The 72089-nt window shown below is 40.1% G+C and overlaps 2 protein-coding genes across 9 annotated transcripts in view; one reads left to right on the top strand and one right to left on the bottom strand.

Annotated features, from left to right (window-relative positions):
* The window catches only part of LOC135220599 (calpain-5-like), a 221245-nt gene extending 218412 nt beyond the window's left edge, over positions 1-2833 (bottom strand). For 3 of the 7 annotated variants that reach the window (XM_064257868.1, XM_064257869.1, XM_064257875.1), the window contains exon 1: positions 2581-2833. The gene's annotated coding sequence lies outside the window, so the exon portion shown is untranslated. The remainder of the gene's footprint in view (positions 1-2580) is intronic. The other 4 variants (XM_064257873.1, XM_064257870.1, XM_064257871.1 and 1 more) reach the window with 4 other exon arrangements.
* Positions 2834-17822: 14989 nt separating this feature from the next.
* LOC135220597 (inhibitor of growth protein 4-like) lies at positions 17823-49023 on the top strand. 2 transcript variants are annotated; one of them, XM_064257867.1, is made up of 6 exons: positions 17823-17996; positions 23912-24006; positions 25531-25674; positions 27328-27439; positions 48128-48390; positions 48610-49023. In XM_064257867.1, the coding sequence occupies exons 1-6, from the start codon at positions 17990-17992 to the stop codon at positions 48709-48711; spliced, it is 723 nt and encodes a 240-aa protein (XP_064113937.1). In that variant the 5' UTR covers positions 17823-17989; the 3' UTR covers positions 48712-49023. The 2 variants fall into 2 exon arrangements, with proteins under 2 accessions (XP_064113937.1, XP_064113936.1); XM_064257866.1 differs by lacking the exon at positions 17823-17996 and adding an exon at positions 18301-18425.
* Positions 49024-72089: the final 23066 nt, after the last annotated feature.

The following is a 72089-nucleotide window of genomic DNA, read 5'->3' as shown; positions in this document are numbered from 1 at the left end:
GGGAGAGAATTTTTCTATCTCTCTCTCTCTGAGTGTGCGGGCATACATGAGAGAGAGAGAGAGAGTGTGTGCAATGTTGTTGTAAAATAAGGGAAGCAGCATATCCGTCGCCAATTAACAAGCACTGTCTTAGAAAAAGACTAGGACAAAAATCACTCACTATCTCACACACATACTCGGCCGCAAACATACACAAATGTGTGTAGTATCTGTGTGCGTGTGTATGGCCGTGCGTATAAACTATCGTTTTAAAAACTAAATCGTGACAGGGCTCCCTGTACACAATATCAAAACAGCCATTTCATACGTCTACACAGGTTTTTATCCTAATACAAAGGAACAAAAATTATTTCACCCTTTCATCCACTCTTTGGGAACCTATTCCCTGTCCTGAGTATCTCACTAAATCACAACCCCTAGTACCTTTCCATTCTTCAAACTCTTTATTGGTGTTCTTAGCCTACATCATCAACGGACCCTTCCAAAAGATTTCTCAAACTTGCACAAATCATCTCCATTTCTGGAGCTTGTAACTCTGCCCCACATTTCTAAGTTTTACAAACAACAATATTCAAAATGCTTACTCCATTAGCCAGAATTGCATTCACTTCAGATAACCTTCCTCCGTTTGCATCTTGTGTTTTGGGATCTATGGGCTCATTAACCCTATTTTTTTTAGTCAATTCTTTGTAGAGCAACGCCTTACTTTCTTCAAGATACTTCCTCACCTTTATTACCTCTTTCACTTTATAGGAATCTGGGTGAATTTAGTTGAACTTTCTAAGGAGTGGATTTAAGATACATGGGGCCCTAGGCTAGTGGGCATATGGGGTCCTGTGAAAAAACAGATTAAGCATTTGCCTAGAGGATTACACATTATAGATGAGGGATAAGTTTCATATGAATCATACATTGGTTAGCAAAAGGTTTATGTAAATTTCCCTTTTAAAATTTTGCTTAAGGTTGTAAGGTCACAGGAAATGGCCTTTTTGCCCTCCCGCCCCTAAATATATATATGGCCCTTTGCTTTTCCCTGACTACCTTACCCACCCTCCTATACCTGAAACACAGTCAATCCCACTTCCTTATAATTAGTACACTATAATAACAAAACTTCACTGCTGACTCTATGGTCCCACACAGGATTTCTGCATTCCTCACATACTCCATCCACTTCCATGTCTTTCACCCATCTGTACCCACTTTCTCCATCTTATCAAACACATCTGTCTCAATCTTACAAATACATTTTTTGCCAATTCATCTTTAACTTGCATTTCAGCTAAATAACATCCATAACGTTCATTATATCACCCTACAATATCGATCTTGTACTAACATTTAAACTATTACTTCAGAATTTTCCTTTATAGTATATGATATATATATATATATATATATATATATATATATATAATATATATAGATATATATATATATATATATATATATTCTTTAAATTTAATCATCTGGCACAAATGCCCATCTCTATTAACCAACCTAAAACCCACTCTTTAGCTCATTCTTTCCCATTCTTGCCCCATACATACTTTCTCTCCTGCCATACTTAAACGTGCCCAAACGGTCCTCAAAGTAACACATCTGTACTTTCACTCATCACCAGTCTCCATGATACACTAAACACTGGCCTTTCTTCAGTTTGTGTATACATATACATATATACACGCAGACTCCTTCAGGGATGGGGTTGTTAACCCATTACAAAGTTGACATGTCTTAGTGGCCGGTCACCCATCCAAGTATTTGCTAGATTGAAAGTCGCTCAACTTCGCTGATCGAACGAACCGCGGCATAGCGTGTGTGTCAACTGCAATGAACTACAAATTCAGCAGAATGCAGAAATTTCAATCAGGAAGTCCGGAAATAAGGCAAATACCATGAACGCAACTGTGTTGGCATTTTAGAGCACTGTCAGATCATTAACTGCCGCCTTATAAAATCGTCGCCTAACCTACTAGATGCCAAGACTCATCAAACAACACAAAACCTATAATAAAACCTCCTAGGCCTAAGACCTTCCAACTTAACTGTATCAAGCTCATAATAATAGGCTACGTCAACACTGATTAAATCAACAAAGATATAACGTTTGGCCTATAGGCATATTGCAACCAGTCTTCCGCATATTTCTTTAAGAATTGAGCTTACATCTTTCACTCATGATTTAACTTTCCGGTTAAGGGTAACCTACCTGATATATCAAGTTTTGTTAAGAACTTGAATAACCTAAGTGTTTTTCACACTTTTCACTTACACTACCGTACCTATCTAAGGCTATTTCCGAAATTCAGACATGAAAACTCGTGTTTTCTCGGCACCGTAAAGCCTGGCTAGCACTTGTCAAGTCAAATGTCACATTCCTGGGCTGGAAGAGTCTTACTAGTTTATCCCATATATTAACAATTGATTATATAACAAACGTACAATTAGTATCGTAGCCCTTTGCAATAAACTTTCCATGCAATTTCAGGCACAAGAACAAGTGTCATTTCCCCTTGCAATGATACCATTAAATTCGGCTAATACCTACTAGCTATAAAATTACTACCTAGTACGTACCTTCCCAAAACAAAACGTAGTTTTAATCATCCAACCTGCGAAAACACTTTATGACAGTGGGAGAGACCTCATCAGTTCACATTCATAAAATTAGCGCACATTCCTGGTCCTTCGGGTCTACACCAGCACTGACACCACTCTGGACGAAAATAACTTTTAAGCGAGTCCGTCGGGTAAGCACCACAACACACGTCTCACCGTGAACACTGTCTGAGACTGACTCATTGCGAACGAATCAGAATTACGTTCATAGGCTCTCAAAGGCGACCACTGAAAACGTCCTTGATGCAGGAGGTTCAGCACATCTACGATTGCGCGAAGCTCTTCTAACTTAAATGGAAGTATCAGGCATAAATTTAATCTTAGAGACAGTAGAGCATTTAATATTGTATATTCTTTACCACCAGTAAATCAGTCTTCCTTCATGAGCATCGTAATTCAGTGTGATTTAATCCCAACCAATCCACATTTAGAACTAAAGTTAATCTTCATGGAATGGAACAGTTTTTACTGAAAAGCATCCTCGATTCGACACTAAGTTTAATTGAATGAGAACCATTTGGGTCTTTTCACTTTTTTATACAAGAAGTATTGGATATGCTACAATGATAAAGTTGTGTCATTCATATTCTTCAAGAGGACAGTCTGAATAAAGTAAAATTTATTGTAATTTCGTGCGTCTGACAGCGATGATAGTAGATGCCAAATACCTCTGTGGAGACAATATATGTGAAGTGAGTAATTGCATTTTATTCTTATTTTTTGGCAGTAGTAGTTGCAATCTGTTTAAGAATATCATTATACATATAAGAATAAAACTAAAACAATTATGAATTTAGTAACAACAGCTGTCACATGTAATAAATGGCATCATAAATCCATTTTCACAATAATAATCGCGTAGAAAAATGTAGTTGTCCCATTAATTTAAACTGAACACGCTAACCAAAGAACTAATAATATCTATTACTTTTGAAAATATAGTTCAGCAACGATCAAATAATGTAACTCCTCTTAAATACAAGTTTAGTATTATGAATGTTTGCCAATATTTGCCTGCATATACAGTGCCATCTCATTTCCTTCGACTAGGAACTAGCCATCTGTTTTTATTATTATTATTATCATTATTAATAATAGATAAAATCACCAGCAGGATATTCTCCACAAAATTGTAGAAAATATATGTTGCTCATTATATGGCACAAAATATTCAGTTGATTTAATAATGGTTGATACTCTTAAACAAAATTATCGTACATCGTTATATCATTTCTACGTTTATCGATGACGTCAACTCTCCTGTTGCTACTGTGCAGTGTGCATAGAGGTCTCTGGCTCTGCAAGCATTAGATAGAGACAGTATCCCCTCCATATCTATGTCTACCAGTCTGTATCATATTTGTTTCGCCTCGATCTTGTTACCTTCACCACTTCACGGCATTTGCAGTATGGGTACCAACAAGCTTTTTACCTTGGTTACCACAACATAAAAGTGATGTTCGACGTTTGTAAACGATGCAGTAGGTACGCCAAGAGAGATAAACATGCTTCCGAAGTTTTCATGGACTTTACGCTGTAATCTTTTTTCATTACACGATAGTGGTGCTGTAGCTGGTATGGCTAAAGGCAAATATTAAAATCAATTGTCTGGGTATTTGTGACTACGAAACGGACTTGAGCGAATTGCCGTTGATTTTTCTGTAGAAATTTTCTTTAAGTGGAGAGGCTGAAAGACAGGAAACCAAATAAATCAGTTGGGCTGGCAGTGTGTGTGTGTGTTTGTTTGGTAGTCAGGGATCGCACGCATGTGAACCAAGCGATTTTTAAGAAAATGTTATCAGAGGTCACGAAACGACATGTTGCAGAGAGAAGCGTGTCATAAATAGATAAAAAGAAGAAAGTTCTAGTCCAGAATCAATGAGGAGACAACGAATAATGGTAACTTAGCCAATGAACTATTCTATATATATACATACATACATATAGATTAACATATTATTAATATATATATACTATATATATCATATATATAAATATATACATAAATATATATATGTTTCTCTCTTAAGCCTATGTTTCTGTGTACATTCTTTTAGTTTTTATTTATCTCTTACCATGGTAGGTCGACCCCAGTGCTCCTCAAATATTCTTTAACTTTGTATTTTACTAATTATTTATTCGGTTTTTTTGTTTTAACTTTCCATCTGAACTTAACTAACGTATGTGCTTTTAACTTCTCGTGTTTGTTTTATCAATTGTTAGTGTATTTTTATCTATGTGTGAAGTTCCGTTTTTCATTTTAACTAGTTTGTAAATAATTTTTTAATTTTTAGACTATTTTCAAATCAATTTAATTTATATTAGTCATTATTTATTATACAGACCCTGAAGATGCATTCTGCCGAATGCGAAACGCGTCGGATAAAGTGTGAATACTTCGCCATGTTTGTTCCTGCTCCTGCTCCCTGTGCATTTTATCACTTTGGCTGACTCGCCTGCTTTCTCGGTTCATATATATATATATATATATATATCTATATATATATATATATATAAAATTTACCATCTCACAATAGCCCGAGCGTATCATACGCTCACTATCCTCGACTTCGCTCACTCAGCAACAAAAGTAAATGAAGTAACGATGTTATCAAAGGCTTAAGAGACATAGATTGGCAGTTATGTGCGATCCCAAAATTTAAATATTTAACGGATTGTTAACACCCAGAACAAGATTATATATTAAGGGAAGAGGCAGTTCTCCCGCTGAAAGTATGCCTGGAGAGTCCTCTCCGAAGTGAGACATACAAATGCATGACTGCTACACCTCTTTCATTCTCTGGTCATTTATCATAATATTCATCAAACAATCATTTCCAGGTCCCTTTGTTTTTACAACCATACGGAAATATTAGCAAGTTACATTAGTTGTGCTAAATAAGCCTACAGCGCCTACATTCTCCCCGGTGATGCTCTTAACATTACAGTCAAAGTAAATGTTATTCAGTTATCACTACACTAGGTTACTTAAATTTTAAAGAAGTGCATTTTCGCCTTGGGAATTCAAGCAGGTCTGAAAAGAGCAAAAAATGTGCTAACTTTATACATCATCAGCACACCAAAGTACGTATCTGCTATGTAATAAACCAGAAAAAGATAATTTTATACCTACAGTCCCAATAGCACTCAGAAGCTGCATGGGCAAATTATTTGAAATAATAATAATAATAATAATAATTAAAATAATAATAATAATAATAAGAATAATAATAATAATAATAATAATAATAATAATAATAATAATAAGAATAATAATAATAATAATAATAATAATAATAATAATAATAATAATAATAATAATAATAATAATAATAATAATAAAATTATTTAAATAATAATAATAATAAAATAATACTTTCTAAATGATAATTTGGATTTTAGTAAATCCAATGCATATTCGATGCTTTATCAGTGATGTCAGTGAAGATCCAGGATGCCTTCCCTTACAGCCAAGCGGTTATCATTTAGATTACACTTATGTCACGCAAGAGAGGCAAGAAACTCTCATTCTATTGTCCACCGTATATTTTGTTCATTTATTGTCTAGCGATTCATTAATCAGTTCTGTTTGTTTACTATCTGGATATATGTTTACGTTAAAGTATGGTGATGTTGTTAGTTGCCTTTTTGTAATTTTATATGAGAGATTGATGCTGGAAATCGTGTTGTTATACACATTTTCGCTTTTTGTTTAGTTAATTATTTTACCTCTCCACTTAAATTCATTTCCATCCGTTTCAGGTTATTTTTCTCTTTTCTTCCTTATTTTATTCCCATTTCTTTGCATAACCTTCTCTGTGAAAGTGATTGCTTTGTTGATTTTAAGAAATCGCGTAATGCATTTCTGTGCTTCCTTTTGTCTATAATTGAATTTGGTTTTGTCTTTGATATCTTCCGTGAATTAAGGGAATCCAGAAATAAATGAAAGAGACATACAAAGTAGTTAATGGTGTAATGAAAGTTAAAGGAGAACAAAATAACGTGAAGGCTATTTCTAAAACACATGAAGAAGAGAAACATACATTAAGAGAATAAATCAAAGCTAAATAAGAGCGCATAAATACATTGTCTGCGGAAAGTAAATATGAGGTAAAATTAAAAGAAATGATAAAGAAAGCAAATAATACTTTATTGCAACTGTTCATCTCACAGGTTAGAGGCACTAAGACGTATAATGCTAAATTTCTGTCTGAATTGTGAAGTGATTAGGCCCTAACGAAATTATCCGAAATCTAGGCTTATGTCTTTATGATATGCCTACTTTAATGTCCATTACAAAGATCGCGTGCAAGAGAACGTGAAGACGAAGAGAGCCTCATACGCTAGACTAGAGTAAGTGGTGATTTCTGTTCCGTGATCAGCTGAAAATTGTCTCAAGTAAACATCAGGAAACTAAATTGCCCCCTTGAATATTTATTTTTAGCATATATGTTTTAGTTTTATTATTTCCTAAGATTGCTTGCAGTATGGGAGTTCGGCTATTTGCACTGCCTGATCCTGGCACCAGGCCAATAAAAGTAGCCGAACCCTAGAGACCCTTTAGTTTTCAGCCTTTTTCCGACCTCGACCCCGAGTGACACTCACGTTGAATGTCAAAACCTCAGACCACCATAAAACATGTCTCACTCCTTCAGCAGGACTTACTATGTGGGTCCCAGTGTCCGTCGTTATCAAGAAGAGCGCTGTGGTGTTAGCCACTATATCGTTGTTAGCAACTTCATCCATGGAGACTTGCTGACAGACCGGAGGACTGCTCCCTTTTGGCGCCAGTGCTACTCATTCAAAGAGAGAAAAGAGCATACGGTGGAAAATATAAGTAAATATGTGCGCGCTCAGTGTTACTGGCCTTCTTTAACTTACTGATGGTAGAGTTGCAGTCTTAATGTTATTGTTTGTTTTGAAGATATTGGTTTTAAAAACAAGATATCTGTTGTAAGGATAAAAGATATTTACGATGAAAGCACACCTCGTATTGTTATGAATTTTATGAAAGTCGCAAGGGCTCCTGGCAAAGCCTCTACAATAAGGATCAAACAAATCCATTATCCCGATACAGCACTGATGTGACCTCGGCAGCGATCCCTAAGGTTTCAAGAAACTGATATTCCTTTGTTAACTTCCTTCCCCCTTTGAGGAATCATCTGAAGGAAAGTTATCTTTGTGGAATCGCAGTCAAACGGAGTGGAGCCTGACAGTCTTATGAGAACCTAGAAACTGTCAGTAGTTTCCTGTTACGAATGAGTTCGATGACATTCTCCCATTATTATAAAAGAAAAATGCTTTGCTCGAAAAACGAGCCAGCCTACTTTTGTCTTGCGTCATTCATATTCTAGATTTGTAATCTGCTGTCATTTCACATGTCATTTATGCTTGCTGGACATCATTTGGATATTCATGAATTGGAGGTTGATATTTGGCAACAGAATTACGTACACAATTGTTTTCCCTTCCATTAATGAGAGGCACGTTTCCTAAATCTGGTTTCTGTATGCAGAGGTAGACCGATCAGGTTATTGGAACCCTTCACCTAACACAGGCATAAACAGAAGCAAATTAAAGGAGAAAGTAAAATAACCTGCGTCTTTCCCTTTAAGGAAGCGATTGATTCGTATCATTGAGAAAGGTGCGGTACACAAATTAGGAAAATCGGTAAAAAAGGAGAAAATTCCTCTACTTAGAAGTAAAAAAAAATGGTTAAATAGATAAAATAAAATAACCCTGAGCCAAGCTGTTTACGAATCAAGGTGCGAAGGAAATGGGAACAAAGAGACTGGAAGGAGTGAGGTGTATATTTATTCCGGAAAAAAACAGATGGAATAGGTAGAGGGAATTGTGGATAAGATCTTCACTCCAAATGCAGAAAAGGCGCTGACTGGAAGGTTGTGGTCGATACATTATTGAGCGAATTATGAGAAGGAAAATTTTAAAAATGTACTTGAATACTCAGAATGGGCTTGTTACTGAAAGTCAGACATAACAATTTCAACAGGAAGCGATGTAGGAAAATAAAATGCGATAAAACGGATGCCAGAAAAGAGCTTTCGTTGAACTGCAGTGAAATGTCAAGGATTCATTAACAAGAAGCTAATGGAGCTCCTAGAAGAGTCGACAGAGGGAATGAAAAGAATCTTAAAAGCAAGAAGAAAGGAAGAAAAAAAAACTGATGAAATAAATTGTTGGATGCCGAGAATGCACAGGACGGCAGTTGGGGACGTTCGTTCCTTCAGTCTAAAATATTACTCAACGGAACGTTCTCGTCCTTTTTTTTTTTTTTTTTTTTTTTGTAGGGAGAGATAAGGGCAAAAAATATTAAAATGGGAATTAACGAAATATTTTACCTATTTCGAATTAGTAGTACACGAAATTTCACGAGAAGTTTTACGACTCCATTGCAAGAGGATAAAATAATAATAATAATAATAATAATAATAATAATAATAATAATAATAATAATAATAATAATAGCATATAAAATTAAAGCCAAGCGCTGGGACATGTGAGGTCATTCAGCACTGAAACGGAAATTGAGTGTAGAAATGTTAGAAAAGTGGATAGGAGGAAAACCTCGCAGTTGCACTATTAATTAACTGTTGGTGGAAAATAAGATGGAAAAAAGAGAATGTGAAAAGAGGTGTCCTGCAAGGAATGAAAGGGATTGCCACTGGGAGCCGAAGGGACGCTGTAAAGAACCTGAAGTAGAGCCTACAGTGCCCTGCACGAGGTGCACTGATGGCACAACCCCCCTACGGGTAATAATGATGATGATGTCACAAATTAGGTCACCTTGACTGAGATGGAAATTATCAGTGAATTCTTAAGGACGTAAAGGGTAAAACAGTAACAGGTGGGATTCAGTCATATACAGAAGGCTGGTGCCCATGAGAGGTGACCTTTAAGGCCCCCATACACTGAACAATTGTCGTTATCGACCCACACACACACACTATTCATACAGTATGAACGATCTCACCGATTTCAGTCTGAGCAAAGATTTTATCTTGAGGAGACATGGCATCATCTCTAGAAGAGACGCGCGCGATAGCGTATCAGCAGACAAACCCATACATTGAACTATCTGTGTATGACAGACTTGAGTCGCAAGCCAGCAACCTGGTCGTGATAGATTCCCGCCGAGGTCGTTCAAACACGAAGCTCCGACCACTTTTGCATTGCAAAAGATACGGACAGTCGCTCAGACAATCGTTCAGTGTATGGGGGCCTTAATATAACCCATGATGGCAGCAGTTGACCTTTAATCAGAATGTTGTCAGAGTATGTTTCACGGAAGATGATCTGTAAGGGGCATCTGGCGTGTGGGTGATCATCTTTGAAAAGTGCGATTGCTGCTAGAAGGGTGATGAAGTGACTGACAGTAACATAAGTTAGCTATACAAAATAAACGAAATTCATTATCGTCAAGAAGTATATCTTAGTTTAACCAGACCACTGCACTGAGCTGATTAACAGCTCTCCTATGGCTGGCACGTAAGATTAGATATTTTTACGTGGCAAGGAACCAATTGGTTTCCTAGCAGCGGGACCTGCAGCTTATTGATAGGAATTAATTTCTATCACCAGCAATAAATTCCTCTGATTCCTTGTTGGCAGAGCGTGGAATCGAACCCGGACCCCTGAGATTGGTAGTCGAGCACGTTACTGACTCGTCCAACGAGAAACTATTAGTTCAGGAGAGCGACAAAATTCTTGCATAAGCAATTTAGCATATATGCAATAGCGTACACAAAAATCACATTCAGAGTACAATGCCACAACGATAGTAGTGCTACCACCGTGGCATTTTTCCTCGCAGGATTTTTATGGAACACTATTATAGCTTGAGCGTCGCTGGTTTTGAGACGGGTTCGTACCTACCCCTATCACACCGCATTAACACACCAGAGCACTCTCAGTCTCAGCAGACAACAACACACCAAACCATGGCCTCAAACACATCGCTGGCTGTGATGTTTGCACCCATTCGAAATGGATGAACATCTCTTCATGAATCGTATTTTCATTCTGTGACCCTCATCAACATTTCCTTTAGGTAGAAGTCGGATCAAATTTCATTTCGTTTTCATGGCAAACAAATTGTTAGCTCCTACCGGATTTTTCCACCCCATTTACGATTCTCCGTACCCAGTTCTCATGTAAAAGATTAGATCTTAAATCATGTTGTTTCATTACGATTTTTTTAAATATATAAAGTTCGTTTGCTTTTCAAGTAGAACCTCTCGTCTCATTACAGCGTCCCCTTTTGGCTTTTTTTTTATATAAATAGAGAGAGAGGAGAGAGAGAGAGAGAGAGAGAGAGAGAGAGAGAGAGAGAGAGAGAGAGAGAGAGAGAATTTTGCGTAACAATAACGATGTCTCCTTTCTTGTAGCCGTTGGCTATTACAGTTACATAATGAATTTCGTATTTCACGGAAAAGCATAGAATCCCCCAAGTATTAAACATTTTTGATAATGTAATTAAAAATAAATTGTAAATGGTACGGCAGTGACTTTACAAGACCGTTGTTCTTTTCATCCCATTCATTTTCCAAAGTTAACTCGTTAGTAGAAATTCAGTTCATCGATGAGGCGAGAGTAGATCAGTATAATAAACAAAATAATGTAATACGAGTTTAAAGAACAGAGGACCCTGGGACACTCAGTCCGTTGTCAGGAAGCCGAGTCTGTTTGAAGTTATTCACATTGGCGACTAGTGGCAACTTCTTGGTCTTTTGTGATTGGAGGTCAAACTACATACTTCGGGGCTTGATCTTCCTGGCTAGGAATATATCGCGTTACTCCTTTTCTTTCGGTTAGGATTGTGGGCATTATACTTCCAAATAAATCCTGAATGGAAACTGTAGCGGGGTTTTGCATCTTGGAATATTGGTCGAATCTTTGTATCATCCTCAGTGCAATAGGTTTTTATCGCAATCTATAATAGCAGCTATAGTTCTGACTACGGCGAAGTTCTTCCGTGAAGATTTGCCGTCACTACAGCCCACAGGCATTTGTGGTCATTGACACCGAGCTGGAAGTTTGAACAGAGTCACACCCGCCGATAAGCAACTGGAATCTTTAGCTAGATCTAACCAGACAAAGCGCTGCGTTCAAAATCCATAAGTGAAACTTGGCTAGACGGTAAGTCGTCACTTGAAAACGAGGCAGAAAATAAGCAGCAGAATAGAAAAACAAATGTCGTTGGAAGGAATTAAAATGAGGTGATGATCCTAATGATAAATACACATCTTATTACGATTTGGGCTCCGTAACTCATATCTGTAATTATCAATCAATAATATTGCTAGATTGTTTATCCACAACACTACCAGAAAAGAATTTTGGTTCACTTTCGCTCATTTCTATAGCAAGTAACGGAGCCAAGAGCTGAAAGGGGCGCTCTATTGAAATGAGATGCTCTACTTTAAAAACAAATGAACTCTAGCCTGCATTCCTTCTATTGTTGTTGATTTATTTTTTTTAACCTATGATATTTTTGTATCAGAGTATATTATGTAGTTTGCACATAAATAGCATACAAACATATACACATTCTCATCTCCATTCAATCTGTACCTATACATCATAATAGAAAATAATATATTTTGTTTCATATACACAGTAGGTATACGGAAGTTTATTGGTTCCTTGAAATGTTCCTTCTCCCCCTTTCCCTTGCCAGTTTGATTTATCAGAGCCAATTTTCATCCACGCTTTTCAAATCTGGTCAGAACCGAATAATAATCTTGAACTATTCCACAACAACCGACTGTCTTGTCATTCTGCATGCTGGTAGTACCAGGTATTCATGTCAATATGCAAGTAAAAAATGCGCCGAAGTTTCGTAGGCGCAATCGAGTTTTCTGTACAGCGCATAATGCTGTACGAAACTCTCAGCCACGACCTGGTAGCCCTCAGTTGCTCCCTAGATGCGGTGCCAGACGCACGAGCCATGGCTAACTTTAACAAATAAAAAACTACTAACGATAGAGGGCTGCAATTTCGTATGCTTGATGATTAGAGGGTGGATGATCAACATACCAATTTGAAACCCTCTAGCCTCAGTAGCTTTCAAGATCTGAAAGCGGACGGACAGACAAATAGCCATCTAAAAAAAATGAAAGCAATATTGATTTACCAACGAATACGGCACCATAATGAACAACAAAAATGTAAAGTACCTAATCTCACGACGACCAGTTAGCAAACAATTTATCGTTCATCTGAGTAGGAGCAGACAAGGCTAGCCTGAAAAAATGAAAATCCTAGTAAATCCAAGAGCACTTATAGGAAACGACAACCATAAAAATAGACAGCTTACCCCAAATCTCAGAATGAACTCCAGAAGAAGCATAGAAGGATAAGCCAAAGAACGTAAACGCTTCCAAAACTTGTTGTCTGTAAGGAGATTACAGTTTAAGCCAATCGGGATCAAAAAGTTTAGAAGCATCTCTAACTTTTGGGGGTTCTTGTTGCAGAAGAAGGTAATGGTCAAGGATTAAATGATGCATTCTGATGTACTATCAAATAAAGTAAAGCTAAAGACATTTATCATTGTTAAAAAATATAATACAGCATTAGCGTAATGTAATAAACGATATGAAAGAGAACTGGTATCATGTAAAACTGTATCAAGTTAAAAAGCTCAGCAACTCACACGAACAGTGTGGTGTGCCCGCAACTGTGTTTGTGAAGTGAAACCCCAGAAACCTGGAACCAAAAAACACCTTTTCTCGAAGCTTACAAACCTAATGGTGACACAAACAATAGATCCACCGCAGAACACGAATAACAATCGTTTTGGCTACTATAGACAACAACTCTCAATTACTACTGGTGGACTTCCTAAATATCATTCAGTCCTAATACTCAACAACAACCAGTCAAATATTAAGGGTGATATAACGCAGCGTCTTCGAAAAACACATACACTAAAACCCATTAATCTAATCTGACAGGTCTCTGTTGGTGGGTCAATTCCAAAGTCCATACTAGGTCTCCTACTACAGCGCACTTACAGCCGCCTTAGGCCAAAGGCCTAATTTTGATATAAATAAGTCATATCAATCTAACTCGGTGGTTCCTAACGGGTTGTGTATACGCCCTCCCGCCCCAACCAGGGGTTCATTTGATTTTTAAGGGTGGCAAGTCGAGAATCAATCTTTAACCCAAGTTAATTGTCTTTTAGGCATGGTCTACGTGAATATGAGGATATATATATCACCACAGGGGGCATCAGGATTTTAGAGGTGAGTAGGTCGGGCGTAACTGATCGAACCTAACCACAATCTGTGTTACTTCAACGAAGCCCGAGTGCCATTCGACTCAACCACTCAACGTTCCTCGCAAGCAAAGAACGTGACGTACAAACTTTTGATGGAAGCAGATGTCACATTTCCGCCATATCTAAGCAATGAGAGATCACGTAAGGACTTTATCGATCCTGAAAATTAAAACTTTTCAGGGAATTCTCATGAAGGCCACTCACGCCAGAGCATCTTTTCCAGTCCGTTCCTATTTAAGTTTCACAACAATTACGAACATCTACGGTATATTTCTAAAGCAAAAGACAGTTTTCTTCTTCTTTTTAGATGAATTAATTAACTTCATTTTCAAAATAGCCATTGACATCTGTCTATATGTGCTTATATTGAGATGCATTATTTATGCAGTGTTTGCAGTTGAACTTAATCTTACAATCACATCCACGAGCTGTGTATGTCAGATAATTTTCCCAATTTTTTTCTCTCTCTACCATGCCCAGAGGAAAGTGACTGTAAACAAGAAAGAATTATCTGATTTAATTTAATTGATTTTTCACAGATGCGCAAATGCGTGTATTGAATACCAGTATTACCCATTCCCCTAGACTCTTGAGGCACATATCTAGTTGTGATAACTATTAAGTAATAAACAAGCAACACCTTTTCATGTCAACTTAGCACGAACATCATCGTCATTGATACTCTGTCAGTGCACCACTGAAGAGTGACAATAACAATATCTTCAGGTTATGAGGAAATAATATTATGACGTAATATTACATATCATAGTCAGCATTCTAATAATAATAATAATAATAATAATAATAATAATAATAATAATAATAATAATAATAATAATAATAATAATGACAACGACGGTGATAATGTACGGAAGTTTATGCTAAATAACGCTTTAACAAAATCAGGAATATCTAAACATCGTATGTTAATCAAACGAGTATGTCGTCTTTACGTTAAAAGAATGGTTGTGCACAGAATGGGTGGTGTCAGCGCCACACCTACATCGTAATTTTTCTTCCTTAAATATGCTGGCAAACCTCTGTCCTTTAAAACAGCAGGACTCCCAAATACATTGCCTTCGGAAAGTCTTGTTTTGGTTCCTGGTGCACAAGTTTCACATCACGCTACGGCAACGTTTGAAGCGAAGCAAATTGGAATTTTTCCCTCTGCCCCCCGATCTCAAGTAAAAATAGAAGTCAACGCTCTCTCTCTCTCTCTCTCTCTCTCTCTCTCTCTCTCTCTCTCCGTCCTTCTAACTTTAAAGTCTATATTTGCCTCAGTTATCCCCACTTGCAGTTGGAACAGTTAGTACGCGCGGTGTGTGAATGTCAGCGCACTAACTCTTTCAATTGCATGTGGGGATAACTGAGGCAAATATAGACTTTCAAGTTAGAAAGAGGGAGTGTGTGCACGCGCGTGCGTGTAATTCAAGAACGGGGGGAGGGGGGGGGCGTGAAATAAACCGAGAAGCTTCGTTTTCTACGTGTGCTTTGCACTTTAACATATCGTTCTATGGTTTTTTTTTTTTTTTTTTTTTTTTAACAGATCAATGTAAGATAACAAATATGAAGAACGAACATCACATGTAAGAACTTGACACGTTTGTCAGCAAATGTCAAAACAAGAATTCTTGGATGTCCTGGGTGCAGAGTTTCAGATTGTCTTATTTTAGGATTATACGCAACGACATTGCGTGTCAATCGGTGGTAGCATTTTAGTAGTCAGTGTCACTGAAATTCTCTGAAAAACAAACCAGGTATACAAAGAATATGACTGACATACAGTACTATAGCATACCTACCCAAGTACTGGCCAAGCCCAACGGCATTGTGAACATGTAGGATACTCTGTAGCTGGACATGGCTTTAATTAAGGCATCTTATGATAATCATCTCTATTAGGAAAAAAGCCTCTCAGGGCATTCTGATTTAGGCTGACATCCCCGTCAGGGGGAAATATGCCCGAATGTATCTCGATCCTTCAGAAAGGATTTCAGCTCAAGACTTGACAATCATTAGCTCTAAACTCAAAACTACTATAGATAAGATATTTTCACCAAGACTTTTAATAATTTTGTAAGACCACGAAGGGTGAACGTTCAAAGGACTCGAGGTTTTATTCTCTGTCTTCTCCCAACTCTTCTTGTCATCGCGTCGGTAATATTCTCAAATTCATTAGATTTTTTTTAAGTTACCTTAGACTAAAATTATGCTAGCCCTAAGTCTCTCGTGTAACTTGTATCACGTTTCTACCTAAGACCCTGCGCGCGAGCAACGAGTCATGTCTTACAAAATGACATTTTCCGATGTTTCTTCTTTAATTTTCCACCCATACAGTGGTCTCTAATCAAATGCATATACTGTCTTGTTCTCATACAAAAACTATTACGCAATCCCCGAACTCTGAATTTAGCACAAAGGAAATTGTCGTCTCTGTAGTATTTTATCAGGCATTCCCATCATCAGACCAAATATTGGTCTTTGGAAAAGAAAGTGTGATAGTGTCCGCAACATTATTTGAGTACATTGGCTCCAGTAAAAGAAGCCAGATCTCCTACTAAAATAAAGAAAAAAAATTTTTTTTCTTTTGTTCTCACTGAACGATGGAACGAACAAGACACGCGACTTTTGATTCTTGTAGTTTTCTTATCATTTGTATTACTTTGAGGTGCTTTATTACTTGCAAAACATATTCATGTATCCAACATCTCTTTGTAATATATTTATTATTCTAAATATATATATACAGAGATGGAAGACTATCTACATGAAAATTACTGTATACGTTCAGGCAAAAAGTTACAACTTCTAATACGGATGAAAGTTATATTTACTTTAGAAGGTAAGCACGTAGCCAATTGGGAACCGTTTATTCTTGGTATTAAAGAATAAAATGAAACGAGGTTTCTAGTTCCATATCTTCTCAGCCAGATCTACAACCCACCACTGTCGACTGACTTGTAAGACAATATCCAGATCGCTCTGTCTCACCCAGGAATATATATATATATATATATATATATATATATATATATATATATATATATATATATATAAATAAATAAATATATATATATATATATATATATATAATAATATATATATATATATATTCTAAGTATGTGTTTTGCATGTGTAAAGGCATTTTCATAACAAAGTATAGCATCGTATCGTTACCTTCACACCAGTGAGGTGATAGTCATTCCAACAAGGATCCAAGTAGCCAGAAATTGAAGACGAGTCAATGATTTTGCAGAATTACCGGATGCTTGGAAAAGATGACACTGGGTTTCCTTGTAAATTGTGCCTTGGGCACTGCAACTAAGGAATTGTACCAGACCTTATCTCCTATAACAATTTCAAAGGCCTTCTCTCACAACCATAGCAACTCATCAGCGATTTGATATGGAAAATGTGGTGTCTACTCTATTATTTCATGGTGGTCACTCGTTCACTATCGACCTTTTCCGCTCTGATTGCCTAGACTGTAATCGGCTGATAACGTACTCGTTTTTACAAACTTATAACTTCTTTGTTTGCATTCTACACCAACAAATCGCTTACTTCCGTTCGCACAAACAAACTTCTTAATACCGTAAATATTTACATTAGGTAATTCTGAGGCATAAGGAACTTAAGCCTTAATAAGAATTACGAGATGTTTGAAGACCTGGTTGTCATGACATGGGTAGAATGCACTTTGTAAAAGTTTCTGCATTGAAACGAGAGATACAAACTTTTCAGTCTCTGCCAAATTCCGAACGCGTGAACACCGATGGAGGAAAAGCTTTAAATAAATCAACAATCACGCACATATACACAATACTGTGCTTTCCGCACACATAACGCGCACACACATACACACACGGGGCAGCTGTCAACTAGGCAGAGGAGGGGAACGTTTTAGTTGGCGTCCACCAGTAGCCAACACTGCTAGCTACGTCCTTTCTCTCCTACAGCTACAGTAGTTGGGGGCCATCAAATCTGCCGCTGCTGTGATCGCTTCAAGCATTTCCATTGTTTGATAAACTACAAAAGCAGAGATTGTTCAGTCGAGTTGCGGTTAATATGGAAAGTAAGTGGCAAGACTATTGATTTGCTGTCAGGTTAAGGCTTGAATACTAATTCAACAGAGATGTTTTGTGTTGAACGGAACACTCACTAGGCAGTTACAGCGTCTTTCCACATATCACCTTGAATATGTTTTTGCTTCGCGTATTTTAGCCATTTATTCCTTTTCATACTTTTACTGGCGTATAATAATGATTTTGGCAATCAATTGTATCACTGTAGCCTTGCCATAGTGAACTTGAGATATGAATTCCAAAGTCTTTGTTACCAAAAGGACGCCAACGAAAGTGAAGCTAACTGTTACCATAGTAACGGGACGCTACTTTCATGACGTAACGGATTTGTGACGTCATACAACAATGACGTCATAGTCCATCAAAACATTGAGGTTTCAAAATGGCGACTGGATTACACCTCGAACAGTATATAGATAGTAAGGAAACTTAATTGATTATTTCGTTTTGGAAAGATGTTAGGAAAAGAGTCAATACATTGGCATGTTATTGTTTCACTTTGATCAATTTCATCGGAATAACATCGGCTATTAGGAAGGGTTTCAAAATGTAACTTTCGCGGGAACGATCTGGAGGCCTTGTCAAAGGAAAACGTCATTTAAAGAACAAATATGAAATGTAAAGAGGGCAATCTGTAACCAAAGTGGACAGTGCTAAGGTTTGGCCCGTAATTTGTCAACTTTTAGGATTCTTTCAAAATAAGGTTAAAGTTTTCAACGTTTTAGCCGTAGTTGCCGGTAATTTATGATGGGTTAGCCTACTTGATAAAGCCACATTAGCCTAGACTAAACAGGAAGACCGTTGACTTCGTAAGAAAATAAAGATTTACAAATACCTATTGTGGAGTCGTTTGGTCCATGCAGCTAGGTAGTGCAGGATAGGGTAGATCTGTATTACTAGTGTAAACAACCGAGTGGACTGGCCAACTCACCGACTACCGTGGTTTTGGCCACCCTCCGAAAAAGTACTTTAACACATCCTGACACTGGAGATGGTCATCAGTCATGAGTTGTTGGTGGTGATAACAGGAGCTCAAAACCTCTATTCTCCTTTCGAAGTAAGTAGGGTAAAAAACCGCATGGTACAGGGGTGGACCATGTACGATCAATGTGTACAACCCCAAAAAAAGTACATTATATCGCGTCCTGACACAGGAGTAGAGGTCTTTAGCTCCATTTCTCACCAACAACAAGTTGCGTCTGATGCCCATCTCCGATGTCAGGACGCGTTATAATGTACTTTTTTTGGGGTTGTACACATTGATCGTACATGGTCCACCCCTGTACCATGCGGTTTTTTACCCTATTTTCTCCAAAGTTAGAAATTAGCCATATTTTAAGATTTAAACAGAGGTTAATGAAAAGTGTGCCTTAGAAGATTGACGCCATCTTGATGTTTGTGGAGTCGCTTGAGCAAACAAACTTCCCATCTCCTGTGCTAAATCTGCACACCACTTGTACCCATAGGCTAGATGCTGGGGCCACTTTCATCACAACAATCGAAAGGGACTCCGGCATTCTTTGCGCCATTTTGCGCTCTTCAATTGTTTATTAGTGTTGTTAATTGGTATGTGTTTACCCTCCAAACTGGGTATAAGACTTATACAAAACCGGGGCAATAAGTGAAATTAGCTTATCTAATTGTAGTATTTATACATATTACAGCAATTTTATCATTACATACTGCTTTACTGTGACAACTAGAATTCATGGAAACAGTTCGTAAATGCATTGGTGTATGTGTGAAGCTCCACTAGATTGGCAACGATGCGTCTTTTTGCTGTCGTCTGCTCGTACTTAGGAAATATCTGTAGTAATTTTTCGGGGTTAATTTGGTTGCAAAAAAGGGATAATAGACATGAATTAAATAAACTTTTTGAAGTAAAGTTAAACTATATAATGAGTAAAGTAAACAATTTGGGGAATAAAGCTTTGGGTAGTAGATCTAGGGTACTTATCCGCGGCGGCCTAGACTATGGCAGTTGCGGTTTTTCTATCCAGTTTTAACTACTGAACAAGAATTTTAAGTATATAATATTTATTTGGACAACTGTAATTAACCCCCCAGCGGCCAGTACTAAACATGGCAAAATACATTGGATGCCCCAATCCCTAGTGGATGTCGTATTTGTGGTTACGTTCCTTGCAGTCCGTGCGGACTGCTTCTGTAGAAATACCAAGCTTTGCACCTCATAAAGTGGTTCAGGTGCAATGTGGATGAATTAAGACCAAAATGTATATAATTACAATAAAATAATTACTGTGGAGTTTCAGTTGTGATGGCAGTGAGGAGAAAACAACCGATTATAAGGTAAAAATGAATTCAGTTCAAACCATGACCCCAGGAATAAAAAGTTTTATACTTTCACTAATATAGGCAACAAAATGTTGTTTTATTGTGCTGATTACAACTGCAATCTTGAGTAAGATCAATAAATGTTACATATATATACGCTAACATTGTTCAAATGAGTGCTGGGAAAGATGGTGGATTGTCTGTGGTTAGAACAGCCAGCCACGCCATTGCCGCCATATTGGATTACTAAACTGCCTTGAAAACATATTTTACGAAGAGCTCACATGCTTATTTTAGTTTGTAAGGGGCTTTCATATATCATATTATGTTGACGAAACTTCAATCTTTTGAATGGTATGCTTAAAGTTGTATTCTTGTTTCACCAATTAAATATCGAGTGAATAAGGCCTGGCCAGCGTGATGACGATGAATCGTCTGCGGTTGTTTACCCTATTCCGCGGTGGCCTAGACTATGGCAGTTGTGTTTTCTATGCAGTTTTACCTCGTGAACAAGAATTTTAAGTAATATTTATTCGGACGACTTTAATTAACCCTCAGGGGCCAGTACTAAACACGGCAAAATACATTGGATGCCCCAATCCCTAGTGGATGTCGTATCCCCGGTTACGTTTTTTGCAGCCTGTGCGGAACTATTCTTTAGAATTACCCAATCTTAAATGACGATGGTGTTTATGCCTGAGTACTGATAAACATGGCCATTGTTCGGCAAGAAGAAGAAGAGTGCTCTAGATAACATTTAAATAATTAGTTAAACACCAGAATGAGGCTATGAATCGTATATATTTATTACGTATTCATGATAATTCATTTGAAAATATTCGTTGCTGTAAAAGTAACCAGATTCGTGACAAATTTCATTGGATGTGCTGTGAACACTAGCTACGATGTGTTGTTCGTACTTTCCTATTCACAGTTCCCAATTGGTATGTGTTTACCCTTCACACTTGGGATAAGACTTACACAAAACTGTGGAAATAAAGTTAATTTAGCGTATCTATTTGTAATATATATACATAAATATTAGAGCAATTTTTTCATTATTGCTTTACTATGACATCTAGAATTCATGGGAACAGTTTGTAAAGGCATCTGCGTATGTGTCAAGTTCCCGTAAATTGGCAACTTTAAAGGTTACATTTACTTCAGCTATACAGTTATTAAAAATTTTAAAGAAAGTCAAAATAGTAATTTGAACTTAAATGAATGGAAAGTGCTACAAAAAGATTACAACATTTTTGTAATAAACAATTCATTAATCTGTCGTCTGCTCGCCGGTGCTTTTGGCAGCCAGATGTACAGGGTGTCCATAAGTCCCATTACCATTACAAGTATTTATTGCTCAGAAACCACATAACATAGAGTAATGCAGTTTTTGTAGAATATTCTACATATCCACAAGTTTAAATTCAAAGCACTTCATCTACTAAAAACTGCATTACTCTGTGGTATATGGTTTCTGAGCAATAAATACTAGTAATGGTAATGGGACTTCATGGACACCATGTACGTACATGATAAGGCTGAAAAATTATTCCCACCACAGCTTTGCCGTAAACAAGCTCACATATTTAAGAGTGGAATTGGGAGTGAATTAAGAATGAAATGTGTATAATTACAATCAAATAAGCACTGTGGTGGCAGTAAGGATAAAACCACCAATTATAAGGTATAAATGCATTTCAGTTTAAAACATAACCCCAGGAATAAGACGTCTCATACTTTCACTAGTATAGGCAACAAAATGTAGTTATATTGTGCTGATTATAACTACAATCTCGAGTATTATCAATAAACGTTACATATATATATGCAAATATTGTTCAAATGAGCGTTGGGAAGGATGTGGGCGTTAGCGCAGAACCGACTGGCACTCACAACCATACCATGCCTTATTGGATTTAAAAACTACCTTGAACGCATATTGTATGAAGACTTCACATGCTTAATTTACTTAGTATGGCAGTTTCATATATCTCATTTTGTTGACAAAACTTCAATTTTTTTAATGGTATGCTTAAATATTGCATTGTATTGTTTCACCAATTAGATATAGAGTGAAAAAGTGGCCTTTTGCCGGATCACTGGCCACACAGCGGTGCTTTACCTTAATGTACTAGATACTGTACTAGGTATCCTGATTAAGTAGGTAGCCTATTTGTTTCCACATTAAGCAAGGCCAACCTTATGGATATGCTTGATACCTATTTTTTATTTTTCTAAGGGCATCTGCAGCAGATTACCTGCCTTCAGTGACAGATTGGTTGTGCTGCTACCTTGAATCTTTGCCAGCTAAGGCCTGGCTAGGCATCATTATGACATTGGACAGGCTTAAGCCTGGCTTGCCTAGTCGAAGCAAACATGATAGGTGAACCCTATGTGATGCTGGTGACATTAAATTAAATATAATAAGTTTTATGATAGTCTTCTGAACAACAGGAGCAGTCTGTAACACTAACTCTGAGCAAAAGTTTAGTCCATTTTTCTGATGTCCATGTTACATGGGTCTAGGGGAGATTGGAGTGAATTCACCCCCACCCAGGTCAGATCATAGCACCTTGAGTCAGGTCAGGAAGGTAAGGTTTGGTTGGGTCATTCTTCTATAGGTTAGGTATTTTTCTTCGGCAGATCCTGTGTTGTTCTCATCTGGATCCAAATGTTATTGATGTAGGCTATACCTAGGTTATTCAGTGAGTCCACTGAATCATAATTCCCAATTCTCATAGGTCTTGCCTTAAGGATTAGTTTTTAGGTAGTTAGTGGAAATACATAGAAGAATTTGGGCAGGCAAGGAAAGATGAAAGTAAACTGCAGAAAGCAATGTGCATGGTGCTAAAGGGATATGGAAAGAATCTTTAGAATTGTATAATGTCATGCAGACTGAGTGGTGATTTCCTTGTAGGGACTTCTCATACTGTGAATTAACTTTTGCCTTTTGCTTCTTTAGGCCCCCAGCCTTGACAGAATTGCACAAAAACTTGCATGTAAGTTTTAAGTTTTAAGGTGTTGAAGGTTAGCATAGAAATAACATATGTTTTGACAACCAAAATTTTGCTTAAGCACTCAGGGAGTAGGCCTACAAACTACTTTGTTGTTGTTGTCGTTGTCGTTCTTGTTGGATGGGTAGGAAAGTTCTATGGAGGAGCCTGAAAAGGTCTGAAAAAGGTGTTTCACAATTAAAGATACAGGAATTTTAGGATAGATTGTTTTTCATTTATTTATTGTACTGAACATGTAAAAAAATAAATAATGTGCATGTTGAACAGTACAGAAAAATTATTTATGATAAAATATAGAGTATTTATTTTAATTTTGGTTGGTGGAACAAGGCTCTATTTGACCGTAGATTTTAGCACTTTTTAATGTACAATAAAAGTTAGGAATATAATGTTTACAACTTATGCTTGAGGGAAAAATCTTGCACATATCCTGTGTAAGCTGGAGGTCGGATCTCACGCCTTGTTTTTAAGTAATACTGTAATTATGTAACTTGAAGTTTTGTCAAGGAATTTTTGGGTAATTTCATTTACTGTTTTCAGTTTTCTTTTTAGTGGATGGAATATAGTCTAGCAATTTTTATTATTTATTTCAGGCTTAGAAAATCTTCCAACAGAGCTGCAGCGTAATTTCCACCTAATGAGAGATCTTGATCAACGTTCTCAGGATGTCATGAAAAATATTGACCAGGTGAAGATATTTTATACACATACATAAAGCTTAGCTTGGGGTTAAAATACCTCATTTTCTACTAGTTAAATGTATAGATAATTTAGATAAGTAGAAATGATCTCCCATCACTCATGTTTTTATCTTTAAGTGAATAGATAATTCTGGTTTTTCTCTTTAAATAGTGGTTACATTGGGTTTATCTCTGGGTTCCAGAAGAACTCAAATGTCTTACAACATGAGTCACGATGAAGTTATAGCATGAAAGATTCCTGGAACAATGTAAGGTAATCTTGACATTCTATTGTAAAATACTCTTGAAAACTTGATGAACAATCAGGTATTCTTACTGTAAGAGAGATTATCATTATACCCTTTAGAAGAATTTGTCATTTCTTACTGGGTATCATTATATATTAAAAGATTAGAAACCATATTAGCTGTGCATTAACAAAATATTTTTGTGATTTCATGAGGCTTCAAAGTACAGCCATAGATTCTCATAAAATGTCTTAAGTTTCAGTGAAAGGAAATATGTTTTTATGACAATCTATTATATTGAATATACATGTAAATTTAAAATAGCTAATGGCAGATAATTCTCACAGTGGTTGCTAGAGGCATTTGTGTTACCTGTCCAGAGAAAAATGTGCAGTATCACAATGCTATTTATGTTTTAATGAAAGACAGTTTTTACTCTATAAAAAATGTATTGGAAAAGCAGATTGCTACAAGCCCAAGGGCCTCAATAAGAAAAGCAGCCCAATAAAGAAAAGGAAGTTGAGAAACAAAGAATAAACTTTGAAATTGATATATTAAGGAACAGGAGAACTGTACTCAGAACATGGAAGAATAAGGGAATTTCTTGAAGGTAGATAGATATCCAAAATCTTAAAGACTATTAGTGTAACCGATGTGTTGAGTGTGCAGTCTATTTACTAAGGAAATATATACTTTTCATGTGCCATTCAAAGCAGATAGAGCATATATGATGTTCTATTTATGTTTTATTATACTATATAATTATATGTTTGACCTAAAATTGTCATTGTACAGAAAAAAGAACTTTATACCTACCTGGCTCAAAATTAGCCATTTATTTACGTTGCAAATTGCTGCAAAAAATGGGAGACTGGTAATGCTGTGAAGATGACTGTAAGGATGGCTAATCAATTACTTAGTGAAATCAAAGAGTTTTCTGACATGCAATGTAAATAATGTGCACTTGTTCTTGTTTAAAAAAAAGAAAAAAAAACTGGATTTCCAAATATAATCTCATTTAAGTCCAGAACATAAAATTGTTAAAACCAGGTTAGATCATTGTTTTTGGAAAGTTATAGGAGATAGAAATTAGTAATTAATACTGTACTCATGATTAGCCATTAAGGGGGTTGATGTTTAATGATAAGAATCCAGTATCCATGTTGTGTTGTGCACTTTTTGTTTTCAGCTGAGAAATATCTTTGCCATGTGTTTATCAGGTCATTCATTTACAAACCTTGTAATCTCTGTATTTTTTATATTATTTCTTGACTTTATTTGCAGATTGCTGATGAATATTTACTCAACATTAAAAATTTAAGTCCAGAGAAGCGTTCTGAACAAACGGGCAAGATACAAAAAATGTTTAATCGTGCCAAAGAATACAGCGATGATAAAGTTCAACTAGCAATTCAGACTTATGAATTGGTAAGTATTGCTAATTCTAGTGTTCTTCAAAGTTCTTTAATTGATGAAAAATGAAACATGCAATACAAATTCAGTAATCCAGATATGGTGCCACCCGTTTTCATTTTTTGTGTTTCCCATTTTGAAAGATGTAACTTTGGATTCAGTTTTGTTCCTTGTCATTATCTTTTTCCTTTATAGTGTTCTGTTATACATATTTTTATTAATTTCCTGGCCGATTGCAAATTTGTTTGAAGTGTATATTTTTGTGCAGTCTTACTGTATTCCCTTCTCATTTTATTTTTCCCTTACTGTATTCCCTTCTCATTTTATTTTTCCATCTTCTGCTGTTGCCATGAATCAGACAGGTGAAAGAACATTGGGATTTGTTTTTCTTGCATCTTTGATCATCATGCCCCGCATATTACTTATAACGTTGAAGTCAGCGTTGAACAAGAAGTCCTACATTTTCTTGGTGAACCTGTATTCCAGAGAGAAGGAAGAAAGTTAACTTAGTATCAATGCTACCATTTGTTGTATGCTTCTTATACACACTTTCTATCAACTATAGCATGAAGTACAAATTTGAGTTAAAATATTGCAACAGCTCGGGAGCCACAAGAAGCAAGATTTTACCAGACTTCCTGCTTGTTTTCATATTTGCAGCAGTTGTATCCTATTAGACATGGTACTTGTTTTTGCACCCATTCTCTTTTTGATGACAGATGACTTGTCATGTCTTCTCTTCCTTCTTCCCCCTGTTGTGGAATTTTGTTCAATTCAAGATGGTTGAAGGGTTTGATTCAGTGATGATTAAACTACATACTAATAAGCATGGGTAATATGTATAATACTAGGCAAATACAATACATATGTCCATATAAGTTCTTGAAGTAAGAAAGTTGTTCGAAAATGTTTTGTATTGTTCTGAGCTTCTAGAAATGGTCTAGTTAAGGTTCTGTAATAACTAAGCTGTTAATAAAAAAAGCTTTGATACTCTACTGAGCTTCAAAACACACAAGCTATGAATGTATAGAGAAGAGTTCAGAAAGGGGAATATGTAAAAGTAGTGGAAGAGTTTGAGTTTAAACAAAATTTTTGTAATTCAGTTATAATTTTAGCCTTGTAGGCAATCCTGTGTAGCACTCCATAATAATTTTTAGACTCAATGTAAGTGAGTCTTATAGGTAAGAATTGTCTTTATCGTAAATAGCTTGCTTTTGTTTTGTGATTGTAATCATTTCTGCTATGTAAATCAGTGTGGCATCAGAAGTGTTTTCAGTTTTCATATGATAAGTGCACTACTTTCTTAATGTCAGTGTCCAGTTATAGGTATGTTTCAAGGACATATTTTGCAGTTAAGAGTACCCACTTACTTTGAAAAGAACAATGGGCAAGGAAATAATATGAGGTAGATCATATTATTTTATATATGGTAATTACTAAGGTACATGGTATTGTGTATGTTTACTGCATTTTACCACTTGACTTACACCTCTATGAAATTATGTATTATTTTAGTTTGATGATCTTTACTTACAGTATAGAGCACTTGCTGTAAGAATCTGACACTGATTGTTCCATTAAAAAGTATTTGATATTCAAGTTCCTTATTATTATGAAAAGAAAGGAACATTCTAAAGTACCATGCTACTGTAGTATTTTAATTTCCAGGTTGATAAACACATTCGAAGGCTGGATTCAGATTTAGCTAAGTTTGAAGCCGAAATTAAGGAAAAAGCTCTCAATAATAATAAAAAAGAAGAGGAGACCAGCACTAAAAAGAGTAAGTAGTTTTGTTTTAAGTGATCTTGCATTATTTTTTTTGTTAATGTGGTGAATATAGAGTGGGCTTTCAATATGTAAGAATGGTATGTTTAGTTGATGTGAGAAAACTCCAAATGGAGATGCAATGGAACCTCAGTTTTCGTATGTAATCCGTTCCAGAACGTCTCACAAAGTCCGAAACGTATGAAATGTGAAACAATAATTTTAATTATGCAACTTACCCAGTAATTACATAGCTATAGGTTCTGTAATTCGCAGCAGTATAGAGTCAAAATTCGCGATAATGACACCGATAAGTGTGTAGGTGACACAGTCTGGCCTCCCCTAGCTAGAAGGTTAGGAACAACACAGCCAATTAGCTCATTCCATTTCTGCAACTCCTGGTGTAAACATCTGGTGTCGTCAGCAGTTATTCAATTGTCGCCGGTCATTTACCAGATTTTGGTGTACAAACTGAGAGTGGAATAACATTAACCGAAAGCTTCAGGATGAGTTTTTTCCTTGTTTTATTGCATTTCACTGAAGTAATACATCTTTAGTTTGCATTTACAGCGACTTGCAGTTAATTAGTCAAATACTATTTGACGAGTGTCGAACTATAATATGTAAACATTGGTTTTAGTGGACCAATGTTTACGCTTGTAGCAATCAGATATTGTTCGATAACATGTTTCAGTAGCGATCTTTTGATTGAATAATTTTCACAATGAATAACGCAACAAAGTGAGATGTCACTTAACTAATAAGGACGTTGCGTAATCGTGGAAACCTTGCATTAGCTATCTTCCGGATAGAGTAGTGTAATAATGTAAACATTGCATTCGTTATCAGAACGATGTTGGTGTTGAATTTTATTTCCGCAAAAACGTGTTGGCAGGGTTAATAATTAAAACTATTGTTTTGTACATGAACTTTCCTGTCAGATATATACTTAGCTTTACGTCTCTGACGTCACGACAGAATTCAAAACTCGCGGCACACGCGACAGGTAGGTCAGGTGATCTACCTTACCCGCCACTGGGTGGCGGCTGTAAGAACCAATCTCCCTTTCCAGCCAGAATTTTTCTGTCGCCGGTGATGACTACACCTGTGGTTGTTACCTCCTGACAGCTTTATTCGATTCTCGTTGCCGTGGATTTATTTGGACTGACTTTCGGTGAAGTACCTGATCTTGTTGGCTTGGCATACGCACTTGTGGATTGTTTTTTGGATATTGATTTGGATTTTTCTTTGATTTCAAGATGTCTGATGTAGAGGTTAAGAAATCTTCTATGTTTAGGGTGTGCTCTATGGATGAATGCAAGGTGAGGCTACCGAAAGCTACGGTAGATCCTCACACAGTTTGCTTTAAATGTAGAGGGAAAGAATGTTCTTTTGTTAACCCGTGTAATGAGTGTGAGAAGTTGGATGAGGGTGAATGGAAGCCTCTTTCTTCCTACTTGAGGAAGTTGGAGAAAGACAGGGTGAGAAAAGCTTCGTCTAGAAGTTCTAGTAAGTCTCGTATTAGCGAGGTAGAAGTAGACAATCCTGTTGTAGCATTAGAACCTTCTCCAGTTTCAGCTCCTGCGCCCTGCATCGAACCTAAAGATACGACTACGGAAGTGGCAACCATGAGAGCCACGATCCTTAGCATGGAAAAGAAGATTCGTTCGTTGCAAGGTAAGAGTAGTGAAGGTGAATTGTGCAGTGACCCCAGTGCAGTGCAGTCTGATCGGCTCCTTAATGCTTCCAGGCCTAGACCTCTTCCAGACTCCCAGTCCCAGTGGAGGAGGAAAGTCAACAGCCGCAGGAAGGTTAGGGAGAACTCCCACCGATCAGGCGTCCCCTCGGTAGATCCTGATGTTCGTACCCAGGCTGCCCTTGTTCGCGCGAAGAAGGAGGTATTGCGCCAATGCTTCTCTTCTTCTTCCTCACCTTCGCCTAGAAGAGGATGGAGCGCCTCGGATTCTTCGCGACCGCTGAAAAGAGCCTGGAAGGCTCCTTGCGCCTTTCCTTCCAGCCCGGAAGTTTTTCCAGAAGAGCCGGAAGTGGATATCAAGAAACCCAGGAGGGAGCAGGAGTTCTCGCCTCATAGTAGGCTTCGAGCCTCTTCACCTGTGGAGGATTTTGCAAGATCTCCAGCTCGGATTCTTGCGGGGCTGCAAGCTCAGATTTTGGCGCTGGCGGGCTCCTTGGCTGGAGGAACGCGTCGTAAGAAAGACGTCTCTCTCCCCGTCAAGAAGTCTAGGATCCCTTCGCCTGTGTTACCTTCTCAGTCAGAGTCGGCTCTCTCTCCTGTATCAGCGGATGGAAGGAGGCGCTCTTCCCTCGGCAGACGCTTGTCGTCTTCCAGGCGACAATCGCCTAAGAAGCTTTCTCCTGGTGACTTCATTTCTCCAGTAGAAAGGGATCTAGCGCCTAGTAGGCGCTCGTCTAAAGACAAGCGTACAGCTTCGTCTTCTCGCTCCTTTCCGAAGATCCTTCAATCTCCGGATAAGAGAGCCTCCTCTTTCATGGATTCGTCAAGAGACAGGATCTCTCCTTTTGTTAGGCGCCTAGAGCCTGGTAGGCGCTACTCCCCAAGTAGACGCTCTCCCGCTCCCAAGCGCGGTGCGGAAGATAGGCGCTTTTCTCCTGATAGGCGCGGCTCTCCTATTAGCCGCTCTGTTCAGGACAGGCGTGTAGAGCCTGAAAGATATGTCTCTTCTGGGAGACTACCTTTTGCAGAGACCCACGAGTCTAGATCTAAGTTTGTGGAGCATGGTAGACGCCGGTCTCCTAGTAGGTGATCTTCTCCAGGGCTTCGCTCTCCTGTAAGTAGGCGCCAAGAGCCTAGTAGGCTTTCGCCTCATTGTAGGCGCAGTTCGCCAGACAGCCGCTCTCCTTTGGACAGGCGCATGGATCCTGTTAAGCGCCTTGAACATAGTAGGCTCTCCTCTCCTAGCAGGCGCTCCCCTTTGGACTCCCGGGATTCTAGGAGTAGACTTAAGGATCAAAGAGGACGCACTTATCAGAGTAGGAAGGACTCATTCGAGAGGAGCTCTGTAGAAGCTTTGGCTTCCCCTGATAGGCGCCAGACTGCTGCCAGACACTTCCTAGACAGACGCACTTCTTTAGAGAAGTCCAACTGCTCTCGTAAAGAAGCAGAGGGTTCTTCAGTGGATGAAGTGGAACTTTCAGAAGAGGATTTAGTGAAGGACTCTTCAATTTCGTCCTATAAGATCCTTACAGATCTCCTTCTTCAAGAGTTTGGAGACTCCCTTACTCCCGTCGCTCCTCCGTCTCCTCTCTCTTTATTCTCGACTTCTAAGAAGACGAAAGTTTCCTCTTGTGTGAGGATGAAGCCAACCATCTCAATGAAGAAGGCTTTGAGAGGTTTTGGTGATTGGCTGCTTTCTAAGGAGGAGAAAGGGAAGACTGTGTTTTCTTTCCCACCTTCCAAGCTTACGGGCAGACTAGGTTTTTGGTACGAGTCTGGAGAACCCCTAGGCCTGGGTCTTCCGTCATCTGCAGACGCGGACTTCTCTTCACTGGTGGATGCAGCACGACGCTCGGCTCTTTTGTCTGCTAAGACTACCTGGGCTATGAACGAGCTCGACCACCTGTTGAAGGGAATGTTCAGAGTCTTGGAAGTCTTCAACTTCCTTGACTGGTCTTTGGGGGTCTTGGCTAAAAAGACTCAGAACCCGGATTCTATTTCGCCAGAAGATCTCAACAGTGTTCTAACGTGCATTGATAAGGCAGTTAGAGATGGATCGAGCGAAGTAGCCTCCCTGTTTGGAGCAGGGGTCCTTAAGAAGAGATCAGTCTTCTGCTCTTTTTTGACAAAGTCCGTCTCGCATGCCCAAAGAGCCTCGCTTCTGTATTCGCAGCTCTCGCCTCTTCTCTTCCCGAAGAAGATAATCCAGGACATCTCAGGATCTATCTCTGCGAAGGCGACTCAGGACATGCTCGCTCAGTCGGCACGGAAGCCTAGGACCTCCTTCCAGACGAAGACGAAGAAGGAGACTCCAGCTAGACAGGAGCCCTTTCGAGGGGCCCTCCTTCTAGAGCCTCTACCTCTAGAGGTAATAGACCATTCAAGAGAGGTAGATCCTTCTCACGCTCTTCCAGAGCTAAGAAGTAGGGAAGTAGTCCTCCAGACATCAGTAGGTGCCAGGCTTCTAAGATTCTCGGAAGCCTGGGCAAAGAGAGGAGCGGACAACTGGTCCCTCTCGATTATCCGGAAAGGATACCTGATTCCCTTTACGGAAAGACCACCGTTGACGACGACTCCGAGGGAGTTGGTGGCCAGGTACAGGGATCCCATCATGAGCCTCGCTTTAACACAGGCAGTGGAACAAATGTTCGAGAAAGAGGCTATAGAGCTAGTGAGCGACCCATGCTCAGCGGGCTTTTACAACCGCCTTTTTCTAGTTCCAAAAGCCTCAGGAGGATGGAGACCGGTTCTGGATGTAAGCGCCCTGAATTTCTTTGTAGAAAAGAGGAAGTTCGCCATGGAGACGACATCCTCAGTGTTGGCGGCCCTTCGTCCAGGGGATTGGATGGTGTCCCTAGGTCTTCAGGACGCTTACTTCCATGTGCCTATCCATCCTTCTTCAAGGAAATACCTCAGGTTCATGATGGGAGGAAGGATATTCCAGTTCAGGGCCTTGTGTTTCGGCCTTTCAACAGCCCCTCAGGTCTTCACAGGCCTAATGAAAAATGTAGCAAGATGGCTACACTTGGAGGGACTGGCTAATCAGAGCCAAGTCACAGAAAAGATGTTTGGAGGACCTACAAAAGACCCTTTTCATGGCAAGTTCTCTGGGACTTTTGGTGAACTTTCAAAAGTCTCAGTTGATCCCCAGTCAAGATCGTATCTATCTGGGGATTCGGATGGCTTCTCTGGATTTTCGGGCTTTTCCGTCTCCAGAAAGGATAGCCCGAGGGTCAGAGAAAGTCAAAGCCTTCCTAGAGAAAGATGTATGCACAGCGAGGGAGTGGATGAGTTTGTTGGGGACACTCTCCTCGTTGGAGCAATTCCTTTCTCTAGGAAGGTTGCACCTCAGACCTCTCCAGTTCTTTCTACATCGAAACTGGAGGTGTCGTTCGCAAAACCTAGAGTTCTCCTTCGAGATCTCAAGAGAAATCAAGAAGGACCTCTCTTGGTGGGCCAACCCTCTCAGGTTTGCAGAAGGGATGTCCCTTCACATTCCGAACCCCAACCAAGTGTTGTATTCCGACGCCTCGGAAACAGGTTGGGGAGCAACGCTCGGCTCAAGAGAAGTGTCAGGCACCTGGAAGAAAGAACAGGTGACCTGGCACATCAACAAGAAGGAGCTGATGGCTGTTTGGCTAGCTTTGAAAGCTTTCGAGCCCCACGTCCTAGCTTCGGCAGTGCAGATCAACTCGGACAACACCACGGCCCTGGCATACATCAGGAAGCAGGGGGGGACTCACTCTTTCTCCCTGTACGAGACAGCAAAAGAACTTCTGCTGTGGGCAGAGGAAAGGAAGATTTGTCTCCTTACCAGGTTCGTACAGGGAGAAAAGAACGTCAGAGCAGACCTCCTAAGCAGGAAAGATCAAGTCCTGCCTGCAGAGTGGACTCTTCACGAGGATGTTTGCCAGGACCTGTGGAAGCTTTGGGGCAGGCCTCATATAGACCTCTTCGCCACAGCCAAGAATGCGAGGATAGCCAACTACTGCTCTCCGATATCGGACCCGAGGGCAGTGTCGATAGACGCTTTTCTCCTAGATTGGAAGGGTCTAGACATGTATGCTTTTCCTCCATTCAAGATACTGGGAGAGAGACTCAAGAAATTTGCAGAATCGGAGGCAGCAAGGATGACGCTGGTAGCCCCGTTCTGGCCCGCACAAGTATGGTTCACAGAGGTACTGGAATGGTTAGTAGATCTTCCGAGAACATTACCACAGAGGATCGATCTGCTCAGACAACCCCACTTCGACAGGTATCACAAAAACCTCCCCGCTCTAGATCTGACTGGCTTCAGACTGTCAAAAGTTTGGTCAGAACGAGAGGGTTTTCTGCAAGAGTTGCAACGGCTATCGCAGCAGCAAGAAGGCCTTCTACCCTTAGAGTCTACCAATCGAAGTGGGACGTCTTTCGACGATGGTGTAGGAACCATCACTTTTCCTCTTCCAGTACCTCTGTAACCCAAATAGCAGACTTCTTACTTTTCCTTAGGGAGAAAAGTGGACTGGCGGTATCAACCATTAAAGGTTATCGTAGCATGCTGTCTGCAGTGTTTAGGCACAGAAACTTAAACATTTCAGAAGACAAGGACCTTCATGATCTAATAAGATCTTTTGAAACATCCAAAAAGGTTTCGCCAGAGATTCCGAGTTGGAATCTGGATGTAGTGCTACGTTTCCTGAGGTCCCCTAAGTTCGAACCGCCTCAGTCTGCCTCGTTTAGAGACCTCACGAGGAAGACACTTTTTCTCATGGCATTGGCTTCCGCAAAGAGGGTTAGTGAACTCCATGCATTAGAAGGAAATGTGGGATTCAGAGGAGATGCAGCTATCTGTTCATTCCTACCTTCGTTCTTGGCTAAGAACGAGAACCCCTCAAATCCTTGGCCTAGGAGCTTTGCAGTCCAAGGCTTGTCTGCATTAGTAGGCGAGGAAGCAGAGAGGTCACTTTGCCCAGTACGAAGTTTAAAGTTTTATCTGCAGAGAAAGAAAAAACTTAAGGGCAATGATGTCAACCTTTGGTGCTCTGTAAGAGATCCAAGGAGGACTCTTTCGAAGAATGCGCTTTCTTTCTTTATCAGAAGCCTGGTGAAAGAAGCACATGCGATATGTGATGAAAGTCAATTCAAAGTTCTTAAGGTCAAAGCTCATGAGGTAAGAGCTATTGCCACGTCATTGACTTTCAACAAAAACATATCCCTGAGTAATATTATGAAGGCAACATTCTGGCGTTGCAACTCAGTCTTCGCAAACCACTATCTAAGAGACGTCAAAATTACGTATGAAAAGTGCTTCGCGTTAGGCCCGTACGTATCGGCGGATTCGGTGCTGGGGCAGGGAGCTGAGACATATCCTTTGTAGTATATATTTTCCCCCTTGTTAGGTTGTAAGTTTTTGGTTGTTTGGAAGAACATGCGGGTAGGCATGTTTTTCATTTCGTAGGTCTAACAATGATTAGATTGGTTAGGTGATCGGTTTATGTTTGAGCTCCTTGCAATGATAGTGGTTAGGTTCTGTCATATAAGTGGGCGAATCCCCGTTGACAGATCCTGCTCGGATTCTATCAAGTAAGCGGATAACCAAATCCCTTTGATAGACCCAAAGAGTCTGTCAGCTGTAGGTCACGCCCTCGCTGAAGCTCTTCAGGCAACGCAGACTCATAGACAGTAACTACGAAGTCTTCTGCCTAAACAGGTAAGAACCAAGGTTGTATTTTACATCCTACAACTAGTGTTGTTTTCCCCTTTTTTCCATATTTATATTGCTGTCTCTTTCCCTCCACCAAGGGTGTCAATCAGCTAAGTATATATCTGACAGGAAAGTTCATGTACAAAAATGTTATTGTTAGTATACAATAAGGTTTTGTACATACTTACCTGGCAGATATATACTTAGCTTTACGTCTCTGACGTCAGAGACGTAAAGCTAAGTATATATCTGCCAGGTAAGTATGTACAAAACCTTATTGTATACTAACAATAAAATTTTTAAGGTGTTTTCACCACTGTAGCTTGTTAGCATGTCCGCTACTGAACAAATTTGCAATATATTTAAATGCTTATCAATCTTTTCAACTTCAGTGTAAAAGTTTAATGTAGCAGGAGAGAATTAGTTATTATGGATTTTTGGAGGGCTGTTTATTGAAATCCTATTAAAAGGAAGAATAAAATTATTATTATTGATATTTTTATTGTTGATGTAATAGTATTATTGGAATGTACAAGAGCCCACAACAGAGAGAACATCCCCATAAAGGGCTGTACTTAAAACCATTAAGGGAACAAAGTAATGATTTAGCATGCGGCCTTAGCTTGAATCAAATCAAAACTGTTAAGTAGCTAGAACGAAAGAGTACGCTTGCCTTCAAAGCTTTTAGCTTAACTGGGCCGAATTATTCGGGCTGATCTTATCTTTAGCCATATGTTTGACGTTAGATTATGTCATGCATTTATCTCATAATTTACTGAGCCCAGTAGTGGACGCCTAGTAACATCCACAAGCGTCCAGTGGATCTGTGGCAGTGTACAGTTGAGCCTAGTAGCGCCCACGAGCGTCTGGCGGATCCGCGGCGACGGGAGGAGGCATACTGGTAGCCCGAGGGAGGTCAGTGGGATTTGCCCACGGACAGTCCTGTTGTTAAAGCCCAGGTCGTGACATAGTGCCATTGAAAAGGCATCTATAAGGAAGTGTTTTGTCTTTCCGCAAGTGGGTTGAGCCAGTGGCGCTTTATTGCAGAGTTTTGTTCACTGTAAAGGAGGACTCGTAATATGTTGCCTTCTGTCCCTCCTAAGAAGACCAGTGTGTTACAAGAGGACGAACGTCCTTCTTGCAGGTTCTGGGACAGTCCAGAATGCTTTTCACACAATGACAATGGCTTAGAGGGTCAGTGTAGTGGAAGAATACCCTTTTCCTAGATTCGAGGAAGTTGTCCTTTGGGCGTCCATCAGATAAGGTTGCTTGCTTGCAGGGAAAGTTCTGATTGTCTGTTGGCGCCAGACCTCTCTCCTCCTATGCTCTCTATTCCAGATAGTTCCTTTGTGTTAAGAGTCTAGCTCTTGAAAAGTGTACGGCAATTGAGCGTCTCTTGGTGACTGTGCGTCCTTCTTGAGCAGGAAGGGACTCTGTCCTGCCTTCTGTATCTAAAGTAATTCAAGCCTCCCATTGGGGCAGGAGTGGAAGACCACCCATTGGCGCCTCGGCTTCAACAAGCGGTTGAGCGCTCTTTGTCCCAGTAGTGCCTACTGGTGCATGTTTTACCCCTTCTTCAAGAGCGCTAACTGGTCTCAAGTACCACTGCTGGTGCCAAAGCGTTCAATGGCTCCCAAGCGTCCATTAGCGCCCGAGCATTCATTGGCTCTCAAGCATCCATTGGCTCCTGAGCATCCATGAGCGTCCATTGGCGCCCGAGCATCCATAAGTGCCTGAGCGTCCATCGGCGCCCAGCGTAGCTGGATCAGTAGGAAGTTTTTCTCAGCCATGGACAATGCTTTCATCTTCTGTCTTACTGAAAGTGTCAAGTTATGACTGTCTCAGATCCTTCGACTGCAACCATTCAAAATAAGTTGGACAGTATTTTTGAATTTAGGAAGTCTTTTGTAACTCCTGTTCAACCTTAAGCAAACTTGTCTCCATTTTCATCGGCCGAAGAAGAAGAGGATAAGGAGTCGTCTCAGACATCCTACAATTTGCTGCTTTGCTACTTTGTAGCGAATTCTTCAGATTTGTTCTCTCCAAGGCTTCGTGAAGCATACTGCTCCTTCTATCCAGCCACGAACAGCCTTGTCCCCTGTTTTTTTTGGCAGAAGAAGAGGAAGAAGACAGAGATAAGGAAACTCCTCCTACGGCTTACAAGTCGCCTCTTCGATATTTTCTAGTGAATTTCTTGTCTTGCCAGTAGCTCCAACATTGCCAGTGTCCTCATTTTTTAGAGATAATCAAGTAAATTCGTCCAAGTTGCTTATCTAGTTTTTTTAGGCGATGAAGGAAGCTAACCTTTGGCTTTCTGAAAGAGGTAACAGGGATAGGTTAACTTTAATTTCTCACCATCACATCTTTTAACAGGAATTAGGCGATGTAATTAAAATTATCTTCCGTGTGGTTGTAGTAGTGGGCTTCCTTGATTGGACTGTTGGAGCTTTGGGCCACAAGATCAAGGAATGTTCGGTGCTGGATGAGGATTTTTATGGACCTTTAACGAGACAGTTCCATGGAATTGTCTTTTTTATGTTGGGCATTCTGAAGAAGACAAGAGAACTTATGTTCTTTCACCACCAAATAGTGTATCAGACACAGAGGTCTGTCTCTCTTTACCCTCCTCTGGATAGTAAACACCTTTTTCCTGAGGATGCAGTGATTCAGGTAGCTTCTGACCTCCAGATGAAGTGAACCCCGGACTTTGTCTCTCTCTCACTCACCCAAGTATTCTCGTGTTACCACTTCTAGCTCACACCCTTCTCCTTCCACATGCGCTCAGCTCTTTCATAGCAAGGGAAGTTCTAGGTCATTCCCTAGATCTGGGGAAGGGGACGTATCAACCCTCGAACCATTAGGAAATCCTCTCCAAATCCCTGCCAAGAAGTGAAGAGGCAGTTCTCCGGGCACCTGCAGGGGAAAGGTTCCGCCAATTTGAATGAACTTGGAAGCAAGAGGAGCAGAACCTTGGATCGTATAATGTTGAGAGAAGGCTACAACATTCTTTTTGAGAGCGTTTCACCCTTATTCAGCTCTCCAATAGCTTTAGCGTACTCTGGAAATTCAGAATTCAGACATTTATTGCCCAGTCAAGAGAAGTTTCGTCACTTGCAGAGTGAGGCCATGCCTTAGAGTTATTAGTAGCCTACTAACTCCTGGATTTTATGACTGATTATTAGTAAGTCCCCCAAGGCCTCAGGGGGCTTGAGGCCCTTGTTAGAGGTGAGCACTTTGAATGTTTTTGTCCAAAGACAAAAGTTCATAATGGAAAGAATCAGACAGTTTTTTGTTCCTTCATCAAGGGGACTAGATGGTGTCCATCGATATGGACGATGCATAGTCCATATCCCAATTCATCGAGGCTCAAAGAAATTTCTTTGTTTTGTCCTCAGAGAGAGTGCCAATTTACAGCTCCGTGCTTCGGGTTTTCAATAGCCACACAAGTGTTTAAGTACTCTCAGCTTAGCCCCTATTGTTAATTGCTGCAACTAGTCAGGATAAAAAATCTCTTTACCTGGAATATTGGCTTCTTCGGTCACATTCATAGAAGAAGTTCACAGAGGATGTGCAGAAAATTCCATCATTGGCAGGAGTTGGGACTTCTGATAGACTTGAGGAAGTTACAGTTAGTCTCCCATTTGGATTTTGTCTTTTTGGGGATGAGGATAGACTCTGATGCTTTCGGGCTTTTCCATCCCCACAAAGAGTGGAGTCGTGCCTTCAGTAGGTGGACCATTTGCTAGCCCTTCAAGATTGCTCAGCAAAGGAATGGAGGAGCCTGCTGGGCACCCTAGCCTCTGTAGAACAGTTTGTGTCGTCTGGCAGTTTCACATGAGGAATCTCCAGCTCTTCCTAAAGATAACTGGAAAGGGAAAATTTCTAGACTCATTTGTGTTCCAGGCAACATCTGAAGTAAAGGAGGACCTGTCTAGGTGGAGATCAGAAGAGAGGCTATTAGAAGGGAAGTCCCTTCTTCCTCTGAGCACCAACCGGGTATTCTATTCAGATACGTCCAATCCAGGTCGGGGAGATGGAGTATTGGGGACATTCCATGAGACAGTGGCACTTACAATTGAAAGAATTGACGGCTATCCACCAGGTGCTATTGGAAGATTGCGGACCTGGTCCGCAATAAAGTAGTAACTGTCTGCTCGGACAGCCCTCCCTAATTTCAAGAAACTGGGAGGAACACATTTTTTGTCTGTGAAGCAGCAAGAACCCTTTTGCTATGGACAGACAGGAACCACACCAGAATCCTAACAAGTTCATACAAGGGAAATTCAGCGTCCTGGCGGTTTAATTAAGCTGCAAGAAGCAAAATCTTCCTACTGTGTTGCATTTTAGCAGAACTAGCTCCTTCTGATAGGAACAATGGATGGCAACTACAGTCAAGTGCAAACCCTGTTCTATCAGAGTCGGAAGTGCTTTATTACAGGGAGAAGAGTGGAACTCGGGCTAGATGGTCTGGTATTTTCTAGAACCAGAAGCCAAGACCAGATTTAACCCAAGATGTTATGGCGAGGACATATGCGTCTCGTCCTCAGATTAGGACATCTTGCCATTTACCCTAATGGTCTTTTTCTTCTGAGACTCAGATTTAAGAGAAGCATTTACATCTTGTTAGCAAAGCTAATCACATTAAGTACAACCTCGACATCATTAGCTTTTAAGAGCTATATATCTCATATGTCCATTTTGCATTCGACCTACTGGAAGTGTGATCATTCATCATTTCTCATGGCGTAAGAGAAATTTTTGGAAAATTGCTAATTTAGGCAGTACCTTGAAAATTTTAATTACTGGCATGGTATTGAGGAAGAAAGCATAGGATTCCCTCCTATTGTCCGAACCTTCACCGGGTAGTGAAGGATCGAAGTTTAGGGAGCCAAGAGGGTACAATGTATCCAGAGTACCCGACACATAGTGGATGGGTTGTGGGTTTTACTTGAGTGTAGGTGACATGATAATCTGGTGGGTTTTTGTTATGGTACTGTGCCCAGGGCAAGGGCAAATTGAAGTCCTTGTGAGCAATTGGAATCATCCTGAGCCTTGTACAAGGCGACCCTCAGCTTTACTGCCGCGCCACTACAGGTTAAGTGGAGCACCAACCAGAGGCAGTCTCTACTGTAAGCTCTCTTAACTAACAAGGAACTACAAGCATTGTTTCAATGCTAGCAACTTATCTATTTCTAATTCATTATTTGACTTAACGTTTTATCCCACCTCCTGTCAATGTGGGAGTCAGCTATGTAATTACTGGGTAAGTTGCATAATTAAAAATGATGGTTTTATAATAAAACAAAGTTTTGATTATACTTACCCAGTAATTCCATGATCAGAGCCCTCCCTCCCTCCCGCTGATGGACATAAGCATAAACGGAGTGAGCTAATTGGCTGTGTTGTTCCTAACCTTCTCGCTAAGGGGGGCTGAGACTGTGTCACCTACACACTTATCGGTGTCGCTACTGCGAATTTTGAATCTATACTGCTGCGAATAACAGAAACTATTATCCGAGGATTATTTGAGGTTACTTCTATGAAACAACAGCTTCTCAAACAACCTCACTTCAGGTGATTCCATCAAAGCCTGTATTCTCTGGCCCTGACAGGTTACAAACTGTTAGAGATTGCTTAGAAGGAAGGGCTTTTCATAAACAGCTACAGACAAAGTCTATCAAGCAAATTGGACAATCTTCAGAACAGGGTGTAGAAATAATAATGTCTCCTCTACTTAGGCCTTCGTAACAGAAGTAGCTAACTTACTGCTGTATCTCAAAACAAAATAGATATCTTTCCAATTCTACTATTAAAGAATAACGAGCCATGTTAAGCTCTGTATTCTGCCATAGAAAAACAGATTTGTCCATGATCCAGGATTTGTTGGACCTCATCAGATCTGTTGATACTACCAAAGGAGATTTCTTTAGTATCCTGGAACTTAGATATTGTTCTCAAGTGGTTATCGAGTATCCATTTCGGACCCATGCAGTCAATCTCCCTGAGAGTCCTGACTAGGAAGACTGTTCCTAGTAGCCTTAGCAACAGCGAAGAGTGTCAGTGAGATTCATGCTCAGGATAGAAGAGTTGGATTCACCCAAGGGAATGATATGTTTTTTTACCTTAGGGTTCTTGGCAAAGAACAAGGCTATGTCCAAACCCTGGCCTCGCTCATTTACAATTAAAAGCTTAGCTGAAATACTGGGTCCAAATAAAAGAAAAAGAACTCTCTGCCCTGTAAGGGCTCTAAGCAATACCCGCTTAGAACAAAGGGACTTTGTGGGACCTCAAACAACCTTGGGTGTTCAGTAAAAGTCCTGCATGTCCTCTGTCAAAAAATGAATTAACATTTTCTCTCAATAACTTATATCAGAATCACACTCTTTAATAGGAAAAGAGTTTTTTCCCTTATGAAGAATCAGAGTGCATGAAATAAAGAGCAGTATCCACTTCATTAGCATTCAAAAGAAACTTACCACTGACTTCTATCTTACAATCGACCCTTTGGAGGTGTAAGTTTGTATTCGTTACACAAGTAAATTACATAAGGGATGTTGAAACAGTTTTTGACAAATGCAGTACCTTGGGTCCTGTTTACGCAGCTGGTGTGGTGTTGTGGGGGGGTAAATGTAGGAAGCATATTCCTTCCTATCATCTCTTCACCTTGTACCTTGGGTTTCAAGTTCTAAGGGAGTAGTATGTACGTGGAGTACCCTCCAGTCTTTTTAATAGTTGGGTAATGGTTCTTTTCATAATTCATTTGGTGGTATTGAAGACTGTTTTTAATTTTGTTGTATTTTCTGCTACTGCACCCTGGGCATGGCCATCTTGTATCCTATACTAGCAATAGGAATTGATCCATCGCTGCAAAGGCGCACCAATGGCATACCGCCCTGCCTCTACACAATAGGATGAACGCAAACACAGGCAGTATTTACCTGCACAGCTCTCTTATTAGGTAAGAGGGCAGCAAGTATCAATGTTAGCAAATTTTTTCATTCTCAAAGTCATTACAATTAATACTGTGGAGTAGATATGTCTATGTATCCCACCTCCTAGCAATATGGGAATCAGCTATGTAATTATGGGGTAAGTTACTTATATTAAAATAATTTGTTAATAAAAGAAGGTTTTATATATACAGGTAGTCCCCGGGTTACGACAGGTTCAGCTTATGACATTCCGAGTTTAAGGCGCTTTTCCATTATATTCATCAGAAATTTTTTCCAGGGTTACGACGCCTACAACGCTCACCTGGCACAAGAAATATGACACCAAAAATGCAAAATAATCAATATTTGAAGGTTTTTTTTTGATGAAAAATGCAATAAGAATGCAGTTTACATAGTTTTGAATGCACACAAAGCATTAGAGGTAAGGTTTTCTTCGGATTTTTTATGATGTTTTGGCTTACGACAATTTTCGGGTTACTACGCGTCTCAAGAACGGAACCCCTGTCGTAACCCGGGGACTGCCTTTACTTAGCCAGTATTTACATGATCAGAGCCCTCCCTACTACCCACTCATTGGACATAAGGGCATAAACAAATTGAAAAGTTTTTCTAAGTTGTACCTCTCTTTCCCTCCGAAAATGGGCAGGACAATTCATCTACTCCAAAACATTTTAGCACAACCCGCGAATTTGAAAATTTCAATTGCAAAATGAGTATAAGCTATGTAATTACTGGGTAAGTACTGCTTTTAAAACCTTCGTTTATTATCAAAATTATAATTTTTTGACTGAAAATACTAAGGCAATTACCTGGTTGATAACTATATTCAACAAAAATGAGAGAATAAAGCTTTTCACAATAAAAATTAACTTGAAAGATGAACAAAATCATGTCACCGCAGTGATGCATTTATACTGTTAAGGAGAGGAGAAGAGACCGTTAAAAACATTACGTACTGGCAATCCCTGGTTAACAATGGGGTTCAGTTATCAGCCGAGCTCCGGTAACTGAATGCCATGAACTGAATACTAAATGGCATTTACGACACCGAAAGTGCCTGTGATCTGCATAACTGCACTGTTAACAGGTTTATCAGTGCCTAAATCTGTTAACTGGGGACTCCCTGCAGTGTTTGTATGTAAAAACTAACAATTCATGTAAAGGAAAGAAATCTCACAATAAATTTAACATAATGATACAATTTAAAAACAATTAAATGCAGTACAGCAGTGTAACAATAAAAAATCGAGTCTTACATGAGCTTCCACTCATTTCCCAGCTGTACCACTGGAACCTGGTCTAAGATGGTTTTTCTTGTTCACTACATTTCGCCCATTTGCTATCTCTTAGTACACCTGATTTGCCCAAATCACTTCTTGTTACGGTAACATACCTATTGAGTGACACTTGCTTTTTACGATTTTTTATCACCGTAAAAGTAATTCGTCCCCTCATCATGAAACACACTAGCACTGTGTTCATCTTCTGCGTGCATTGGATTGTGTTTAAACAACTTCCTTGTGAAAAGTTATTTGGTCTCTCTTTCCTTTTCTTATTTGTATTCTTTTCTTATTACTTATTTGTTTGCAAAATCCTCATGTTAATTGGATTATAATTTTAAATTTTACTGTTTGCAACAGTAAGTTGATCTGTTGTGGCATAATTGTTCACCTTGCACTCAAGATCCAAATGAAAAAGCCAGTGACAATCATATACGCGGGATTTCACATTTGCTTGATGCCAGTTACTCTTTCTCTCTCTCTCACATGTACACAGACACAATTGGATAGACAGTATTGATTCTTTTGATTATCCTTGTAAAATGTGAATAAAATTGATTTTATCAACCTTTGCCTACTGCAACTACGTATTTTGGTTTCCTCAAGGAGATCCCGTCTCTCCTCCCTCAATCCCGGCTGGCGGTGCACCATTTTCACCAAATAGTTCATAAATCAGATTTTTAGCTCTTACATGGAAACAAAATTTTGTAAAAATTTTACTTGGTACAGTGCTTTCCCACTTTTTCGCAGGGATAGGTTCCAGAACCCACAGCGGAAATGCAAAATACCCTCTAAAAAGCCTGTAACTGCCAGATACCCTATACTCCTTAGACTAAAATGCTTATAACTGTATTTTAAAATTTCACTGCCTAATTTAGTAGTTCCAACAAAATATTCCTTAAATTGTCCAATAAAACAATTTAATATCAATTAAAACAAAAATACACCCCAAACCGTCATCCCAAAAAGCAGACTGGAAAATTAAATTAGAATATTTACCAAATATTTTAAATATGCTCATTCCAAAAACTCTTTACTGTAATATCATTTCAAATATACCTTACGTTACCCTTAAGGAGAGAGAGAGTAATAAGTACACTGCAGATCATTTTCATCATAAAAATCAGTAGTATTTAGTCAGACACAATATGAAAAATTCGGTAATTAGTGAATATATAGTGTTGCTCTACAAAAAAAGGCAAATTAATGATAATTTTAGACATGGTCCATAGAAAAAATCTGTGACAAAATGAAGCATGAAAAAGCAGGGTAGCATAGCACTGTGTAACATAACGTTTTACTATTACTTTACACTTTCAATTTAGCTTTTGAACACATTAATAATAGCAAAAATGTTAAAAAGGGAACTTTTTGGGTAGGCTTGAACAAATGATCTGGATTCCCTTTACCTATTTCTTATGGGGAAATTTGTTTAATATTTTGAACAAATTACATTTCAACCAGCCTTCTTGAATGGATTAAGCTCAAAGTCCAAAGTATACTACTGTACTACACCCCCATGTCCCAGTACATCTTTTATATCTTCTTTCGACCTTATTAGTCCCACTGTAGCAGGGTTGGCTGCTCGAGTGAGACTTTCTCCAGTTATTTCTATTCTTGCACCTTCTTCCCCCAGTCCCACTTCACCCATATCCTTCCTCACCACATCCATCCATGTGATTGGTTGATACCCCACACTCCTCCTCCACATCACTGGCATGTTCTTAGCATGCTTGATGGGTACAATCTCCTCTCTTCTCATTACATGGGTATGGTATCTCAGATGAGCTTCCCTAGCCTGCTCCTTTACAATACATATACCACACACTCTTCTTGTATCTTGACTCTCCCTCCTTTCCAGTAGTGATATTCATTCAGCCCGTCTCACCATCCTTATCTCAGCTCTTTCCGACAGTCCCGCCTCTTTCCTCTCAAGTGCCCAAGTTTCTGCCCCATATAATAGTAGGAGCCTGATAACTGTCTTATAAATCTTAATTTTGAGCCTAAATCGTATTTTCTTCTGTCTATTTTGCCATGGTTCTTTCACTCTGTTTCACTGCTTTCTCAGTACCTCCCTCTGTTATTATCAACCCCAAGTAGTTAAACTCATTGTTCTGTTTTAACACTGTGCCATCTTCCACTTTAAATGTTTACTTCTTTATATCCTTCTTTACCACTAGTCATTAGCTCTTTGTCAGTCCTCTCCTGTCTAGGGCTCCCTTCCATGCTAAATCCTTTCTTGCAGTTCTTCCTCTGTGTCTGCTATAATGACAAAATCTTCAGCAAACATCCATTCCCACAGTTCTTTGTTATTCCTTAATTCTAATGTCAAATAGTCAATAATGAGGAGGAGCAAGAATGGACTCAGATCTGATCGCTGATGGAGGCCAGCTTCCACAGTAAATGCTGCTGTCTCCTCATATTTTGTCTATACATACAGTGGTTTGTGCCCTCATACATCATCTTCACTAACCTAACCAACTTCTCTGGTACTCCTCTCTTTCTCAAATACCAGTAGACTACTCTGCTTGGTACCCTGTCTGCCTTTTCAAAATCCACAGAACACTTGTAAACTTTCCTGTTCCAAACCAGATATTTCTCTTTCGTACTATAAAAATAGCATCCGCTGTGCTCTTTCCTTTCATAAACCCAAACTGCTCCTCATGTATATCTATCAGCTCACTCAACCTTCCTTCTACTAGTTTTTCTAGTATCTTGAATACATGCTCCAAAAGCTATATTTAATCATCCAAATATCTTTCCAGTCACTTGGTATGTCCTCTAAATCCCATATCTTTTCCAATAGTGTCGGCACCTCCCGATGCTTTAGTCATTTCTATTGTTACCTCTGACTTTTCTGGAGCTTTATTTAGTTTTCCTTTCTAGCATTCTTGACTTCACTCACTGATGTTTGCTACTGGTACTTCTACTAGAGGAACATTTTCTAGTTCTTCACACTCATTCTCGCTGTTTAATACCTGTGTAAAATAGTCTTTCCATTTTCTCTTGACTCCTCTACCTCAATTAAGGTATTTCCATTTTCCTCTTGTATGTATATGTTTACTCATAAATATTCTCTTGTAATTTTGCAAAGTAAAGTCCAAAAAACTATCTTGTAAATATTTCAAGTGTCTTGCAAAAGAGGCCCTAAACAGGGTTAAAATATTTACTTTCAACTTCCTGTGGAAGGTACAGAAATTTTGAAAAAAAAAATTTTCAACCATGTGCATTTGTGTATAGCCATCTTTCCAGCAATGTTTTATTAAATTGGCTAACTTGAAAGTTTACCAGGTTTTGAGATATTGTTAATATACAGGCAGTCCCCAGTTATTGGCAGGGTTTCTGTTCCAACAGCTTGATGATAAGTGAAAATCGCCAATAATGAAAATTGGCTATTTATGGTGCCGATAACCGGTTCATGGCACCTCTATTAGGTATGTACTATTGCTACCATAACTCCATTATTGGTGCTGATAAGCAGATATTGGCACATATGGCACCAAAAATCTATTTTTAGTGCTAGACAAGTTCCATTAAACTGGATCGCCAGTAATCGAGTCCACTGATAACCAGGGATTGCCTGTACGTATACGTTTAGCCTGGCCTGTAAGGGTTGAAAACCAACAAGAAAACATTTCTAGCATTATTGAACTAATAATTTATTTGGCTGTAAATCCATCATTGCCATATAATTGCCATTATCCACTCTTGCAGGGTAGTATATTATGAATACACAATAGTAATGACAATACGTAATAATAATAACAACAACATTAGTAATAATTATTGTAGGTAAGAGACCCTCTTTTAAGCACTTAAGTGTTGAGAGTGATAGCTGCATTAATTTTGTATAGAGTTTTTCTGTCTTTTAAATAGTTGTTTATTCAAGATTACTGCATTCTGCCAGTAACTTGCCAAAAGCGCCTCAGCAGCGTAGTTGGTATGGTATTAGCGTCCCATCTCGGTGGTCGCAGGTTCAATTCTCAGCCATTCCATTGAGGAGTGAGAGATGTGTATTTCTGGTGATAAAAGTTCACTCTCGACGTGGTTCGGAAGTCACGTAAAGCCGTTGGTCCCATTGCTGAATAACTACTGGTTCCATGCAACGTAAAATCACCATACAAACAAAGTAACTTGCCAATGTTCATTATTCTTTAGAGAAGTAAATAATTGTAAGCTGGGATACTTTTATTTAGAACCCACAGTGACCCTTCACAAATATTTGACGTTGGTAAATGACCCATTTTCACATATGAGGAGGATGCTGTCATAAGGAGTATCTCTGTCTGTTTTCCTCTGATTTTCATGCTGTCCAAACCCCCAGCATCATAGACCATCACCTGTTTCCAGTGCCTTTGGCTTGGGAGATTTCCATCAAGTTTAAAGCTTCAGTTATAAGAGCAGTCTTGAGGTCTTTTGGCAGCTCTACCCTGTCTTTTACGTGGTTGTGTTAGGTGTTAATGCTTTAGTTCTATGCCATTTTTGTATGCTAAGGCGGGCATTTGTATGCTTCCTGTGACCCTGACCAGAAACTCCCCTTGTTAATTAGGTACATTTCTAGGGAAGAGATTCTAATTTTGTTATATACAAGGATTTCCACGATTTTCATCTAGTGCACCTAATACGTATAATATTTTTGGCAATAAAAGCAGGTATGATAATGGAGAGGCATTTGTTTGCACCCTTTAACCATATCTTGTGGGGTGAAGGTGTGCTCTTAGGCCCTAAACCACCAAGTCTGGGTCCTGAGATATTATGATGTTAGCTTTGCCCTTTTTGTATGTAATTGTTTTCATCTCCTTCCCCTTTGCTTGATATTCATCTCCAATTGTCATTCTTTTATTATTGTAGTATTAATATTCTGCTATTATTATTAATATTATTATTTATTATTGATGATCTTTCCCTTTTTTATTTTTCTATGTACAGTACTGTATTCCGTATACAGAACTATAATACATAGATACATTTATGTCTTTAAATGTTTTTGATTGCTAAAGATGTGTTTCATAGACAGTTTTAGATATTTATGCTTATTTCATATTTTCATCCATTAAATGTCATTAATGGAATTATCTTAACTTTTTAGAAGGGCGAAAGAAAAAGGAGGACAAAGGGAAAAACAAGAGAAAGGGTAATCAGTCTGATGAAGAAGAAGCCCCACCGAAACCAGGTCGCAAGAAACAGAAAAAGAAAGTTGAAACAGAATCTGCTATTGCATCTGTACTCCCTGGCCTGTCAATTGCACATCCATCAGACGTACTGGACATGCCTGTGGATCCCAATGAACCCACGTACTGTCTCTGCCATCAAGTGTCGTATGGAGAGATGATTGCCTGTGATAAAATGGATGTGAGTTTCAAGTTTTTCCCTTTTACTGTTGGTAAAGTATTTTAATATATGTACTGTTCAGTGTATGCATATATTGAACAGAACCTGTTCATGTTTAGTGCATCTTACTCTAAATACTGTACCATTGTTTAAAATTTAATTTGTAAGGATACTGAATGTTTAAAGGTAAGAGCTAGTTTACTGTTCTATTTCATTTTAATTGTTTGCTTATTCTTTCAGTGTCCAATAGAGTGGTTCCATTTTGCATGTGTTGGATTGACAACAAAGCCCAAAGGAAAGTGGTATTGTCCGAAATGTTCGACGGAGAGAAAGAAGAAATAATAACAAGAAGAATAATATAGGCAGGCAGTTGTGATATTTATTTTTATCGAGATATAATTAAAAGGAATAGTTTTGTTACAAATGGGAATTTTTTATTGTCATTTTACTAAATTGAAATGATCTTATTTGATATATATATATGTAAATGGATAGCATATCCATAGCACAATAAAAAAAAATTTAATAGGGTTTCTAGAGCACTCTTAAAGAAATTTAATAATCTTTTTTGGAGCAGAACAAGTTTTAAATTATTTAAGACATTTCAATTTTGTATCCGTTAAATGATAGACATAGAATAAATTTTTTTTAAGACCTGTTTTATTCACTGTCCTTAAGTTGAACATCAAGAAAATATGGTTTAAATTAAAAATGGTTGAGACTATTGACAGTATGGAGGTTTCAGAATGGTGGTGATAGTCTGTAGGACAAGGAACAAGAAACACATAGTATATCAAAGTAATTTATTAATAGAAATGGAGATCTCAGGACATGAATTTGAAAAATGTGTAAGGAATGACTAGGCTTGATAACAAAATACTCACATATCACATTAAAAGGAACAACTGTAACTATTCATGAAGCTTACTTTACTACCACATTGAGAGTTAATTGTCAAGAAAGCCAGGATCTATTGTTTACTGACTAGGACAGAAAAATAACTTATAATTTACTAAGCAATGTTGACATGTCAGGGTGATTCTTCTACAATATTTGCAGCTACTAAACTAAAGTTCATGTAGATAATTTTGCATAAATCTATTAGGGTGGGCTCTACATCTAGTATTACAGAACGAAGCAATAATTTATTTAGCTCTACCATAAAATGAAAATGCTTTTCAAATGTTTTTATTACTTAATAGAAAGCATGTTATCATCTTTTTCAGCCATGATATTGCACGTGAGGTGACTGGTAAAATGAAGCATATAATTTTATTTCTTTGGAAAGACATTTTGCAAATACTGTAAGCAACAAGATAGTAGTTCCTTATTTACAGCCATAGTAGGAAGCTATGGGGGGAAAATAATCATGTTAATATAGGTAATATTCCTCACACTATTAATTGTAGGAAACTTGTACGTATATTATAAAATACATACTTATCAACTTATCCAATTTACTTGATTTTAATAGTCAGGTATTATTTATAATTGAGAAATATTCCAGAATAAGTTGTGTAATTAGTTTACTATTTTCCTTCATTTTAATAGTCAGGGATTGTTTATAATTGAGAAATATTCCAGAATAAGTTGTGTAATTAGTTTACTATTTCCTTCATTTTAATAGTCAGGGAGTTTATAATTGAGAAATATTCCCAGAATAAGTTGTGTAATTAGTTACGATTTTTCCTTCATTTTAATAGTCAGGGATTGTTTATAATTGAGAAATATTCCAGAATAAGTTGTGTAATTAGTTTACTATTTTCCTTCATTTTAATAGTCAGGGATTGTTTATAAATTGAGATTCCAGAATAAGGTTGTGTAATTAGTTTACATTTTCTTGATTTTTAATAGTCAGGGTTGTTTATAATTGAGAAATAGCCAGAATAAGTTGTTAATTAGTTTACTATTTTCCTTTTCATTTAATAGTCAGGGATTTGTTTATAATTGAGAAATATTCCAGAAAAGTGTAATTAGTTTACTATTTTCCTTCATTTTAATAGTCAGGGATTGTTTTGAATTGAGAAATATTCCAGAATAAGTTGGGTAATTAGTTTAATATTTTTCCTTCATTTAATAGTCAGGGATTGTTTATAATTGAGATTCCAGAATAAGGTTGGTTGTAATTAGTTTTAATAGTTTTCCTTCATTTTAATAGTCAGGGATTGTTTATAATTTGAAAGATTCCAGGGAATTAAGTTGTGTAATTAGTATTTTCCTTCATTTTTAATAGTCAGGTATTGTTTAATAATTGAGAAATATTCCAAAGATTAAAAGTTGTGTAATTAGTTTTACTATTTTCCTTCATTTTAAATAGTCAGGGATTGTTTATAATTGAGAATATTCCAGAATAAGTGTAATTAGTTTTACTATTTTACTTCATTTTAATAGTCAGGGATGTTTATAAGTGAGAAATATTCCAGAAAAGTTGGGTTGTTGTTAATTAAGTTTGTTTTATATTTGTTCCTTTTCATTTTAATTAGTTCCAGGGGAGCGGGTTTGATTTTAATTGAGAAATATTCCAAGGAATTAAGTTGTGTGGGTTTGTAATTGTTTACATTATTTTCCTTCAGTTTAATATTGTCCAGGAATTGTTTAGAGTGAGAAATATCCAGAATAAGTTGTGTAATTAGTTACCTATTTCTGGATTTTAATAGTTTTCCAGGGATTGTTTTAATAATTCGAGAAAATATTCCAGAATAAGTTGGGTTGTTTTAATAGTTCCTTTACTATTTTCTTGGGAATTTTAATTAGTTCCAGAATGTTTATATAATTGAGAAAATATGCCAAATTGTTGGTAATTAGTTTTTAACTATTTTCCTTCTTTAATAAGTCAGGTTGTATTAATTGGAGAAATTTATTCCAAAAAGGTTGTGTATTAGTTTTACTATTTTCCTTCCATTTTAATTTCATTTTAATAGTCGGAGGGATTGTTTACTAATTGAGAAATATTCCAAGAGAATAAGTTGTGTAATTAGTTTACTTTATTTTCCTTCATTTTTTAATATCCGGGAGTTTATAATTAGAAAATTCAGAGTTTGTGTAATTAGTTTACTATTTTCTCATTTGTTTAATAGTCAGGTTGTTCTTTATAATTTGAGAAATGATTCCAGTTTGAATAAGTTGTGTAATTAGTTTACTATTTTTCCTTCTTTTTAATTTAGTCAGGGATTGTTTATAATTGAAAATATTTTCCAGAACCTAAGTTGTGTAATTTAGTTTAACTATTTTCCTTCATTTTAATAGTCAGGGGATTGGTTTATAATTGAAATTTCCAGATAAGTTGTGTAAATTAGTTTACTATTTTCCTTCATTTTAAATAGTTCCAGGGGATTGTTTTATAATTGAGAAATAATCCAAAGAATAAAGTTGTGTAATTAGTTTACTATTTTCCTTCATTTTAATAGTTCAGGGATTGGGGTTTATAATTGAGAAATTATTCCAGGAATAAGTTGTTGTAATTAGTTTACTATTTTTCCTTCATTTTAATAGTCGGGATTGTTTATAATTGAGAAATAATTCCAGAAAATGTTTTAATTAGTTTACTATTTTCCTTCCATTTTAAATAGTCAGGGATTGTTTATAATTGGAAATATTCCAGATAGTTGTGTAATTAGTTACTATTTTCCTTGATTTAAATAGTTCAGGGATTGTTATTAATTAGAAATAATCCAGAATAAGTTGTGTAATTAGTTTAACTATTTTCCTTTTTTAATAGGTCAGGGATTGTTTTATAATTGAGAAAATATCCAGAATAGTTGTGTAATTGTTACTATTTTTCCCTTCATTTTTAATAGCGGGGGGATTGTTTATAATTGAGAAATATTCCAGAATAAGTTGTGTAATTAGTTTACTATTTTCCTCATTTTAAATAGTCAGGGATTGATTTATAATTGAGAATATTCCAGAATAAGTTGTTGTAATTAGTTTACTATTTTCCTTCATTTTAATAGTCAGGGATTGGGTTTATAATTGAAATATTTTTCCAGAATAAGTTTGTTGTAATTAGTTTACTATTTTCCTTCATTTTAATAGTTCCAGGGATTGTTTATTAATTGAGAAAAAATATTCCAAATAAGTTGTGTAATTAGTTTACTTTATTTTCCTTGATTTAATAGTCCAGGGATTGTTTATAATTGAGAAAATATTCAGAATTAAGTTGTGTAATTAGTTTACTTTTTCCTTCATTTTAATAGTCAGGGATTGTTTATTTTAATTGAGAAATATTCCAGAATAAGTTTGTGTAATTAGTTTTACTATTTTCCTTCATTTTTAATAGTTCGGGATTGTTTATAATTGCGAAATATTCAAGAAGTTGTTTAATTAGTTTACTATTTTCCTTCATTTTTAATAGTCAGGGATTGTTTTATTAATTGAGAAATTATTCAGAAATAATTGTGGTAATTAGTTTTACTAGTTTTCCTTCATTTTAAATCAGGGATTGTTTATAATTGAGAAATATTCCAGAATAAGTTGCGTAATTAGTTTACTATTTTCCCTGCCTTTGTTTTTAAAATTTACAGGTTTCCAAGAGCATTTAATACCTTCACAACTCATTGTATGCAAAAGCAAATATTTTAAATGTACTGCAATAAGTGACTTGCTCTCTTTGTTGCAAGCTATTTTGATCCTCAGAATTTGTTTCTTGGTCGAGTGCTTGCTTGAAGAAACAAGTTTGCACCAAAATAAGTTAAATTACCATTCCACTTGAGTATCACAATAACTCTAGAGCATCACTGGGCCTAAGTAAATTCTTGAGGTTCAGGCTTTTCAATTTTCAGTTTCAAGCATGACAGCAACTCGGATATATAAAATGGTAAAAATGATATTGTTATAATACAATAAAGTTTCATACATACTTACCTGGCAGATATATACATAGCTAAGACTCCGTCGTCCCCGACAGAAATTCAAATTTCGCGCCACCTTCGCTACCGGTAGGTCAGGTGATCTACCTGCCTGCCCTGTGGCGGCAGGACTAGTAACCATCCCCGTTTGTTTTCTAGCATATTATTTTTCTCTCTTCCACCTGTCTCCTGCGGGGAGGCTGGGTGGGCCATTAATCGTATATATCTGCCAGGTAAGTATGTATGAAACGTATTGTTTATATAACAATATCATTTTCATACAATGAACTTACCTGTCAGATATATACATAGCTGATTGGCACCCTTTGGTGGAGGGTCAGAGACAGCTAATATGGAATAGACAGGTAAACAACATATGTTGTAGGTATAAAATAAAAGAAAAACCTTGGTTCCTACCTGATAGGTGGTAGACTTCGTGGCTGTAGCCCGGTAGTCTGCATCACTCAAGACTTTAGCGAGATATTAGATCTATGGCTAGAGTTTCTTGTGGGTCTGTCGATGGGTATAAGAACCGCTTACTCGGCAGAGCCTAAAAGGACTTTGTCAATGGGTACTGGACCACTTCTATGACAACACACCTTGTGAAGGAGCATAACCAATCCCGACCACCTGATCCTAACCACCATGTTAGTATATAGAATTGCTCTGAGTTATCCCCGAACTCATAACAAACAACCCATAACTCGAAACGAAAAACTCATTTATACAAAAATTCTCAAAAAAAAAATTTTTAAATACTCCCCTAAAAGATATCACAAGAGTTCCTTACTGAACAACAGTGACTGGCCGCCAGTGCAGCACCAAGCCCTCTTTGTCAGCAGGAATCTAGAACATATCTAGTAGAAGGTATGTACAAATTTAAGGATTGGTGTTTGCTCCCGTACCCAGTATTGTATCCGCCGATACAAAAGGTCCCAGAGAAAAACATTTCTCGTAGGTCACGCGAACGTCTTTAAGATAGTGAGATGCAAAACTGAATTGCACCTCCAATATGTCGTGTTGTCAATGATTTTCTTTAATGACATATTCTTCTGAAAAGAGAGAGACGTCGCCACTGCTCTAACTTCATGGGCTTTTACTCTTAAAAGCGGAAAAGAGTCGTCAGGACAGAACTTGTGAGCATCCGTAATGACGCTCCTAATTGAAGAAAAAAAAAGCTAATGCGTTCTTCGACATGATTCTTGTGGGGTCATAATCGAACACCAAAGACTTTGTCTAGAGCCTCCCATTTGTTTCTTTCTTTGTAAGAAGAACTTCAAGGCTCTTACCGGGCAAAGAGACCTCTCTGTTTCTCTCCCTACTAGACTCGATAAGCCTTTGATCTCGAATCTCTTGGGCCAGGGATTCGATGGATTTTCATTCTTCGCTAGAAACAGAGTTCTAAACGAGCAAAAGGCCGAGTCTTTGTTAAAGCCGACTTCATCTTCTAGGGCATGAAGTTCGCCAACTCTTTTGGCTGTCGCCAAAGATAGGAGAAACAAGCATTTTCTTGTTATATCCCTGAACGAAGCTACGTGGGGAGGCCTCAAATCTGTCCGACGAAAGGAACTTGAGAACTACGTCCAGGTTCCAGCTGGGTGGAGTTAGTTCCTTCGATTTTGTCGTTTCAAACGATCTAATCAAGTCGTGCAGATCTTTATTGTCAGCAATGTCTAGGCCTCTGTTTCTAAATACTGCCGACAGCATGCTCCTGTATCCTTTGATTGTCGATACAGACAAATGAGAGACCTCTCTCAAGAACAACAGGAAATCGGCGATTTCGGTTATAGAGGTACTGGAGGAGGACAACTTCTTAGACTTGCACCACCTTCTGAATACCTCCACTTCGACTGATAGACTCGTCTAGTGGGAAGCTCTGCGGGCTCTAGCGATAGCGCTTGCAGCTTCGCGAGAAAACCCCCTCGCTCTGACAAGTCTTTCGATAGTCGAAAGGCAGTCAGAGCGAGAGCGGGGAGGTTTTGATGAAACCTCTCGAAGTGTGGCTGTCTGAGAAGATCCATCCTTTTTGGAAGGGATCTTGGGAAGTCTACTGTCCACTCCAGCACCTCTGCAAACCAATCTTGTGCTGGCCAAAACGGGGCTATCAGGGTCATCCTTGTCCCGTTGGACGCTACGAACTTTCTCAACACTTGTCCCAGATTTTGAAAGGGGGGAACGCGTACACGCCGACATGAGACCAGTCCAGCAGGAATGCGTCGACCACGAGAGCTCTTGGGTCTTCCACCACTGAACAAAAGACTTCCAAGCCTTTTGGAAAGGAATGTGGCGAACAGATCTACGTGAGGAGTGCCCCAAAGATCCCAAAGACTCTGACACAACCTCTGAATGAAGAGTCCATTCTGTGTGAAGGACCTGGCTTCTCCTGCTCAGTCTGTCCGCCCTGATGTTTCTCGTCCCCTGAACAAATCTTGTTAGGAGGGCGATGTTTCTTTGTGAGGCCCAAATTAGCAGATCTCTTGATGTAGGACAGGGCTGTAGTGTTGTCCACATTCACTTGGACCACACTGTTCGTCACAAAGGGTTCGAAGGACTTTAGCGCTAAGTGAACTGCTAGAAGTTCTTTGCAATTTATGTGCCAGGACACCTGTGCTGTCTTCCAGGTGCCTGACACTTCTCTCGGTCCTAGTGTTGCTCCCCAACCCTTCTCCGATGCGTCGGAAAACAACACTCGGTTTGGGTTCGGAACTTCCAGAGAAATTCCCTTGTTCTCTTTTAGAGGGGACAACCACCATTGCAGGTGTGGTTTCATTTCCCTTGGAAGGAGAAAACTGTCGGAGAGAAGTCCCGTCTCTTCCAGTTCCACGATCTCTTTAGGAAAAACTGAAGAGGGCGAAGATGTAGTCTTCCTAGAGGAAAGAACTGTTCGAGCGAGGAAAGGGTGCCTAGTAGGCTTAACCATTCCCTCGCCGAAGTTCGTTCTTTCCCTGAAGAAGAGAGAGACTTTTTTCCAAGCCTCTCACGATTCTCTCTTGCGAAGGAAATACTCGAAAACCCCGAGAATCCATCTGAATCCCCAGATAGACCAAGTTCTGTCTGGGAATCAGCTGTGACTTCTCGAGGTTCACGAGTAGTCCCAACGCCTTTATCAGGTCTAGGGTCAAAGAAAGGTCCTCCAAACACTGTCTCTCTGTTCTGGCCCTGATGAGCCAATCGTCCAAATATAGAGAGATGTTGACGCCTTTGAGGTGAAGAAACCTCGCCACATTCTTCATCAGGCTTGTGAAGACCTGAGGCGCTGTGGATAGGCCGAAACACAAGGCCCTGAACTGAAAGATCCTTCCCCCCGTCATGAAACGGAGGTACTTCTTCGACGAAGGGTGAATCGGGACATGAAAATAGGCGTCCTGGAGATCCAGCGACACCATCCAATCTCCTTGACGTAAAGCCGCAAGGACTGAGGCCGAAGTCTCCATAGAGAACTTCTTCTTTCGAATGAACTTGTTCAGAGCGCTGACATCTAGAACTGGTCTCCAGCCCCCCGAGGCTTTCGCAACCAGGAAAAGCCGATTGTAAAACCAAACCCCGGAGAGTTTTGCTCTAGAACCAGTTCTATAGCTCTTTTGTCCCACATTTGATTCACCATCAGACGAAGAGTATCCCTCAGTACAGGGTCCCTGTATCTGGCTGACAGTTCCCGCGGAATGGTCGTTAGTGGAGGACTGTCTTGGAAGGGGATAAGATATCCCTTCCTTATTATGGACATGGAAGAGGCGTCTGAGTTTATGAGTGACCAGGCGTCTGCAATTCGAGAAGCCTGGCCCCCACTGGTGTTTGGAGGCTGTCTGTCTCACTTCCCTTTCTTAAAGGGACGGGAAGGAGCCTTACCTCTCCTCTCAAGACCTCTTCTCTTAGAGGTAGCTCTGGAGAGAGGCCCTCCCCCTCGAAAGGGCTGAACCGTAGAAGTCGGTCCTTTCTTGTCTACAGAAACAAGAGGTCTCTTCTTCCTTGCAGTTTGCAGGAGAAGATCCTGAGTCGCCTTCTCAGTCAGTGATCGAGAAATGTCCTTCACTAACTGAGAAGGAAACAGGAAGTCAGACATGGGAGCGAAAACCAGGGCTGCTCTCTGTGAGGGAGAAAAACCGCCTTTGTTAGGAATGAAACTAAAAAAATACTCCTCTTCTTAAGGAGTACTGCTCCGAAAAGAGAGGAGATTTCTCCCGATCCGTCTTGTACCGCCTTGTCAATACAAGCAAGAATACTGAGAATTACTTCTGGGTCAAGACCATCCGAGTCATGAGCTTTCTTAGACATCACCCCAAGGGACCAGTCTAGGAAATTAAACACTTCCAAAATATGGAAGAGTCCCTTGAGGAGATGATCCGTCTGACCGAAATAGCCCAAGACACGCGAGCTCCATTCAAAGCGTGTCTCCTTGACGAGTCAACCAAGGTTGAGAAGTCTGCTTCGGCTGCCGCTGGGAGAGAAAGGCCCATGTTCTCCCCAGTTCGGTACCAGAAACCTCTCTTGCCAGAAAGTATGGCTGGAGGCATACAGAAGGTAGTTCTGCCCAGATCCTTCTTAGACAACATCCATTTGTCTAAGGACTGAAGCGCTCTCTTCATAGAGATCGTAGGTCTCATCTTCAAGACCGACGAAGACTTAGGCACAATCGCACTCGAAAACAGTGATCGAGGCGAAGGAGGAGCGGCAGGAGTTAAAGAATCTCCGTATTCTCGTAAAAGAAGGTCAGTCAGAACTTTATAGTTCGAGACTCCTTCTCTACCGTCTCCCTCTTCTTCCGAATCTCCTTCTACACCTTGTGGAGAATCGGCCTGAAAAACGAGAGGATCTTCATCCCGTTCTCTCTCTACCGGTGACAAACTCCTACTAGGAGAGGGGCTCATCGAGTGAACCGACTCTCTCTCACATCTAAAAGAAGTCTCGCGTCTGCTTGACTTCTCGCGCCTGAAAAGCTCCTCGCGCTTGGCTGGCGCCTCGCGCTTGTCTGGCGCCTCGCGCTTGTCTGGCGCCTCGCGCCTGGCTGGCGCTTCACGCTTGGCTGGAGCGTGTAGCTTGGCTGGCATCTCGCGCCTGGCTGACGTCTCGCGCTTGTCTGGCGCCTCACGCAACTCCTCGCGCCTGGCTGGTGCCTCGCTCCTGGCTGGCGCCTCGCGCCTGGCTGAAACTTCGCGCTTGGCTGGCGCCTCGCGCTTGGCTGGATCCTCACGCCTAACTGGCGCCTCGCGCCTGGCTGGTGCCTCAGGCCTGAGCGTATCCTGATCTCGAGCAACTCGCTCGGAAAGATCCTGACGTTTGTACGCCTCTTCTTGCCTGGAAGACGTCCTATGTCTGGCGGACGCTTCACGTCTAGCTGGAGAAAGAAGACGAGACTTCTTAATAGGAAGTCTAGCGTCTTTCTTGCGAGGGGGATCCCTTGAAAGAACTCCCACCAAAGAGGCAATCTGCTCTTGAACTGCCAGCAAAATCCTCTTGGAAGCCACCCCAGCGTCCTCTTCAATAGAAGAAGCAGGAGAACTCGAAGAAGTGCGATCATCAAATACATCTCTAGGAGGCGTCGAAACCAGCTTAGCCTTCTTGATAGAAGAAGGATCTTCCTCCGAGAAGCGCTCCGGGCTCGAGTCGAACGCGCGCTCTTTCCAATGCCTTTTCAGTGGCCTAGAAAGATCCGAGTCCTTCCACCCATCGTTTAGGTGGGAAGGAGAACCGGACGACGAGAAACAATCTCGTAGGACGCTTCTATTTGAGCGGTCCTGAGCAGACTGTAACGAAACAGAACCTGCTGAAGGGACGCCTGACCGTTGGGAATTCCCCACAACCTCCGTACGACTTTCGACTTTCCTACTCCTCTGGGTATGTGAGTTTGGAAGAGGTCTAGGCCTGGGAGCATCGCAGGGACGGTCAGACGCCCCCTCCACAACACTGGGAACACTCACTTCACTTAGTAATTCACAATCACTAGCCTTACCTTGCATGGCCGCCATCTTTGTCTTCATTTTACGAAGAGTAGCCTTCAGATTGGCGATTTCAAAAGCCGAATCCGAATGCAAAGCCTGTGAGGATTCAGATACATAGGGAGAATCATATTCATTAATACAAGGAGAGTTAGACTCAGGAAAAGGCTCAATAGGCCTTGTACTCACACTCTTTTGTGCAGCTCGTCTAATCCTATCCCTCTCTAACTTCTTCAAGTAAGAAGTTAGAGTCTTCCATTCATTAGCATTCAACTTTTCACACTCAATACAGGTGTTAGCCAAAGAACAGTCAAACCCCCTACATTTACGACATACAGTGTGAGGATCAACCGAAGCCTTCGGTATCCTCACCTTGCAGCCTACATTCACACACACTCTCACACTAACACTTGAATCAGACATTCTAATAGAAAAATCAAAAGCAAGTCCAAATCCAGTCCACAGTAGCGAATGCCAAAACAACGATCCAGTACGTCACCAAGAAATCCAATAAAGATGATCAAAAAAGTCTTGAAAAGCGAATTCCAGTCAAGAGGTAGTAACAACAATGTTGATACCACCGGTGACAGAGAAAATATGATAGAAAACGGGGATGGTTCCTAGTCCTGCCGCCCAGGGCAGGCAGGTAGATCACCTGACCTACCGGTAGCGAGTGGCGCGAAATTTGAATTTCTGTCGGGGACGACGGAGTCTTAGCTATGTATATATCTGACAGGTAAGTTCATTGTATGAAAATACCTTTTCACTACTTCTGCATAATAATCATCAGTTCATTGCTACCAAATTATTGCTGGTGGCGTTTTTGTTTTTACACAGTGCTCTTGTGATGAAAACATATTTGTTCATACACGAAACAAACCTTCGGTCTTAACATTAGGATTTACTAGCGCCAAGCTGGAAACCGGTAGAATTAAAATTACACTTGTGAGATCCAGGGACTAATGGCATCTATACCAGGTCACGGGGCATGTATACCCAGAATGCCCACGGCTACCTGTGACCCATCAGTTATTTTCCTACCGCCTTTAAGATAAGACGTGTTACTGTCTATCTCATTTAAAGCCGGTTTTTTCAGTTTGCCCGTTCTTTATCCATTTCATTTTTTATTTTTCATTCCTTTTCTTTCTCCAAGTGTGATCAGTGTGTGGTAAGAGTGTATACGTGGTATGATGGAGAATTTTGCCTCAACATCGGGATCGTCTACCGCTTCGAAGAGGAGACAAAGGAAATGCCCAGGAGTCAGTGGCTTCCCTTGTTCTAGGTTCCTAACTTCCGGTGTCTGATGGATCCTCATCCAACGTGTAGTAGGTGCAGGGAAAACGTATGTACGGTTACTAATCCGTGTTCTGTTTGTCGCGGTTGGTCGGTGGAACAGTGGAAGAAGTTCTATGGGAAAAGCCAATACAAAAGAAAGGGGGTGACGCCATCTTTGGATGACCAAACCTTACCGGCTTCTTTTGTATCGGTAATAAACCAGGCTGCTCCATATGTTTCTCCACCTGCTTTTGAGTTGTCTCATACCCCTTCGGTTTCTCCTAGCGGTTCTGTATCGGAAACGTCAGGAGGGGCCTTGGGTAATTTTATGAATAATTTGCACTCCTTTGTTCCCAGCAAGTAGAGGGGGAGATCCGCCATCTTTGTTCCAGGCTCCTGCTACGCAAGCGCATAGGTTAGATGGTACGTGGTCAGCGCTAGGCCTACCAGGCGTACCAACCTTGGATGGTCTGCTTGCGCATTATATGACGTCACGGTTCCAGCAGGGTCCGGCAGCGCTGAATGTTCCTCATCCCCCGGGCTTGCAATTTATGGGAATTAATGCCGCTGCTTCACCATCCCACTCAGTATTTACAGCGATGCAGAACGTGGGAGGTAGTTTGGCAGCAAACGTGCGGTTGCCAGCAGAAACCTCTCAGTCTCTCCCTACGAGAGGGATGACGTCACAACATACGTCACACTCTGAGATGGCAGGCGTGATGACGTCACAGACCGATTCTCGGCCTTTTTCGCTGCACCCAGACGCTAATACTCCTTCTGACCCGTCATGCAAACTGTAATGCAGAAATTACAGGATATAGAGGAGAGAATGAATAAGAGAGACAAAAAGAAAAAGTGTGATTCGCCTTCTTCGTCTTCTTCCTCTAGTTCGGCGTCATCGCTAAGTCCGATAACGTCACGGCGAGCGCCAGTCAAGCGTTGGAGGAGGATTCGGGAGTTCCTAGCGGATCCTCGGGCCAAGAGGAGAATCAATTCTTCCTCTTCTTCGGACCAAGACTGTCATTTCCAAGTCAGCAAGAAGGTCGGAAAATCAGTGGCTATTAAGCACAAGGTTGGCAGACGAAGCCGTTCGCAAGAGTCCGAACAAGCGAGAGAGGTGACGGCCGGCGAGCTAGCGGCCGAGGCGGAGTTGCCAGTTCGGATCGCAAAAACTGCGATACCTCTGGTAAAATCGACGTTGGCGGCGAAAGGTGCAGCAGAGGATGGAATGCAGGTCCCAGTTCGCCCGTAAGGCCGTTCAAAATACGTACGAAGGACGATAAGGCTCCTATTAAAAGTACGAAAAATAGAGAGTTGGCAACCTCGGCGGATACGTTCGTGGAAGGCAGTGTCCGTCTGGATAGAAGGCCGAGGCCGGGCTCGCCGACGCTCGAAAACGATGCCAATGCTAATAGAGACAAACTTTCCTCTGTCTTAAGGGAGCCTTCATCTTGGAGATCTAGACGAGATTCTCGCTCTAGATCCGTGAGCAGAGAAAGAGTGAGACGTTCTCGTTCCCCTGCTGACTATCTGGGATCGAGCCAACAGCGGCCAGCAAAGATCAAAGAGACCGCGGCCGTAGGGGCAGGCGGCCGTGGAATTCCGGGCCGTCTGTCAGAAGATAGAGGCGAGACAACATCTCTCGTGACGGAGAGTGGTACACTAGAGCCGGAGGAAGGAGAAAACCAAGAGTTTCTGGCCTCGTATGCAGAGGTTATTGATTTGATTCGTCAATTCAATAGCCTTTCGGAGAAGACAGAAACACCGGCCAGTATGCTTCCTCCTGGAATTGACATGGCGTTTGGACTAAAGAGGGATACCAAGGTGTCGTATGAATTGCCTTGTTCGAGTCATGCGGAATCGGTCTTGCAACACGTAAACGCAAAGATTGCAGGGAGGGATAATTCCTTAAGATCTAATAGATCATTTAAATTTATTCCCCCTCCAATGATAAAGCAAAGGAAATATTATACGACACCGAAGGTCCCTTTGCTGTCTAAACAAATGAACCCTAATGTTGTAAGGTTAAGGCCGGGATTAACCTTGGATCAGGTTAAAATGGAGTGCCCTTCGATGACGTACCAAGAGGCTGCTACGTTAGAAGCAACAGCTTCTTCTGTCTTTCAGGCTGCGTCCTGGTTAGACCTTTGGTCAACAGCAGTGGCGAAAATTGCATCCTCGGAAGCAACAAGGAAAGTAGTGGATGAACCATTGTTCATTAGATTACTACAGTCAGGGTCCAAGGCGATTGCGTACCTGACAAACGTAAGTGCCAATGTTTGGGCAAATATCCTGCTAATGAGGAGAGATGCAGCATTGGCTAGACTAAGCCGCAATGTGGATTTAGATTCCCTGTTAGCAATGAGGAATGGGGATATCTTGGAATCGCAACTACTGCCGCCAGAGGTCATACTGGAAGAGGCGATAGATAGAAGAAGGATGGACACTAACGATAGGTTGGTGCAACAGGCAGTTAGGAAAACGTCTAACAGTCAAACTACTCCTTTGGAGGGAAGACAACAGCAGATGTCTCGAAAGAAGACAGTGAGACATAGCATCCCTAATAGAGTCACAAGACCCTCTTCCCCAAAGAGGATAACTCATCGGCCCTTTCACAATAGAAACAACAGAGGAAGGGGCAATAGGGGAAGAGGGAGAGGCTCAAGAAGATAGGATGGGCGCCTCCCATCACTCGGCCACACCAGTGGGGGGTTGCCTGGCAAATCACTGGAAGGTGTGGCAGGAACTAGGGACAGAGCAGTGGGTGGTGGATGTTCTCAGGATCGGGTATTTGATTCCGTTCGAGGTAACCCCGCCCCTGACAGATCAACCATTACCCCACGTCAATTATGCCCACAAATCTCAGAAGGCCACTATTCTGCAGGACGAAGTGAAGAAGATGATGGAAAAAGGAGCTGTGCAACAAGTATGCAGTCCGACAAAAGGCTTCTACAGCAGGATTTTCCTGGTACCCAAAGCCAACGGGGAGTGGAGGACAGTAATAGACCTGTCAACGCTGAATCTGTTTATAAGGAAAACCAGTTTCAAGATGGAAACTCCGAAAACGGTTCTACAAGCAGTCAGAATCGGAGACTTTATGCTGACAGTCGATCTAAAGGACGCATACTTTCAGATACCAGTCCATCAGTCTTCAAGGAAATTTCTCCGCTTCAGTCTTGCAGGGAAAGCTTCGAGTTCAAGGTCCTGTGCTTCGGATTGACAACGTCTCCTCAAGTTTTTACAAGAGTGTTCACCCTCGTGTCGGCGTGGGCGCATGCTCAGGGGATCAGGCTAATAAGATATCTGGACGATTGGCTAGGTGATAGCAAAGTCCAGGGAGAAATTACTCAGGGACAGGGCGGCCCTCCTGCAGCTTTTGTCACAGCCTAGGTATTGTGGTGAATCAGCAGAAGTCGCAGTTGGATCCAAGTCAACGTTTGGAATATCTGGGAATGGTGATAGACACACACAAGCCAAAGTATTCCCGACAGACCAAAGAGTAGAGAAATGCAAACAAGTGGTGAATGCCTTCCTGGGAAAGCAGACACAGCCAGCAAGACAGTGGCAGGTGGTGCTGGGAATCCTAACCTCCCTGGAGAAGCTAGTACCACAAGGAAGGCTACACCTTCGTCCCTACATGGAGGATGAAGGAGTTTTGGTCACCAACAGTAGATCACCCGTACGAGCAAATTCCTTGGTCGGCAGAAGTGAGGAAAGACTTGCTGTGGTGGGTGGACGACGACAATCTGACAGTGGGTGTCCCCCTTCAACAATCCTCCCCAGACCTCTTGCTGTTCTCGGATGCGTCACTAGAAGGCTGGGGAGCCTATATGGAGGAGTTGATGGTGTCAGCAAAATGGAGTTGCAAGGACAGAGAACTCCATATAAACGTGCTGGAGTTGAAAGCAGCTTTCCTGGCTCTACAAGAATTCAGGGAGAGAGTAAAATGACACTCAGTGGTATTGATGTCAGACAACACCACAGTAGTAGCTTATATAAACAAGCAAGGAGGCCTAGTTTCTCGGCAGTTACATGTGATGACAGTTCAACTTCACCAGTGGGCTATAGAGAACCTGGTAGACATCAAGGCCAGGTATATTCCGGGAAAAAGAAACATAGTGGCCGACAAGTTGAGCCGCAGGGATCAGATTCTGGGAACGGAGTGGTCCTACACCAACAGGTAGTGGACAGGATGCTCATGTTGTGGGAAGGACCGATCATAGACCTATTCGCAACCAGGTACAACAAAAAGTTGGAAGTGTATTGTTCAGTAGTCCCGGACGCAGAGGCAGTAGCAGAAGATGCGCTACAACACCCCTGGGACAATCTGGACGTGTACGCATTTCCTCCATTTTGTCTAATCCGTCAGGTTCTGAACAGGGTAATGCGGTCTCAGAACCTCAAGATGACCCTGGTAGCCCCGTTATGGCCGAAAGCAGAGTGGTTTCCAGACCTACTGGAACTCCTAGTAGATGTGCCAAGAGAGTTACCTCCATGGAGCAACCTTCTGTGTCAGCCTCACGTGGAGAGGTACCACCAGTCGGTGAAGTCCCTATCGCTTCACGGGTGGAGACTGTCAAGTATCTCCTCCGAGAGCGAGGGTTTTTGCAGAAAGCAGCAACTCAGATGGCAGGTAATATCAGAAAATCATCTGCGACAGTATACCAAGGGAAGTGGTCAGCATACTGTGATTGGTGTCGTAGAGGGAACGTGTCTCCACTCGGTACCACTATTCAGCAGTTAGCAGACTTTCTGATATATCTCAGAACAGAAAAACATATGTCTGTATCTGCAGTGAAGGGGTACAGGGCTGCTCTAGCCTCAGTCTTACGAATGAAAGGAGTGGACATATCGTCTTCATGGGAGTTGGCCATGCTGATGAGGAGCTTTGAACAGTCATGCCCACCAAAGGAGCTAAAAGCCCCAGATTGGGATCTGACCAAGGTACTGAGTAGTCTGACAAAACCCCCCTACGAACCACTAAGGCAGTCCACGGATAGGAGCCTGACCCTGAAGACAGTCTTCTTATTGGCCCTGGCTTCAACCAAAAGGGTGGGGGAGCTACATGGCCTCTCATATCTCATAAAGCACTCGAGAGGTTGGAGATCAATGGTGTGTGAGTTTGTCCCAGAATTCGTGGCAAAGACCCAAAATCCAACAATAGTAGACGGCAGATTCGACTCCTTTACCATACCTTCCTTGGCAGACTTTGTAGACAACGACAAAGCTGAAATGCTCCTGTGCCCCGTCAGGGCACTAAGGGAGTACTTAAAAGAGAACAAGGCACTCAGGCCGGGGTGCCAGAGGTTGTTCGTAAGTACAGACGGAACAAGAAGGAAGTGTCCAAGAATACAATATCATTTTGGCTAAGGGAGACGATCAGAGATGCGTATACTGCAGAAGACAGAGGTCAGATAGCCAGGTGGGAGCTAGAGCTCATGACATCAGGGGTGTGAGTGCTTCCCTGGCATTTAAGAAGAACATGTCTGTGGATAAAATTCTGAAAGCTGGCGTGTGGAAGCGCCAAACAACTTTCACCTCATTTTATTTGAAAGATGTTGCCCATAGATCCTTGGACACCTTTTCCTTGGGTCCAGTGGTGGCGGCCCAACAAGTGATATAGTTCATCCAGTGCCCCTGGCGGGTCAGTTTGCGTCTAGTCTAAGATGAAGGTATGAAAGTAGAATGAATGGGATGACTGGTCTTTTTTTCTTTACTACTTTCTTCCTACTCCTTTAACTACGGGCAATATGAAGGAGAGTACCGTCATGTGCTGGAACGGACTAGATGCAGGTGAGATGGTCAGCCATACTGTGAAGCTATCTTAGCTGATGATATACTTTTCAGTAGCAACACACCCCTCTGGATAATAAGGAAAAGAGGGGTGAAGGTGGATCCAGTCGCAAGGGACAAGAGTAAACAGTAGAATGGTATCTACACCCAGTGGGAGGAAACCAATAGATCCGCTTATATCTTTGGTCCTAGGTTCATTGTCCATTCTCTTAGAATTTCCCTATATATTCGGAAATGGATAAGGTGGCAAACTCCCAGTCAGTTGTAGAGACTTACCTCCCTCCAATTGTAAGTCTATCCTAATGTTAAGACCGAAGGTTTGTTTCGTGTATGAACAAATACCAAATTTGTATTTTTCATAACTAACAAACCTGAGGTCTTAACAGTTAAAGGCCCACCTCGAACCACCCCTCTAGCAGTCTAAACTGGGTTAGAAATATAACTGATGGGTCACAGGTAGCCGTGGGCATTCTGGGTATACATGCCCCGTGACCTGGTATAGATGCCATTAGTCCCTGGATCTCACAAGTGTAATTTTAATTCTACCAGTTTCCAGCTTGGCGCTAGTAAATCCTAATGTTAAGACCTCAGGTTTGTTAGTTATGAAAAATACAAATTAGTTACAAATTTGGTATTTAACTTATGGCTGAATTACTGAATGTAGACTGAAAAGTTGTCACTAAATTCCAATGTTTTGGTTGTAAAGGTGACTTGAGAGCAGATAAATTTGACAGCATATATAAAATCTATGTCCAATGAAAGCGCCAAAGACAACAGCGGGCACTCCATCCAGCTTTCAATTACTATCTAAGTTCTTGCAAGAGGTAAGTGGTGTGAAAGAGATGCCCTAGCTGTTCAAATAATTTTGGACGAAAAGTCAAGGTTGAATGAAAATATAATTTTTTTCATTACAAACCCCTCTTTTACATTAGCCCAACATTTGTGGACTCATGAATGTTACACATTCCGTTCTTAATCAAAAAGAAAATTATCTTTTGCTGGCTGGATAACCCTGGACCACAAAACCCATTGATCCTAGATTCCAGCTGGGTAAAATCCACTTCTCTTGCAATCTAGGCTACCTTACAAGTACCCAGCAGGGTTGTACATTTACCATAATTCATTCTCATAGCCTGAATTGCAGTTTAGGTGCAAGGAATGAACCATAATAGAAACTCAGAATACTAGTTGCAACAAAGAATCTAACTTAAAAGCTCGTGGGACTGTGACTTGCAAAAGAAACCAAGGCTCAAAAGTGCCTACCTTCAACTGAATCAGGTATCAGGCATCTCGCTTCTACTTTGGGTTCTGATCGTCATATGCACCCAACTTACATAAGATTATGAATACCTTGCACTTCCATGTCTATGAGTGTGTTGCTATCAACATTTCTTCTAAGTATCAGAAATACCAGAAAAGGGAAGAACTTTAAGATTAAATGGAAAAGCATTGAACTGAAGTCCTGGCATTCATTATCATACCATAAGCTTCCAAAGAGAACAGAGTCCATGGGATGACATAACTCTTCATACCATCTCCTGAAATGGCCTATACAGCCTGCTCAATTTCTTGCCAATTTGAATCAATGAAGAAAAAACTATTGTTCCAATTCAGCAAAGGATAAGGTCCACTTCATCTCTAAAAAGTGAACCCTTGTAGTGTAGTGTCATCAGTGCACTATAGGCATTACTTAAGGTTGTTTGTAGCAATCCTTGAGACCCAAGCTAAAATCCCTTTCAATTTTTTCACTGTTACTCCTTTCCTATCCTTCTTCTATCTTACTCAACTAGCAATCGTTTCACAGTGCAACTGATACACCTTCCTCCTATTACACCTTTCAAACCTTCTTTACTCCAAATCCCCATTTCAGTGCCTAAGTACCTCATAGGTCCCAGTGGTTGGCCTTTGGCCTTAATTTTAAAAAGTGAAAGGTCCAGTTTGTCCTGGTTACCTAGACATACTTAAACTACTGGTTCACCTGCTGGCCTGACATGAAGAACAGACCTATGCCTCTATTGTCTGGAAGTTGGTATTGTGGAGAACGTCTAACTTGTCCTCTAATTCAAGTGTCCAACCAGAGGAAGACTGCCTACTGTGTTCATGGATGTCACTGACGTTACAGAACAAAGTGTAAATCTTTATTACTAGAGTGGTTATGAGACAGAGATAGTGTTTAAATCCTTTAGAATAGGACACCCTCACAAGGTCGGGAGTTGGCAAAACTGAAGTCAGCTTCAGTAGTTAGCTGGGCCACCTACAAGTATGATTTTTTGTTTTTTGAAATGCAATTTACATGGGAAAGATGAAACTGATAACACCCATGGGCTGAGCATGAAATGACAAAAGGAACTTCTAACTGCTGGGGGTATCAGATTCCTTATCCTTCAGACAAATGAGGGAGCTGTATTAGGGACACAGACTTTAATATGTATGTGACTTAACCTTGCAAGATGCAAAATTAGCAACTGGGTAACAACAATTTTCAACTTAGGCCAGATAGGAAATATACCACAGAAGAGAGCTTTACATTGCCGAAGAGTAGTACTGGAAGTGACACTGAAGAAGGTAAACACTTCACTAAATAATATTTGCAAACCCAGGAGATTCAAGAATTATTGCAATTGAACAAAATGAAAAAGTCAAAATAAACACTTAAATCTGCAGTCAGGAAACTAATAATGGAGTAACAACTGCACACATAGGATCCAAAATGACACATCACCTGTTTTGTATCCCTAAGAACAAGCTGCAAACTGCATGACACTACCAATGACTGCTGACAACCCACTGCGTATACCCAGAAGAGAAACAGAAAAAGCTCAGATCTCGTGGACAAGGAACAAATATGATATTTTTATAATAAAATAAGGTTTCACATATACTTACCAAACAATTACATAACTATATGCTTTCTTACCCAGTGGTTAAAAATACAAAATTTTCCTGGCGACGTTGCCGCTGCCATCATACATGTAAGTGATATAGGTCCTGCCCACTTTTGGGAATACCCGGTACTGCTGAGCTAACTCGTTAATTTGTTGAGCCACAACGTCCATCTGTGGGGAAGAGGGAGAGCTCTGATTATGTAATTGTTTGGTAAGTATATATGAAACCTTATTTTATTATAAAAATATCATTTGCACCTAAGAAACTTATCAAACAATCACATAGCAGAACCCACATTACCCGGAAGGTGGGTACATGGACAGCTTTATGAAAAAGACAACATCGTGCACTCAATTTATATAATATTTGCAGTACCTTATCTTGTGAGAGAGCAGCTGCAGGTAGATACTGCCTCTGGTTGGCGCTCTATTCACCTGTAGATGTGGCAGTAATGGCCTTGATTGTCCCTACTAATGGTGGGATTTTGCAACCATGGAGGTTCACCAATGGTTAACGAAACAAATACAAATTTTGCCCTTGCCCTGAGCAAAGACCAGATAAACCACAAAACCATCCATCACCTACACTAAAAACAACCATAGCCATACCCCTCACCATAATAAACTGGAGGGTACCCAGAGTGCCTTCAGGCTTCCCAAAAAACTCAACAGTCTTTAAAATACAAGGCGAGGAGATAGTAGAGGGAAAAAGGTCCCCCTATGCTTCCTTTCCCTAAACCATTCCTGCTACTGACAACGGTCCCAATCTAAAATTATTTTCAAAAGTAGTTTCTATGTCCATCATGTAATACGACACAAACACCGATTTTGACCTCTTCTAAGACGACTATAACAGAAACTCAAACAGAATGTCATTTGCAGAATGGAGGATAGTGACATGTCTGAAAGCTAAGGAAATTGCCACTGCACGAATTTCATGCACCTTCATTTCATCCTCCTTCACTTTCAGCACGTCAAGAGTTTAATCTTGTATTTGGGCATGCGCTTCCAAAATCAAACTCCTCAGGAAGAACGAAATCGTGTTCTTTGAGAGAGGTCGGGAAGGATCTCTCACCAAACACCAGAGTCGATTTGAGTTTCCTCCTAACGTTCCTATCCTAAGCAGGTAATGCCTGGTTGCTCTGACAGGACAACGTATGTTCCTCCTCTTCCGCTCCCACTATGTCTGTCAAGCTCTTGATTATGAAAGAACGAGGCCAAGGATTCAAAGGATCCTCGTCCTTGGCAAGGAATTCTTTTATATACAAGCACACTGCATTATTCTGGACAAATCCTACTTCCTTACTAATTGTCTGCAACTCGCTTACTCTGCCAACTGCAGCTAGAGCAACTAAGAACAGTGTCTTCCTCATTACATCTCTTAAGGACGAAGAATTCGACGGCTCAAACTGAGGACTAGAAAGCCTCCATAATACTACATACAAATTCCAGTCTAGAGGAACTAAAGGATTTAATCAGGTTGCTGTTATCCTGATTGCTCGAGATGTTGATGCCTCTATGCTCAAACATGGATGAAAGCATGGACCTATATCCTTTAATAGTCAAAGAGTACAGCTTTCTTGACTCCCTCAGAAATAACAGATAATCCTTGATTTCTGTTGTAGTCGTCTTAGGAGAAGAGAAGTTATGCCGTTTACACCACAACCTAAAAACTCTCCACTTCAACTGGTAGAGCTTGGCAGAAGAGCTTCTTCTACAGCTCACAATAGCTTCATGAAAAGCCTATTACTCCGACAAGATTCCTGACAGTCTGAATCCTGTCAGGGCCAGAGCGGATAATCCTTTGTGATACCACTTTGTGGAAAGAGCCTGGGGAAGTCCACTAATAGCTTAAGAAGGTCCAGGAACCATTCTTTCCTGGGTCAGAATAGGGCCACTAAAGTGGCCCCATTTCAGTCTAACAGCATTGCATCTGTTCTCTACGCTAGCAGGTCTGGAACCGGAGAACAGAAAATCAGGAGACGATTGTTCCTTGAGGAGGCAAACAGATCTATTGTTAGCTTTCCCAATAGCCTCCAAAGATCTAGACAAACTCTCGTTCAGACTCTATTCTGTCGACAGTACCTAATTCAAGTGGCTAAGTTTGTCTGCTAATACATTCATTTTCCCTCGAACAAACCTTGGAAACAGAGAGATCTGCTCGTTCACCCAGATGAGGAGTTCTTCTGCAACTCTATTGAGCGAGAAAGAGCGAGTCCCTCCTTGTTTCCGTACATATGGCAATGTCATAGTGTTGTCCACGTAAATCGCTATCTTCCTTCCAGCGACTAGAGAAGCGAATGCTTGTAATCCTAAAGAGATCGCCTTAACTCTTCACATTTATGTGTAGGGTCCTCTCTTGTTCTGTCCAAAGACCCGAGATCCTCCTGTCTCCTAGTAAAGCTCCCCATCCCTTCTCCAATGTGTCAGAGAAGAACTCTAGGTCAGGGTTCAACACGACTAAGAAAAGTCCTTCTTGTAGTCTCTCCTTCGACAGCCACCAACGAAGATCTGACTATATCTTCCATCAAGGGAAAGACTAACGAGTCCAGTTGCGTCTTCTGATTCCAATTCGCTTTCAGGAAAAACTGAAGGGACCTCGAGAGGAGACGACCTAACGTAATGAAACTCTCCACTGAAGAGCTGTCTCGAGGAAGCTCATCCACTCTAGAGCTGAGCAAGACAGGAGAACAAGAAACTGTTGGACTGTCGAAAGGCAGGACTCAATCCTCTTCAGGGAGAGAAAAGCCCAAAAAGCTAGAGTTCAGAACCATTCCTAAACAGGGAATCCTTTGAGTCAGGGACAATTGAGACTTCTCAATGTTTATCTGAATTCCAAATTGTTGAGTCAAGTAAAGTGTCTGCTCTAAGTCCTTCACACACTGACGACTGGATCTGGATATCAAGAGCCAGTTGTCCAAGTAAAATGCTGCACTGATCCCCATCATATGTAGCCATTTTCTCAGGCAAGCAAGAATAACAGTAAA

Source organism: Macrobrachium nipponense, chromosome 2, assembly GCF_015104395.2.
Source record: "Macrobrachium nipponense isolate FS-2020 chromosome 2, ASM1510439v2, whole genome shotgun sequence".
NCBI classification, from domain to species: Eukaryota; Metazoa; Arthropoda; class Malacostraca; order Decapoda; family Palaemonidae; genus Macrobrachium; species Macrobrachium nipponense.
The sequence above is the reverse complement of the archived record's forward strand: the minus strand, read 5'-3'. Positions and strand labels throughout refer to the sequence as shown.

Bases quoted from the DNA above. Each gene is read 5' to 3' on its own strand.
- LOC135220597 (XM_064257866.1), top strand. From the start codon at position 18,389: ATGGCGACTGGATTACACCTCGAACAGTATATAGATA. The intron at 18,426-23,911 runs GTAAGGAAACTT...TATTTATTTCAG, and splicing joins CCTCGAACAGTATATAGATA to GCTTAGAAAATCTTCCAACA. The intron at 48,391-48,609 runs GTGAGTTTCAAG...TTATTCTTTCAG, and splicing joins TTGCCTGTGATAAAATGGAT to TGTCCAATAGAGTGGTTCCA.